This window comes from Microchirus variegatus (assembly GCF_963457635.1).
Source record: "Microchirus variegatus genome assembly, chromosome: 6".
Taxonomy (NCBI): Eukaryota; Metazoa; Chordata; class Actinopteri; order Pleuronectiformes; family Soleidae; genus Microchirus; species Microchirus variegatus.
Genome location: NC_139807.1, coordinates 25712109 through 25784197, shown reverse-complemented (window position 1 = coordinate 25784197; position 72089 = coordinate 25712109). Strand labels below are relative to the sequence as shown.

The 72089-nt window shown below is 40.5% G+C and overlaps 1 protein-coding gene across 1 annotated transcript; it reads left to right on the top strand.

Moving 5' to 3' along the window:
- The first annotated feature begins 37980 nt into the window (after positions 1-37980).
- Positions 37981-41459, top strand: LOC310928173 (protein FAM110A). The gene is made up of 2 exons (XM_083890665.1): positions 37981-38106; positions 39884-41459. The coding sequence occupies exon 2, from the start codon at positions 39894-39896 to the stop codon at positions 41286-41288; it is 1395 nt and encodes a 464-aa protein (XP_083746791.1). The 5' UTR covers positions 37981-38106; positions 39884-39893; the 3' UTR covers positions 41289-41459.
- The last annotated feature ends 30630 nt before the right edge of the window (positions 41460-72089 follow it).

Genomic DNA, 72089 nt, shown 5'->3' with positions numbered 1-72089 from the left:
AAGACACATTTATTATGGGACACTTTAGGAACTTCTCAGAGATCAGAAGATTACAGATCCTCAGAACTGTACATTAATGATGGTCATTCCATATTCAGCTATAGTATACTGTACTATTGATACCTGTAAATGTGATGGTCTTTCCAGCTCTGTGTTTTTTTCAGCAATTTTGTGGACAGAGTTACGTGTTTCTATATGCTACATCCTTTCCATATGACTTTAAAAAGCATAAATCCTGCTCTGGATAAACCTGTTCTATACATTAACGCTGACGTTTTAGCACAAAGACGTTTTAAACAGCTGCTGTTTTAAAACTTTGGGACAGGTTCTTTGGGGCTGCATCCGCTGAAGTTTTTTTCATTATGTTTGCTTTTTATTCTTCAAAACAGATCCCAGAGTGGGAAAATCTCAAACTGCCTTTTGTCGTTTGGTGCTTTTCTACTACACAGTTCCACGACCGCTCATTTTTCCATCGGTGATACCTGGTACTTTTGGAACCTGCTCTAGCGAGCTTCCAAGCGAGCGATCGTGAGTTCAAATCACGACATTTCAGTTCAATGACTCTGTCAGACGGAGTCTGTGCTCCGGTCATGCAGGTACCGAACGATTGTGCTAACAAATCTTTTTAATCGACTTTCGATTTTAAAGATTCAGTTACACCAAAAACAACTGCTTTACAAGTCACTAGTCTGTGTCTTTGTGTCACGTATAAAACAACGTCATGGCAGTTTCATGCATCCATGCTGTGACGACTGCCCATGATGAGGAGGAACTATGAAGTTATGAAAAACAACGTGGCTGATACCAAACTGAGCCAAGTAGTGCTAGAACTGTGTTTGCTTTGTATTTGCTTTTTATTCACATGGAACTCTGTCCCCCCATGTTTCCTTTCACCCCAACCTGTCTAGGCATATGGCTGCACATCTTTGAGTCTGGTTCTGTCAGAGAGTTTTTCTCTCCACTGATGCCTCTAGTCTAGTGTTTGCTCATTGTGTGAACTGTTCTCTGAATATAATATTGTAAAGTTGTTTTTACTATGTACAGTACCTTGAGATAATGTATGTTGTGATTTGGCGCTTTACAAATAACAGTGTATTCAAGTGAATTAATGCAGATCTCAAAATGCCACACTTTTGTCTTTGTGTATGGACACTACTTCTAAAAACGATGATGTCATAGCTACACTCCTCTCTTGCACTTTTGTAGTAGTAGTGATACACTCTTAGAAATAAGGGTTCCAAAAGGGTCCTTCTACAAGGGCTGAGGTTCTACCTGGAACCATTTGCTCCTGAAGAACCCTTTCCTGAAGAAAGGGTTTTTCAAGGGTTCTTGGTAACACTAATAGTTCCAGTAAGAACAATTTTGATCCAGAGAACCCTTTAAAGCCCCTTTCCTGAATAAAGGGTTTTTACAAAGGTTCTACCTGGAGCCAAAAAGGGTTTTCCTCTGAGGACAAGCTGAAGAACCTTATATTGTTCTACTTAACACTTTTATTTCTAAGAGTGTATAATCGAGTAGTACTAGAATTGTATGTTTGTCAGTTCAAAGTGTTCCTTCGTTTTCACCCTCATTCTTTCATCCTCATCTTTGTTCCATCTTCCTGTTTCCACCTGAACGGTCACATGACATGTTTTAGGCGTGTTAGTGGATGCAGGTAACCAGCTGAAACGCTTATATGGACGCAAATAGTTTTTGTTTTTATTTAAATATTGCTATTAGTATAGATAGCAACCATAGTTCTTACTTCAAACATACTGAACGAAACCTTGTTTTTGACTCTAAACATATAAACAACGTAAACATCCACCACCGAACACTCGCGGCCATCTACCAAACCATCGAACGGTGCTCTGGTGATCTGATCGCCAGCTCACACACTTTGATGTGCAGCGAACAGCCCACTCTAATCAACACTGTCCCAGACACGGAGCCTTTTCGTCTATAACTTAAAGAGGAAAGTGTAGAGGAGTAAATTATGAAAACAAACAATATTAGTCCTGGGGCGGGGGAGGGAGAGACTGGGTATATGTTTTGGGAAGTGTTGCATCGTCCTCTGCACATAAACGCGTGTAGACAGACGGAAGAGGAAGGATAATGTTCTGCTCTTCTCACAGCTGAGGTCACTCTGAATTAGTTAATTAAAGCAGGTTGTTGCCAAAGCATTAGATCATCCCACAGCTTGTTTTCATCAACCTCCTCCCTGTGTATGGCCTCTCTATAGGGAGGAGGATTTTAACTTAAACTGACTTTACTCCTCACCATTCAAGTGTAGATTTCTTATTTTGGTTTAGTTTTGTTGTTGGACACATAATTAGTCATTTTGACCTGTTTATTTGTACGATTTAGCATGTATTCCCAATAAGTGTAAGAATCTGTGTATTTTTGGTGTATTTTACACATACTATCACTTGATTCAGACAATTGCAAAGCTTTGCTTTGTAATAAGTTTATATGTTGTCATTAAAAACATTCATTTTTACCCACCCTATCTTTAAATAAATTTTTATTTTTACATTTACTTGGTAAAAGAAGTTTGTATTTGATGACAAAGTGATTCGAACAATAAACTACATAAAAAAACATAATGCTGTTTTTCTGCTGATTTTGTTTTGATTGTCCATATTATGTCACTGTTCTTTTATTGCATTCATTACAAAAGTTCTGGTATGAGTGACATGTTTGCACTTCACTTAGAAACAGAATCATCATCCTTATTTAAATTAAAACAACACCCTGGAAAGAAAATAATATGGAATAAGACATAAAAAACACATTATAGCCAAAGTCTGTTTAACAGTTCAGCTTCTGCTCTGTCAGTTTGTATGACGTTCCCATGCTGTTATTCGCGCGAGAACAGGTGGTTGCCAGGGTAACGGGAGAACGCAGCGTCCTCCCATTTTTTTTTTTTTAAATGGCCCAACCAATGAGGAGAAGCATGACCGTACCACCACGGCGACCATTTTAGGGGTGTACTGAGTTGCTCTGAAACAGAAATTGTCCAACTTTAAAAAAAAGTTAGTTAATGGACAGTAACTGCACTTTATCTTATGCGATAATGTTTTTTTTGTTTTTGTTTTTAAAAATAAGCTGTAATGGGTTTCAAATGTGTACATCACGTAGCCGTTTTGTGTTAGCGTATGGTAGAGTCCGCGCGAACATTGAAAGTTCTGTGAAAGTGGACACTGTCACTACTGCGCTAAAGTTACCCACTAACCGGAAGTACCTGCGTGGACAGACTCATCTAATCTGGAAAATTAACACATTTATATGTTTTCCTGACCTTCAAAAAGAGGCGTTAACACGGGGTGAGTGGTTCTTTTACTTATTACTAGTCAGTGAAAGTGCTAGTGTGCAAAATACATGTCACAGTATGTGTGAAGAACACAGCAAGTTTTAACCGTAGCATCATTGTTAAACCGAATGAAAAAGAGAAAAAAACAATGGAAGCAAAGGCTTGTAGTTGTTTTTAACTAAAAGATACAAACATATAGATAGAAATCAGTGAAATAACTGTACTGAAAAAAGGAAACGTGGAGAACATGATATATATATATGTATATATATATATACATATATATATATGTATGTGTGTGTGTGTGTGTGTGTCTATATATTCATATAAACTTAGATACATTTGAGGTAAATATTGGATGAACAAGAAATGGTTGCCTGAAATAACATGATTTGGTGTGACCTTTAGTGTTATGTGTAAAAATGCTGTCATGTTACGTTTTTTTTGTCAAATAATTGTTCAGTTTACATTACTACATGCTCTAAATTGATGTGATTTAGGTGGTCCCTTAATCCCCAATTTTTTTTCAATTGTTCATTTGACTTATTAAGGTCAAACTACATATTATGATCACATTTTTCGATAATCAACAATCATATTTTTTCAAAATTTTACAGACCAAACAAGTATTCGGTTAATCAAGAAAATTATTGACAGATGGATCAATTTTCACAGTAATTGTTAGTTGCAGCCCTACACATCTTATTTGTTTTACCCTGGTTTTTTTTACAAGCAATATTGTTGATTCTGCAGTAGAAACTGATATTTAATAATGTTATATTGATCTGCAGTGGCTGTGTAAAGACCACCTCAGTTGCTCTAAAATCTGCAGAGAAGGTTTATTTTATATTGAGTTATTTTACTTGGGCCTGTGCTGCATGGTATCTTTCCTTTTCTATTACATTTGCCTTCTTTACTTTTATTCTCTTGTTATGTACTAAAATACTAAAGCAAATTCCTTGTATGTACAATCCGTCTTGGCAATAAACTCTGATTACTGTTGAAGTGTTGTTGGGAAACCAGGCTTGTCTTAGCTAGAGTGAGGGATATCTGATTCCCAGAAGAGATTTGAGATAACAAAACACACCACTTATTGCATAGAAAGAGGAAATGCATTTGAGGACTAGAGGATATGAGTCTAGTCTGGTTTAATGATCAATCATTAGTGGCTTCGCACTGCAGTGCTATTGTTATATTTACACCCAGATTCCATCAGCAAGAGGCAACCAGTTCCCTTTTCCTCCATCAGAGCTGAAAGCTGTATGGCCTGAAACTGTGCTGTTGTTGAATCGAATGTCCCTTCATGTGTGATGTGGTTGCTGTTTCATTGAATTAGGAGGTTTCAAAACCAGGATTTTGTGCAAAAGGTGATACAAGGTGTTTCATTTGTTGTGGTTGAATCCGGCTGTTTGCATAGAGGTCAAATATCACCAACTGCAACAGTCTTTCATGAATAATACATCGACTGGTAGTGTATAATAATTAAAATGGTTTTGATTTACCCCCCCCCCCCCATGTTGTTTCTGACAACTCATTTTGATCCAGTTTGGCTGTTGGTGCAAAGAGTCCAGCAGAGGAGAGACTTTGACTCATGTAGAAAAAAGGATTGTAAGTAATCGAGAAGTTTTATTGAGCTCATCTCACACCACCAGATCCCGAGGTTCTGGAGCCTTAAATCAAAGAGGACAGAACGTCCCTCTTCCAGTCTCTCCACTTTCTCCATTTAAAATGGTGGAAAAATCTGGCTCCAACAATCAGACCAAATACTGTAGAGTAGAGTAGAATAGTTTTGATCCCTCAAAGTAATGGAAAAATGTCTGGGAAGAACATAGACAAAACGGAGTGCTATTGATTGATTAATCTGCATCCATACTACTGTTATCATTCCACAAAAAACTATCTGCCTACAAATGCATACGAAAACCCACTTTTTCTTTACTACTCAGGCCCTGTGGGCAATTGCTTGCCAGTGTAAACAGGAAGCTGGTTCTTACCGCTGTTGTTGCTTGTTTAGGTCCAGACGATATTGTCAGGAAGCAATGGTTACATTTCTGAGTGAGAATTTCACTTATGAGATCAATAACGAAGCAAAACAGAAACTGAAAGTACGGGATGGAACATAAGAGAACACGTTTAGGGAAATCCACGAACAGAGCCCTAAAATGTTCTCTTTGGAAAAAATCTCAAGACGTTGCCCTTGCATTTTCATGTATACAACCAATATGCAACTTTGTGATAACGACAGTGTCATCGCCCCACATCTCAAGCTTATAGTGCCACGTTCCGGTGGAACAACCGACATTCATATTAGTGAATTAGAGTTGGAGTTTAGACTTGTTTTACAGAAATTTGTGTGGATGAAGACATTTCTGGCAACCGTCACCTCTTTATGAAACACTTTATAGGAATGAAACATTTTTATAAGGGAAATTTGGATAAGGCTGACATGTTAACTGTTCACAGCTGATTGTCAAGTTGTGGCTGATAAACATCTGTCAAAGGTCTCATTTTCTGACCGTCCAGACAAAAACACAACCCTGGAGTATTGAAAAATAAAATGGAGCCAGAAGTATTTCAAATGTCTCAATTTTTGGGGCTCCAAAACACTGTGTTAGTGTGGATGGCAGCCATAAATGCAGCATAATTTATGTGTTTTTAAACAAAAATGTACTAGTGTAGATGTGGCCTCAGCTGACTTTCCATTGTTGAAGCACTGGCCCTGTTGACATTCAAATATAAATTATAATGTGGGGAAATTAGTCCTGCCAAACTATGTCTTTTTTATAATGGGCTCATTCTCAACAAGGACTGTAACTGACATGTAATAACTGTTCACCTTAGGCTACGGCAACAAACACGCCAGCTTGTAATTTCCATTCTTAATCATTCTCAGTTCAGGAATGTGTGTCCTGCAGCCGAGAAAAGTCAGTTTACACAGCACGGGGCCTTTTTTATGGGCCCCTCTGTGAGTGGTGTTCTTGTCAGGGAAAACAAGAGAAACAGTCGGTCAACACTGGCTGTAACCCTCACTCTATTTCTCATATTTAAATGGCAAAAGCATGTGACTTTGCAAACGTTAATAACTGCTCATGACAGGGTTCATGTAGCAGTTGTACAGAACGGCCTACTGTTATTCACATTTGCCTTTTGAAGAATCTGCAGAGGGATTTATTTCCTTCAATTAGATGGTGGGGGGGAGGAAGTGTGTACAGTGGGTTGGTGGTGTCTGGAAAGAAGCTTACGGGGGCTTTAAGTTCATACCCACCATGAGACAAGGGCTCACCACAGCCCACTTGTGTTTTTTCCAGAAAGTGTTTTGTTTTGCAATCTGTGGTATCAAAGCAGGAGACGGGCTTCTGTTTATGTAATACACAAGAAAGATATTTACTGATTTTAATCCATGAGCAACTTTCTGACTTTTGTCTAATTGCAGGAGCTTAGTTTGGCTTGAAGGGTCATCTTTTACCAATAAATCTAACTCGCACTAATGAAACCTAAAGTGATACAACACTTTTAATGAAATGGCTATTGTTGTCATTGTGCCTCACAGCCTGAGGGTGAGCGATCCAAAGTTTTTTAGGACATTTTCACACTGATCTGAGGGACTCATTCATTGGCTGGACAGGAGGAGTGTGGTGGGGGTTGGTGTGAGGTGAATGGCTTGTTTGTACGATTCAGAACACCTGTGGAGTTTACCAGCATAGAGACACTGTAGATGTTGCTTTTTGACTTTTTCACCTACCAGGTAGAAAAGACTTACTTTAACAAACTTGAACTGTTTCACCGGGTATCCCGCGTTCAACGGCAACAACGGGCAGACTGTTGACGGCATGTTGGTGTATATCTGCGCCATTACCTCGTTTATGAAGCTCTAAAGTTTTGAAACTAAAGGCCACATTATACTTCTCCGACTGCGTAATGCGTTATCCGACTGCGTAACCACTGAGACCCCTCGGGCCTTCATACTTCTCCGTTGTGGTGACAGATACGCACTGCAATTTCCCGACCAGTCAGTAGGGGTCGCTACGCAGGGTTGTTGTGCTTTTGGCTACAGTGAGCAATGGCCTCCGAGAGCGAAAGACTGTTGTTGTTGAAACAGTGGCCGTTTCTCACTTTTCTGTGTCACGGAACTCAGTTTTAAGATAATTTGAGGCGAAAAGCTGCTCTTCTGAGAGCTGACATGCTAATTACGTCACTTCTGCGTACCTGGCCAATCACAAGACAGTTGGGAAAATTCTGGTTGGCTGGCCAATCACAAAACAGTCTGTCTTCTGGGGGTGAGATTTCGGTCTGAAACAGTGTGGCTGATGAGAGCTTTAGTCAAGAAAGATTTCGATCGGCTGGTTTGCAGCAACTAGGAGGTTTTTGACCATAAAAACAAGTTAATGTATGTAAGTAGACCTCCATAACTCAAATACGATGTGCGATAGGACCACTCTATGGGAGCTTTAATAGTCAGTATGTTTACATGCACAGTTCAATCGAGCCAAGGCCAAGGTCCGACTAAGACAAGCAATCGGACAACTAGCCCAGTCCAAGTATTATCCAAGTATGTCAGTCCTACTAAGACTAGCTTGATTTTAGTCATGACGTTAAGAAAACTGAATTATTGTCTTAGTCCAACTAAAACCACACATTATCATGCATGTATGCAAGTGCTGCTAGTGTGGAGTATTCATAACATACAGCAATCAGTTGAGGATAGAATAAACATTTCCTGAACAGGAAATCACTGACAAGAGGAGGAAGCTGTGACAGCTTCTATAATTCAAATGTAACCTTTCAACCTGATCGGGATCAAATGCTCTCTCCTTATTTACAAAATTCACAGAGGATGAGAACATGTGCATAGTTCACACAGATGTTCATGACACAGGTTTGAGCCAGCTTTGTTAGTTGCAATGAGAACTGTACGTTCTGTGTAAGTGCCCTCTGCTGGAACTTCATACCTGTCTTTTGAAAAAAAAAAGACAGCCCTAATCTCCTATATATTGAGCAGTAAATTCAGTTCGAAGTTGGGTTCGTGAAGTCTGTTCTCTCACAGCTATTTTTTGTTTATCTCTTTCAGCCGTTCCGTGTCTTTTTATTTATTTATTCTTCAGTATTTCAGTCACACTGGTTCTGTTAATGTTGCCTCTTGGGAAAAGAAATGATATAATACTTTGCAATTAGAGACTGTGGTTGATGTCAACATTGCTAATATTACAGTTTGTATTAAATGTGTAGCTGCCACACACAGACAGTGGAACATTTAATGTTGACTGTTACATCAGCCTCTGCAGCTAATGCTGGTGATGTTGTGTTTTCTCTCGGCATCATCCAGAAAGTCTATCGGAGACAGCAAGGCTGTGATTAGCTGGAAAATATATTTTTCCTACCAAACCTACATACCATCCACCATGATGAATAGCCAGCAAATAATAGTGTGGCTTGGGCTAGAACGAGCTCCACTAACTGTGGCCTATAATAATATACCCCTGCATCATTGTTGCAGGAGAACACAGGAAAATAAGTTTTGTTTTTTGTAGACAAGCCATTCTTGGATTTTACACAAGTAAATGCATGTTTTCCGCAAGAGAAGACAATGAAGTCTGTTTTTGTTAAGTTTTCCTGGAGTCAACATGAGGGGAGTTTTGGTTGTGTAGCCACTGGAAAAACCACATTGGCCCTTTTGCAGAAATACACCAAGGCTACAGCCACACTACTCAGTTTTCATTTAAACACATAAAATCTGCTCCTGATATGCCTCCTGTCCACACTGAGAAGTTTCTGCTGATATATATATATATATATACATATATACATACATATATATATATATATATATATATATACATATATACATATATATGTGTATATGTATATGTTTATATATATATATATATGTGTATCAGGGTTCGAACGGTCATGAAAAACCTGGAAAAGTTTTGGAAATTGAAAATGCATTTTCTAGGTCCTTGAAAAGTTAATGAAAAATTTAATTTCCTGTAAAGTTTTGGAAAAGTCATGGAAATATTGCATGGATAATATTTTGGATGCTTAAAACATAAATAAAATGATGTAATGTTCAATTAAAATTTAAATTGACACGGAAGTGTCAAGCGGAAACAACCAAATCACTGGCGCCGTGCTTAGCGACCCTCCAGTCCTCACATGGATTTTGAGATGCTCTATTCAACGACAAAATGCCAGGAAAGTGTAGTTTCAACGAGGTTGATATGATTTGACTGCGTCCATGCAAATAAGGCGTACGGAGACGATCACTCAGTCCTTGCGTGTGGGTTTCGCTGGCTAACACACAAAAGCTAACGGAGAAGCTAAAAACACTAGGTAACACACTTCCGGGGGCGTTCTTACTTGGAGGTAAAAAAAGGAGATACCGAAAGGGGACAACAATTCACATGCAAATGATGCCACACAGTGGCTGCAAGTGTATACTGCAGGCGTGAACCAAAACGTGAACAACAAAAAAGCCCTTACAGAATCCAACCACTTTTTACCATCTTAACCATTTCTTAAAGGGACAATGTGTAGTATATATAGGTTTATATAACCCAAAATCCACTTTTTTATACATATGATGTGCTCCTGCATTGTCTAGTCGCTGTATAATAGTTGTTGTTTCATTTTCGTAGTGTTTCAAAAAGTCATGTAAAATAACATGGTCGCGGGCCGCGGTTGCATTGCCACTGTTAGCAGCGAGACGCCATGTTTCTACCGGAGCCTGTAAGGACAAACGCGAGAGAACAAAACAAGCGTCTCTTTACTTGTAGCGGAAGTCCCGCCTCCACTCTCTCGCTTCGTCTGCTATGGCCGCGGTAGCTCGCCCTCTCCCTCGCCTCACGAACCTCATCTGCTGACACGGAGAAAGACGACGAGGACGACATTTGACCGGCTGCGGATACCGAATCGCTCAGGGAAGGGAGGGGGTGAGCAGAGCAGCAGGTCTTTGTTGTAAATTTCAGCCTCTACTCTAGATGGCACTATAAACTACTTACTTCACCTTTAAAGCATTACTCAAATAATAATTCAAATCAATAAGTATGAAAGAAAGTTACAACAGAGTGGCTTTTTAAGGAGAGCTTAAAACTTTGGCTACTGAAAGACGCAGACCACGGACGTGCAAAATGCTGATAATGAAAGACGTGTCAATGTCCTCCATTGTTGTCTGTTGTTTTGTAGTTGTGTTCAATGTCATTGTTGTCTGTTGTGTTGTAGTTGTGTTCGATGTCATTGTTCGGCATTGCCCTGCTATGATGTCACGCCACACGGCCATTGGGCACAGCCCAAACCTGACCCAACTAGTAAAGTTGCTGTTTTTAGTCCAAACACAAGCCTGACTCAGGGCTTTACCTTTCCAAACTGTACCATACTGAACATTTATTATTATCTTCGGAGCTGTATAATTGGTTCACTGGATTCCCGCTGCACTGGAGAATTTCATAAAAATATTTTTTTTGTCCCTCATGTTTTCTTAATTTTGTGATAATTGTGCAGCTTGAGTGTGCATGCACACACTGCGAACATGGCTGAAAGTGACATTATGTGCCATAATGGACCTCTGTGGACCGTTCGGCATGGAAAGTATGACCCAGGCCTGAGTGTTGTTCAACGTGTTGTAATGAATGATTCAGAAGCTGCGTGGCTTAAATGCTTATGCCTCAAGTCTCACTTCCTGTCTCTGTCTATTTTCCTGTCTCTCTGTGTGTCTCTGCTTGGCTGACATCAGCTCTGTGGTGCTACCTGTGTGTGTATGTTATTTTTTGGCCTGTATCTTGGTGCTGATGTAAGCTTCACTGTGCTGCTTTGTGAGGATGATGTCATTGTATGTTGCTATAATGTAATGGTATCCATTTGACAGGATTATACAACACACAGACGGAGCCACAGATACAGTACAGTCTAGATGTCTAGAAGATGTACTTTTATAACCATGTGTGCTGCTTTGAAATAGCATAGAGAGGAGATTTAACTGCCAGCATGCACTTGACCTGTAACCTTTTAAAACAGGTTTTGGTTCCTCAATCAATAAGCACGCTCCAGTGATTGGGCGTGTTGTGAGGGGTATCTTTATATATTGCTGGCTTGGGTCATGGAAAGGATGTCAACAATTAAGGCAAAAATTGGACTATTGCTTTAATTTAATTTAACCTCTTTCAATTAAATTGGCTTTATACTTCAAAAAGTTTCACTGCACCAATATCGGAAAAAACCCAGATGAGCAACTGTGCTGCGACATGAAGAAATCACATTTGTGAGTGTGTTGTGTGACGTTGGGATTTTGTACGTGTCATGCTTTGTTGTCGTTGTACCTGGTTTTTTTTTGCTGTGTAGCTGTCAATTACTCACACATGTTGCGTCATTTATCAGAACTGGGTCAGAGGCTGAGAACCAGACACTTTGTACTGAATCATCGGTGACTACTATCTTGTTTGATGAGTTTGTGTTGTTGTTTTATCCCTACACACCCATATTGTGTGATCCACAAAATTATTTTCCCTGTTTGTTGTGTTTGTTCAGGTACCTTTTGTAGGCTCTACCTTGTCAACCATCTGCCCCACCCTAGCCTTCAAGACAAACATCATTTTTTTTTTTTAGCTCATGCTTTCTCACTGCACGTGTGAGCGACCACCCCTTCACCTGTTGTCAGTGCCTGTGGCTATTTTGAAATCGCTATTTAGCAACATGCTTCTGGTTAACCATTATTCACGCTGCTTCTCTTCACCTGGCCCAAGAGTGCTGGAACAAACCTCTTTAAAGACGCCTTTGTGTTGCGGGGCTGAGTTAATTACAGTTCTGTAGCTGCACACAAACTGAGGGTTTATTCACGTGTGTACATTTTTCTTCTTGGTTCATTTTACAACCTAATAACCTGAAACCATTGTTGGGTGTAATTTGTGTTAATTCAAATTAAGATATCCCTTGACGGTTTGAAGTTTGAGTTTCAAGTTCATTCGGAGAACCAGTAGAGACATAATATAATATCTAAAATGGTAACACACCTTATTTGTCCAGAGGCACCGTTTTATAAACTGCCATATTTGTTTTTTAAAAGTGGGACAGGGTCTTTGGACCATGTCACGTGTCCGCCCTACGTGACCTGTAATGTTAAAGCAAGCCTTTAAATATTTGCTCTATGAGTTTGCAGCATGATTGAGCGTGCAAAGTTCAACATACAGTGAGGCGTTCAGTGCACTCCAGAAATTTGAATTGCAACCACCACCTGTTCATTACCCATCATTTAAAAGTCCCAGTTGCATTCAAATAAGGAATTTGCTAATTGAGCTCAGTACACTACTCGAGCTTATCTCCTGTGTCATTACAATGATACTCTGTACTGAGTTGTTCCCCCGATAAAAGTCATGAGATGCCATGGCTCGATCGCTCCTCAAACTACAAGAATGTTTGTTTTTCCTTTTTTCCTTGCTCTTCAAACATCATCTGGATTATTGGTCTGATTGGTTGTAGGCCCAGCTAGTTGTGTACAGAGGCATTTTTGGTTGGTTGTGCCTCTTTCAAGTGGTTGCAAGAGTGACTGCAGGGTGACTGCACCCTGTCCAGACTTACCTACTTTCCAGTTTGAAGTCCACATTTGCCTTAGAAACTAATAAAGCTATTCTTTAATGATGTATACGTTGATTTTATTCTTCAAAAGGTGTTATGTATTTTTGAAAATATCTGTTTTTTACTCCCCAAAGATGCTCAACTCTACCTCGACATGAAGAAATCACAGTTGTGACAGTCTGATTTTGTGAGGCTACCAATGTTCTCGAGCCCCCCAAAAAGTACTACTGGTTTTGTTTCAGTTTGAAAACTTCAGGGCAGTGTTTTAATCGTGGAAAAGCAAAAGCAGAGACATAAAGAAAACAATGACCCAGTTCCCACTCTCACTTCCCGATTGGATCTCTTAATCCACGACTTGATTGGCTATGAAAGCTCCATTAACACGTATTTTGAGTGTTACGTCCACTCATTGTTGGTCAAATAAACACAATTCCCCTACTCTCTTTAACCATTACTGTTTCTTGCTAGAATTATTCTCTGAAATGAAGCAAACTACAGATAACCGTTTTGATAATCAGTTTCAACTTTTTAAATGTGAATATATAACAAAACAATAAATAACACAGAATTAGTTTTGTTTGTGGACATTGAAAAACATAACTTTGGAGTTTTGGGAAAATACTGATCAACATTTTTATGACATTTGACAAAGTGTGGATGTAGTCTTACAGTGTCTGCACTAAACCTGGATGCAGGGTGACAGAGACGAAGCGAGCTCAGGCCTGCCACTGTGTAATGTGAGAAGTCATGTGAGATGTTAGTCCTTGCATTTCAGGAATGTGTGTGCGCGCGTTATGTGTGTGTGTGCAACAAGTGACAGAGCTTGTGGTTCTGGTCTGAGACCGAGGAGCCAAAGCTGCAGTAACTCTACACTCCTCACTGTCTTTTTGAGGCTGATATAAAAAAGCTAATTTTCTAGCTGATTCAAGAAAAATTGAAAGCTGTGAATACAGTAGAGCTACAACGATTAGTAGGAGTAATGAACCGCGTCGATTCTGGTGATTTGTTGAAGTGGAATTTTGTTGTGTTGATCATTTTATGAATAAATAAAACCAGGTTAATGTTTATTTGTAAGATTTCAGAAAGTATTACTTCTACATGGCTCTATTTACTAAAGAAGAAAAAAGTATCAATGATGGTGCAATGGAGAGAGAAAAAAACTGCAATGGTGGTTTCTTCATCTTAACATGCAAAATCTTTTGAGACAATTATTCTATCGATACTTGTTTGGTTTGCGTAAAATGGCTCATTTGCACTACTGATCATTGTTGATTTGGTTTATTTATCTGTTGTATTTTAAACTTTATTATGATATTTCTCTGTCTATCTAAGGCATCTTATCTATGCAAATAGCCATCTTATCTATCCATCAAAGCTATCGTCTATCTGTCGTAGCGAGAGATTGCTAGCTAAGCATATCGCCAGTGCTACGCTAGCTACAGTCCAACGGTAGAGAACGTACGTTTAGCATACACCATTTCCCAGAATTCCTAGAAGACACTCCTCTACCTAATTAGGTACAGTTGTCAGGGTTGGGGGTTATAGCATATCAGTGATTTAAGCACTATCATTATCTGTGATAAACTATGATACATAACTTTAGATCTGTAATATTTAATACAACCCTCTATCACAGGGTTTCCCCCGGTGCATTATAAGCCTGGCGGGCCATTTTTTTTATACACCACAGATTTTTCTAAACCGGGGAGAAGGGTGCTGCGGCCACTTGTCACTTTGATGGCCTAAACACAGCGAGTTCACTGTGGAACAGCACCTATTAAATGCTGGAATGTCTCTTTGCGCTAAAGCGAAATTTGGCTGCATACGGAGCAGATTATGAACTCCCTGCGACATTGACTTCACACCAGAGAACATTCTCTCTCTGAGCAGTTAACTAAAGAGATCAGCTCATCTGATGCATCTGTTATTCCCTTAATTGCAGCGCTAAAGTGTCTTCTACACAAAGATTGAGAACATGAAGTGAAAACAATGAAAAGTGAGCTCTGATCTTTAAGAGTCTGTCACCACGTTTTATAAACATCTACCCAGATCCCCTGCACTTCATTGCGACTGTACTCGATCCTCATCATAAAGATGTAATGTTATGTGAATTGTTTTTGATGGGTTAGGGTTAGGTTTAACTGATGTCTAAAACACATGTTACTATTTGAAATGAAAATGCATTTTTTCAGCATATTTCATGTCATAACTAATGTGATCAGGTGGTGCAACCAATATTTGTCAAGTGGTGCAACCAATTTAAACCAATAAATGATACGTCAAAGTGACCAAATGGTTTATAAATGTAATGTGTGTAGTTATTATAGTGAATATATGAATTTGTGTATTTGTGTGATTATTTTACTGTCTTTAATTGTAAAATTGGATGTTAAGGATGCTGAAAACCTGACCTTCAGAGACCAAAAATCTTAAATTATTGTAAAAAAATAACACAATGATAAAAATAATAATGTTTATCTAGTGTAGACACCTTAAGGTATAGTTGCCAAATAATTAATTTTAAAATAAATATTAGGAATTTATATCTTTTTTTTATAAATAGTTGGTTGTGCCACCTGACATTTTTTTTGTTGTGAAGTTAAAGATACTGTTAAAAAAAAGAGTTAAAAGAGTTAGAATAGTTAAACCATATATGAGAAATGTTCAAGCACATTGTTCTGGACTCAAAAATATGCATTACATCCATTTTGAAAATACTTAAAAAAAATACACTTTTAGAAGTTTGATATGTCATTGACCCATATGTTGCAAATTATGAACTCCCCGTGACATTCACTTCACTGCAGAGAGCGTTCTTTCTCTTTGAGCAGTTAACTAAAGAGATCAGGTTATCTGATGTGCGCTCTGCTCTTCATAGTAGCCACGTTTTACTAAGATCTACTCGGATCCCCTGCACTTCATCGCGACTGTACTTGATCCTCGTCATAAAGATCATTATTTGGATGTAGGGATAAAGCTTCGTGTAGAGAAATGTGTTGGAGACGGAGAAGCACATGGTGCAGGAGAGGGAGTGCAGTACAGCACAGGGGCGGTGTGCAGGAATATAAATAAAAATTAATTTATGTTGTTTATTTTACATTTACATGTGACCAGCATTGCATGGCTTGTTTTAAGATTCACTTGCCGATTACTTAACCACTTCTTCCCTGACCCTCTTTTTGGAGTCCCTGCTCGAAAATGACATGCCCAAACTAAATAGAGTAAACCTCTGCAGTTACAGTTCAGAGTAAATGTACATGGAACACAGGGATTTTTTTCTCTCGCCTAAAAAATATTGCATTTTAAAGCAAATATCACCTTTAAAATATGCAGTAGGAGCTTAAAAACACATGTGTTATTATAACAACATGTGGACATGAGCTGTGCAAAGTCTGATGCTGCTAAAATGAAGCAGAGTGAAATTACAGAGGTTTTATTAAAGGGATGTCTGGGTGTTCTCACTTTTGGCACAGCTTGGCACCATCTGTGCCATTTGAGATTTTTTAGGTGCCAAATTATTAAAAACCCATTTAATTTAATTTATATGTCACTACAGATCTAAAAAGAACTTGTTTTGAAAAAAAAAAAGTATGATAACTCGCTGCAAATCGATGCTTCTTGTGCTGTGCGTAATACCAACTCTGTGGCTCTGCAGCAGCTCGTTTTAAACCTCTAAACCGGTAGAATCAGACCCCGGTCTCCAAATGCATGTTAATCACTTCATTAGCGAGTCAAAAGGACATAAATGCATGTGACGCATTTGTGCGTACATTCGCCTTTCTCTAATCAGAACGATCTAATGTCGCTCTGTAATAAGATAAGATAAGATAGATCAATCAGACCGGGATTTGTTCCCAAAGCATGCTGGAAAGTGTAGTTCTTCATTAGAAGTGGTTTTGTTCCGGTGGAAATAACTTGTTTTGATAAACAGCAAAGGTAAGACGACATTTCTGCTTGTATTTCTTGAAAGTCAGTTGTTGTTTTGCTCTTATTTTGGGGCTGGATCTGTGAATCTTGGTCGTAGAGTGATAAAAATGGTACCGATGGAATCTGTAGATTCTCCGCTGTCCAGTTGACACGTTTTTTTTGTTTACATAATCGTGCTGATGCTCCGGTGCCACTTTTCAATGAGTGCACTGTGACGTTTTTTTTTCTGCTCCTGCTGTTTGATCCATCGGTGTTTTAACTGTGTTTGGTGAACATAAGAATAAGTTTATATGAGCTTTTAACTGAGTCTCTGACCTTTCTGTGGGTATGCAGCATGTCTGTGTTTGTTAAAGTTAGATATGGTTTTATGACGCTTTTGTCACTGCGTCTGACGCTGCCCCCGATCCCGGGGGCAACCGCGAAGAAGAGGTTACTTAGGATTTAACTTATGCGAAAAAAATAATTGATATTGTTTATTTTATTTTCAAGATTGTGTCTTTTTTTTTTTTTACAAAAACACAGTGGGCCGCCCGAGAGGCCCTACCACTGGACTTAGCAGGTTTTCTGGGGGAAACCCTGTGTCAACAATTTAATGAATTGTTAGCTGCAGCCTGGAATAGAGCTAATGCTGTGTATTCAGTAAACATCCAGTGTGCGGGTGAATCCTGTGATGGTTTGGCCAAATTAGAAAGCACCACACACTCGCACTAATGCTCCTAATCCACCTGTCTCCTCTCTGTCTCAGAGCGAAAAGGTTTGCATTCCCATTGAGGTGCATTACCGCTGCCGGAGACGCGGCGGAGCTGTTCTCACTCTCAGCACAGGGATTATGTTGATAATAATTTCCCCAACGGCAATACGGATCATGTAGCTTTCACGAGATGTCTGGAGAACTGAGCGGACGACAGGAAGGAAGTCAAAGAGAGGAATGAAAAGTAAATATATAATAATAATAATAATAATAAGAGAGGAGGGGAAAGCAAATCTGAAATGTTAGTTCCAAGGGCACAGCCATCAGGAGCAGGAATGAAAGGGATGGGAGGTTAGAAAGGAAGGGAGGAGGTGTTTATGGAGGTAGAGAAGGTGTTGGAGTTTGCTGACCCAGCTGAGTTATTTATTTCCCCATCACATCGGGATCCCCTGCTGTGTGTTTTTAGACCCCTCTACAGTGAGGATCCTGAGTGGAAGTGGAAGTCTGTTCCCTGATGCTGCTGCCGCCGGAGAGTGAGTTTTCATGCACAGACTATGGCATTAAATTGGACTACTGTCCTTGTCCGAGTATAGAAGAAGTAGCAGGAATTTATTTATTGATAAATATAGTATTAGTAGTTTTCGGATTGACCTATTATATCACAGACCAAAGCAACTTTAGTGGCTGCCCACACATAAACAAGTCGAGGTGAATCCACTAAATAAGGGTAGGTGAAAATATTGATTTTGTTATGTAATGTTATCCTTCCTCGTGCAATAATCAATATTTATATTAACAAATTAAGACCCTCTAAAGCAGGGTTGCCCAGTACATCGATCACTTTGGCATTTGCCTCTTGATTCACATACAGGTAAGCCAGTCTGAGATCTAATCTTTTCTAACATGCGAGTCACCCTGTATGGGCGGTCAACCATGCCAGCTGCAAATCACCGGCGAGCTGATTACCTAGTTAGCCTTCCAAATTATAAAATTCTACCGAAGCAAGGGTATGAAAATGAGTGGGGAAGCTGAAGTAAGAAACCAAAATGTACAACTTTACGTACGACACTGACTTCCCTCCAAAAAGGGAGCTGAGAAAGAGAAAGGCAAAGGAACTGAAATCACAGTTGCCTGGACTGCAGGCATTTGTATTGTGCCATATGGGTTCATGCAGTTATGCAAGATATATGGAAAATGTAAAAAGTTCATGCTACACTGATATTATATCATGAAAGTAGAGCATTTAAGTAGAAGCATGCAATGGTGGTTTCGTCATCTCAAACAATTAATTGGAACAAAAAACCAACAGCAAAAAATCTCAATGTCTCAATAACTTGTCACAACGCCCACTTCTATGCCTTTCTGTGACCCTTCTAGTCTCTCTGTATCTCTGTTCCAACCTGCTGATGACACTGTGACACTCTAAGCTCGGTGGCCTGAGAACATCCTGTTAGGGCTGTAACGATACACAAATTCACAATTCAATTTGTATCACGATTTTTGACCCACGATTCGATACATTCCACGATTTTTTAAAAATTTGAAAAACATTTTATTTAAACAACATTTACTTGTATAACAACTTAATGTAACTTTTAATAACAAATATTTTGGAACACCTTGAACAGATTTGAACATAAATAAATAAATAACCAAAGATTTCTGTAACAAAATAATACTGTGGAAAAGTACAAAGTTAATGATCAATCAAACTGGGATTTGTCCCCAAAGCATGCTGGGAAGTGTAGTTCTTCATGAGAAACAGTTTTGTTCTGGTGGAAATAACTTGTTATTGGTCGATTCATGGCTCTGATACCTGTTGTGAATGTTGGTGTTAAGCTCCTTGTCAGAGAACAGCAAATTGTGCAAAAAGTACTGATATGTGCATTCAAAAGTTTAGAGAAGGTCACATTAAAGGGACAATGTGTAGTATTTATGGGTTTATATAACCCAAAATCCACTTTTTTATACATATTATGTGCTCCTGCATTGTCTCTGCATTGTGTGTGCGCGTGCGTGTGTGCGCGCGCGTCGGTTCTTCTATATGTTCTTCAGTGTTCGTGTGCCACTCGTTGGTCTGGAGCACCTCCGCCCTGCTGACTGCTTTAAATAAGTACATGCTGTGTGTGTTTGGACTGTAAGGAGGAAGGGCAGCTGAACATGGGTGTGTAGGAGGTGAAATGAACCACTGATAGGAATGCAAGACAAGTGCACTTACTGATTTTTGAAGAAGTGGAGAGTAAACCCGCTCTTAAATCAGTCAATTATCAGTGGAGTTTTTTTACTTCCCTATGCTGCCAAATAATTTCCCATGATTAATTGTTTGTGGTGTTGTTTTTATGGCTCGACCTATTCAAATCAGTGATAATGTTTTTTGTAGGACTGGACAATAATGTTAGCAAATCTTATCACAATTTACTTGTTTTTATCATTAGATATTGATATATATCACAATATAAATCAAATCAGTATTTCTGTAAGGCTGTGTGATATGGCTTGAAGTATAATGTCATATAAAGCTGCACACATGTTGTTTCTCTGGACTCATGAAAAGTTTTCTTTTGAGATGTTTGTACTTCTCAAAGAGTGAGAGTGACAATATGCTGTATATACACCCTAAGCTACTGCTTATCTGTCGTCTACGCTCATACTGTTGAATTAAGACCCAGTGAGCAAGGATAATGCTCATCCGTCCAGTTTGTAGAGTCAGGAGACAACGAACTGAAATACTTTCATCCATCGCCACATTGGCCTAACAACGCTCACAATGTGCAATTTTAAATGAGGTAACGGGTGACTTTAGTTACATTGGATGTTGGACATAATCGTTAAGTCTTTTAGTCTGTCGTATAAAAGACTTATGTACGATCCGATGTAACTAAAGTCACCTGTTATTGTATTTAAGGGCACTTTAACACCTATAGTTCGATTGCTTTGGTCTGCACCAGTCAGAAAAAATGTTACAATGTAGCAAACAGACATGGGTATGGTTTGCTTTCACATATGCATAATTCTAACCGAACCAAAATAGACCACGAAGACCATCGGCACCGGAACCGGACTAACTCCTGATTTCCACCGGGTGCATCACCGCATGTTCTGTGGTCACCGGAACTGTGGCAGTGCTGCGCAGCTGCAACCCGCCCGGTGGGGATTGAAGTGGCAGAGAACGGCGCAAAACCGTGACGCTGCGGTTCCGGGTTATCCCGTATCTCATACCCATAATGAATTAAACTAGACCGTTTAGTGCCATTTGGTTTGGTTGCTTTCACACCAAAAGAACTGTACCAAAGTATGGCGGATAAAGGATAATGCTGTAGGTGTGAAAGTACCCTAAGATTGCACATTGTGAGCGTGGTTAGGCCAGGCCATTATGACTCTATAATCTCATAATTATGTATTTTTATCTCATAATTATGATTTTTAATTTTAATTTATTATTTTTTATTCTTTTTATACTTCTTTTTATTTATTTTTTCCCATGGCGGAAACAGGCTTTCATATTGCCACTGGCACTGGTTGTGGAAATTACACTTCACGAGAAACAGCATTGTAATAATGAGAGTTGGGAAGGTTGTGTTAGTTAACAAGAAAAAAGCTCCTGCTTCCTGTTCACCCGAGTGCTTTTCCTGCAGAGGGAGGGGGTGGAGTTTTCCACAGCAGTGGGCGGAGAGAGAGGGGAACAGAGGAGTTCAGGTTGGTGTTTATTTGGCTGCTCTCGCACACATACACCGGCACATTGGTGCTTGTACCAGTTGAAAACAGCCCCGCTCGCTTCTTTCACTGTCAAATTACAACGCGACTGTATTCCAGAGACGGTGTGAGGGAAATCAGGATTTCACTCCCTGTGTTCATGTAAGTAAACTTTACCTTTTGCTTCTGTTTGAGAGTATGAGTGTGGAGGCATGGAATTGTGTCTGTTGATGTAGGTGTTTTTCTGGTTTTGACAGCAGATTTTTTACACTTTTTGTTCACAGTATATTTACTGTGTCCTTTCTGTGCAGATGGTTGCTCATGTGTTTCTACTCATATCTAATATTTAAAATGATTATGGGGCAAGGAAGAAGTGTCATGTTTTGGATTAAATGCAGAGCAAGTAAAAACCTTCTGGTTGTACTTGAGGCAGCTATTGGATCTGTCTCTCTGCATCTCTCTGCTTCCTTGTCCTCGAGGTGGTATTCTGAAATCTAAAAATACTGGTCTTGATTATAACATTTGGCAGGACTATTTTCATTCTCGCTTCCCCCTCAGCTCTAACGTGGGCGAAGAGCTGCACATCAGGCTGCTACACTGCATGTTATATCCACAGCAGGAAAAAAGGAAAACATTTGTATGTGTTATCCTGTAGATGATCTCACAGACACGTGTTGGTAACGGTCAAAGGCAGAGTTGATGAATGTCTCATGAGCCATGTGGGAATTCACTGTGTTTGTTTTGTTGTAGAAGATATGTTGAGTTCACTCTAGGATTTTTGGGTTAAAACTAAGAGAAAAACATGTAATTCTTTGAGCAGCAGCCTCCTCTCTGTCGGTCAGTGGAGACCTGATCAGGGATTATGAAGGGTTAACAGTTGAAGAATGAGTCTTAAATGTGACTGTGTTTGTACTTGTGCAACCAACAGTGTGTGTTTGTGTGTGTGTGTGTGTGTGTAAAACACTCCCTGTGTCCAAGCCAACAGGCCTCGCCAGTGAGGCGACTCCACAGTGACCACTCTCCCTCCTAAGTGTATACGTGTGTGTGTGTGCACTTTCTGTAACCTCTTTAGGACCTTTTTCTGGCATAAACACCGACCTTGTCAGGACCAGTAGTCCTCATAGAGACCAAAACCTGGTCCTCATGAGTCCATAACCTAAATTTCTGCGGAACTCGTTATGTTTAGGGCTAAGATTTTAATTGTGGTTAGGTTATGGGTTAGTGTTAGGGGCTAAGTGTTTATGGTTAAGGATAATGGTTTTGAATGTTATGTTCAAATGAATTGAAGTGAACACAGTGTCCTAAGAAGAGTAGCTGAAAACCTGTGAGTGAGTGATTGTGTGTGTGTGGCAGAGGACGGAAAATTGCAGGAATATGTGATTGCGTTCATGCCTGCGTGTCTGAGGAATGTGTTCATCAACACCACATTGTACGGGAGGTGTGTGTGTGTATCTCCGTGCATTATGTTTTTACCCTCAGGCTCTAATGTTGCAGCAATACATCTGTGTGTAACACTTTCTTCAGCGAGTCTGTGAGATGTCAAGTATTGGTAATATAAAGAACCAAGCACGCAGACGGATTCAACTTGGCTAAGATGTGATGCATGTCTGTCTCCTGCAGGACGGGCGTGCAGACGTGTAGTGGGTTGTCACATGTACAGAAACAAGTACATCAATCCATCCATTATCTACACACATCCACATTTACACAGAGAAGAAACCTGTAGAGAGGCAGGGTCACAATTTCAGTAAAATCAACTTCTGTTAATATCAATATCGGTGTAATAATTTTAATATCAATGGAGACGAGTGGGTGGTTAGGGTGACGTTTCCTGGGGAAACGGTAACACAATGGTGCAGGTTTTTGCCAGATTGTGGTCTCATCTGAAGAATTTGGCTGAATAAGACGTTACCAAGCAGAAATGAAAACCACAGACCACTGTGGAGGTCTGGAAGAGGACAGACCACAAAGAAAAGTAATCCAGTAGAATTTAGAAGGTGGCAGAATGTTAAGTAATTGTAATCATCGATTGAATATTGGTCGTGTTTGCTTGTTGTCAAACATTTTAAGATCTGATCTTAAATTCCAGATCTGCAAATCAGTTTTTGAGGTGGTTTGATTTTTATTTTTTCCATAATCAACAGAAATACTTCAGAGTTATTCCTCTCTCTGAGGCTCGGCAGTGTCAGAAATCTCTTCAGGTGCTGTAAATCTGAGTGCTTGTTGTTTCCAGCAGAGGGAGAAACATGGCCAGCTCACATGTTTTAATTATAACATCTGAAATGAGACCGAGCAGAACACATTCTTTTTACTTTTCTACAGCTGCAACATACATTTGGTCTGTGAACCTGGGGAAATAAAATGGCAATGCATTTATTTAATCAAGCACTTTCCAAGTGGACACTGTGAGGTTCTTTGGTTGTCTGTCAACAGCTTATCTATGGATACAGAGGATCTTAATAAGTTCAAATATTAATTTGCCTCTATGTGGAATATTGCAAATTAATGAATTAATCAAGATGTTTGATGCAGAGCATGTAGATCATTGGTTCTCAAAGTGTGGCCCGGGGGCCAATGGCGGCCCGCAGAAACATTTCTGGCGGCCCGCAGTGAATTACAGTTGATAGTTTTAATCCAGGAGCTACTAAGCTTGTTAAATGTTTATTGGACATTACTGGATACAGACCAATAAGTGTAAACAAAAATACTGGGTATTTACCTGGTTTCTATATGGTGAATTTTAGTGTATTATTGGGATATAATAATAATAATAATTTTTTCCTTTGGCGGCCCTCAGTCCAATGTTGGGTTCCTAAATTGGCCCTCAGGTATCAAAACTTTGAGAACCCCTGGTGTAGATGAACATGATAATGCATAGCTTGCAACTCTCACACATTGGCCGTGAGACACCCATTTGATTGACGTCTCACACTATCCCACCACACCTCCAATTTGTTACGCTGATGTGCACATCACGGTTAAAAACGGTTCTGAATATATCTGACAACTCGTGATCGATAAGTTATGCCTGCAGAGACTGTGAGGAGTACAATATCAAACTGTCTCTGGTTGAGCCAATACATCCAAAATATTTTTCTGTCACCTATTCAAAAGTTGTAGCTCAGTGGTTAAGTAGACAGACTAACGTCGGGAAGGTCGTTGGATGGAGTTCTGTACATGTTATTGTTTACCTTTTTATTGTCTTAAGCATTGTGAGTATTAAGCATTATTAATACATGAAACATATTGTGTAAAGCATTAATAAGCTTGGGATGTATAAAATATTATATATATTTAATATATATATAATATATAATATATAATATATAATTATATATAATATAGCCATACATTTGCCCCGCATGCCACGATGTCTCACTCCAAGGTTTTCTCAAAAGTTCGCAGTCCCGATAATGTTCTGTGTGGACTCCAGGGGCAGTACACAATAACGATGACCTAAATAACAACTCATGTATGTCAATAATAACTAATAATCATGTCTAAGATGCAGAAAACACAACTCAGATAGGATTATGCATCTTTTTAGTGAACTTGAAAAGTAAACAGATTATTTTTAGGTGATTAACCAATTCCTAAATTATTTGCTAAATATTTTAATAATGCATTGTTTGTGTCTAATGTTTAATACATTTAAAAACACTGTCTTGATAATTTGGGAAAGTAATCAGCAGATTAATCAATTTATGAAAATATTTGTTCCATCCCTAGATTATTATAAATCACAAGGTCCTGAAATGACTTAAAGGGGAAGTAAGTAGTTTATAGTGAGGAGAGGCTGAAATTTACAACAAAGAACTGCTCCTCTGCTCACCCCCTCCCTTCCCTGAGCGCTACGGTATCCGCAGCTGGTCAAATGTCGTCCTCGTTGTCTTTCTTCGTGTCAGCAGATGAGGTTCGTGAGGTGAGGGAGAGGGCGAGCTACCGCGGCCGTAGCAGACGAAGCGGAGAGAGTGGAGGCGGGACTTCCGCTACAAGTAAAGAGACGCTTGATTTGTTCTCTTGCGTTTGTCCTTACAGGCTCCGGTAGAAACATGGCGTCTCGCTGCTAACAGTGGCTATGCAACCGCGGCCCGCGACCATGTTATTTTAAATGACTTTTTGAAACACTACGAAAATGAAACAAAGAATATTATACAGCGACTAGACAATGCAGGAGCACATAATATGTATACAAAAGTGGATTTTGGGTAATATAAACCCATAAATACTACATATTGTCCCTTTAATAGATGCAGACTCCCCCTCGTGGCATTATCAGCATATTATGTCTGGTTTTTTTGGGGGGTTTTTTTATCAGCACAATTCAATAATGTATTATCCCGTCCCTAGTGATGTGTTCCTATACATAAATGTCATTAGCGGTGGCAAGCGAAAAAAACGGCAGCAGATGTGAGCTGTGGATTTCCTGAGGGAACACTTGACCGCCTGCTCTCCACTGATCACCTACTCGCTTCCAAAATCTATTTACTCCATGAACACACAAGACAAAATGAGGATGCTGACTTTGATGCATGCACGGCTACATTTCACTGGAGCCCGGTGGGTGTAAAAAAGTGTTACCTGGGGCTATAGACTCAGACGGGGGTGGAGGTGGAGGGGGGTTGAAGAGCGGGAAAGTGATGGATAGAGAAGGTTTTTGTTTGCGTTATCACACAAAGATGGAGCTAGATGTTGTAATAACTGTCTGCTTATGGTTCAATGGTTGTGTTTGTGCAGTCAACGAGACCCCGGTGCACATCACGATTGCATAACCTTTCACTTCGCAGTCTCTGACACAGTCATGCATGACAGTCCATGTTTCAGTCCCAAGACTGACAAGTGCTGCTCTCTCAGTGTGAGCTGATATGTAAGTCCACAGTACTTGTGTCGGATTTTGATATTACAAAGAAATATTCCATTATATAGGTCATTTCATATCCAGATGTTGAGTTGTAACGGCAGCTGTGACCTCCTTTGTTATATGGTGAGCCGCGGGAAGACTCCTGGGTTTTTAGGGGGTTTGTTGTGAGTGCTCGACAGTACTTTTGTGGCTCTGACAAGGTTCTTATGTCGGTGATGATAGAGGTGAACTTTGTTTTGTATGTTGTGGGTGAGCAGTCTGCGGTTGTATTTTAGAATAAATAACCTCTGTTTTCGGTTTTCATATCTGATACAGTTACTGATATCAAAACCTTAAGTTCAAAACCGTATAACGTAACCGTATACATTTTTCCCTGAAAAACCTGATGTATAAAATTATGGGAAACCCGACAGAGATGCAAGCACTGCGCAGGACACTTTGCACATGTGTACTGTGAGAAATGCAGAGTATATTATTGTCTGTTTTTAAGCCTACCACCACTCAAAATAAAAAGATTGTGAACCGCAAAATGAGTAAAAATAACTGAAATGTTATGTATTCCAGATTTCCACCCTGCCAGTTCCATTGCTGCATTGTTTTTGTTGGATTTGTTGATTTGTTTGTGTATTATTTGTTCAGGAATTTTTTTTTTTTATCATAGTGACTGTATCAAATATGATACAAATTAAAACTCTTATATGGAAATAGATATTTGAAAAAAAAAAAAAATAAGTGTTTGTTCAGAAGGACCAATTAAGGTTCTGGTTTCAAAGACTTTTTTTTTTTTTTTTTTTTTTTTTAAATAATTGTCTGTTCATAAAAAGTATGTGTTTTTGTTCTCACAAACTTGATAAGTTAAATTATTAAAAGTTATATGTAGGTATTTTTGATGATGTCATGTAGGGCTGCAACTAATTATATCCACAACCCATGAATCTATCGATGTATTTTCTCCATTAATTGAGGAAACGTTTGGTCCAGAAAATGTCTTGTTTTGTCTACAAACCAAAATGATTCAGTTTGATTGTTTTTTTTGTTATATGGAGCAAAGCAAAACCAAATCAAAAAGTTTGTTTTAATCATTAACAAAACCCTCAAACCAATTATTTGATTATGAAAATAGTTGACGATTAATTGTTGCTAGTGTCAATTGCACTCCAATCCAAATATAAAATGTAAATTTGAAGCATTTATTTGTATCATTTGTTACAGTTAAACTGTTTTACAACAAAAGCAATTGACATCAATTAGCAGCCATTTGCTGCCCTGAGTTATGAAAATCCGACTTAATGTTCCAAAAGCTTTCCACATTCAGACACTATTTGTGCATCAGAGAGCAATCAGAGGGCATACATTAAAATCTCAAGGTATAAAAGCAAATCGGGGTATTCATTTAAAAACACTTTCAATAATTAACGGTACCAAAATAAATACTTAAATACAAACTCAAAACAACTAATCTGTGCCTCAGTACTGGCAGGAAGTAATTATCCAACTTGTATTGTCTTGCCAACTAGTGCAGATTATTAACATATTAACGGTTAGTAACCGTTTATTGCATCATGAGGTAATCCAGACTCGGATTTTAATGTTCAGCAGGTTTATAGCAGTTGGCGATAAAAGCTGTTTTGTTTTTTTTTGTCATAAAAAGCTCCAACTGTGTAACAAACATTTTTTGCTTTTTCAGCTTGTTAAATTTGAATATTTTCTGATTTCTTTGTCACATTTAACAAATAAATCATTAAAACTGAATAATTTTGGTTTGGAAACATTATTTTGAGGTTTGGGAAACACTGATCAACATTTTCAACACATTCTGGACTAAATGATTTCTCGATTATTCGAGAACTAATTTTTATCGGAAATAATAATACTACTACTAGATCATACATATTCGTTTCATTAATCAAGTATAAAAATAAACATTAGTTGTATCCCGAGAATAATTCCTCATTTTCTGCCTGATCCAGTGATTTCTCACCATTATCGGACCGATATCGAGGATTGTATCAGCTCATCCATAATTCATGTCACCTCCTACATTGCTTTTCCCGGCCTCATTTGTAATGTGTCATTTTCCAGTGAAGACTGGGATTTGCAACACAGCGAAAATAAATGATAGAACGTCCAAAGCTCTATTCATGATAAATGTAATTACACAGCTCTAACCGTGTGGTGGGGCCGAAGCATTAAGGGGGTAAATCTGGTGAATTGTGGTGTTGTGCTGCTCTCGCGCCTCTCTGTCTTCATTAGCTGTCTGTGCAGCTCCCTAAATCAGGCCTGAGTGGGAGTGGCTGATAACCTTTTGAACCCCTCCGTTAAGATTTTTATTGACTTAAAACCTGAAGCTGGGGTGTCCCTGTTGGGTGATTGGTCAGGACATGTGTTGGACGCAGTGCCACCGCCTGCATGTACATGTAAACCTATAAGATGCTTAAGTAAGTCGAGCCGCAAGGGTTCAAGCTGCTACCAAGACAAGGGGGGACAGTTTGGGGACATTTTACACAAAGGTCTCTCAGCATTTCTTTTCTGAATTAGGTTGCAAATAGATTATTTTTGTTCTTGATTGAACTGTCAATTGTTTTCTTGAGAGATTAATTTGTTTCATTTTAACATAAAACACACATTAGAATTAGACCAATTTATTGTTTTGCCAATATATTATTTGATAATCCATATATATTACAAATTGCCATTTTCCTAAATGAAAAGAAAGACCTTGATTGATGCATACTAGGGAAGAGCTGATATGATGCTCAGCTTCAGTGTCAGTATTGGTCTGGTACTGGTCAAAATCACAGGATTGGACATCAGAAAAAATGTAAACACTAAATATCACATAAATGCATCACAAGTTTAGACTCTCTAAATTCTTCCTGGTGGAGCAGTGGCTAGCATTGTTGCTTTACAGCAAGAACGTTACAGGTTTGGATTCTATTTCAATTGAGGGCCTTTCTGTATGGACTTTACATCTTCTCCTCGTGAATGCGTTGGTTCTCTCTGGGTTCTCCGGGTTCCTCCTACAGTCCATAAACATTCTGAGGTTAAATGGACACTTATTGACCATAGGTGTGAATGTGAGAGCTGAATGGTTGTTCATCTCTGTGTGCCCTGTGATGTACTGGTGACATGTCCAGGGTCCTTCATTCCTGTGTCAGCCTGGATTGGCTCCAGCTCCCCCGTGACCCTCGTGGAGGATATACAGTATGAATGAAAGTTCAGACTGTAAAAATGAAAATAAAAAGCAGTAACAACATTCGAACCTTACTAATTTTGTCTTCGCAAGTAGAGTATTTGTTACACTGTTGGAGAGTTTTTTAAATGGTTGATTTGCAGTTTAATAGTTTCCTTAATAAGTAAGCGAAAAGTTGTGAAAAGACTGTATCGGGCTTATATTGGTAACAGAAGATTCTAAAGATTGTGATTGTGAGATCGGCCACAGTAATTGATCTCAGCTTACTCACTCTCTACAGCAGCCACTGCCTGTTCTTTGTGCACCGACTTGACTTTATTGTAGCTGCGAATGCCTGGAAATAGACTGAGTGAAGAGTGAAGGTCACTGTAAAAACAGGGTCAACCTGACAGTCACACTCCCAGTCGGAGGTAAACACTCCAGCCGAGCATGTTTATTTGTTATTGTCTTTGTCGCACATTTCCTGTTGTGACATGCGTCATTGTTTTCCTGCTGGTCCCGCTAGTGGGTCAATGAACTGTGGACAAACTGGCTACCATATACACGCTCCTCTTCCTCCTCCTCCTGCCTCTACTCAAAGTAAAGGTGACTTTTTTCCTGAAACGCACACTTTAGTCATCATTTTCTGCATCACATTTTCCACCTTATGTTGCCACACTCTGGGTTTTCTGAATTTTGGAAAAGCTGAACAGAGTCTCCAGGGATTTGTGTTTTTTAGTCTGGATGAGCAAAGTTGGAGACTTTGAGTAACAGTGGCTCAAACTTCCACAATTACTATTTGACTAATCTGTAGCCATGTTTCCACCGAGTAGAAAGCTTTGGCTTGGTAGAGTACGGCACGTTTTATGCGTTTCCATTAGGAATATTACCAAAATAACACGTCCCAACCAACTGTTCCATTCTTTTGCTTCGTTGTTTGCTGTAGTTGCACCGGTACGACATCACATGCACAGCCCTCACCCCGCCCACCAAGTAGGCACTGTTCTCAGTCGAAACGCATGCGTGACCCAGGTCTTTACCATTCCAAAACATACCGTACCGTACTGTACCAAACTGAACTGTACCATGAAGAAAACACAGCATAAGTTTCCTGTTCGCCTTCTGAAAGTTTCATAAATTCAAGAAATATGCAGCGGAACCATGTTATTTACCCATCTGTAACTCATTTATGTTTAAAGCGGACCTAGACCGGAAGTTCAAATTAACGCTGTTTTTTAGTGTGTATCTGCGTCATTACCTTGTTTAAGAAGCCCTGAAGGTTCAAAACAAACAGTTCAGCCACTGCTGAGAACACTGTGTTTTATTGTAATCTCGGGCTCAGCGAGATCTCTGAAAAAACCTGGTCCTGTTACGTAAACACCGTTCTCCTGAACAGCAGATCGTCCTGCTCCGGGCACTAGTCCGGGCACATCTGGTTGCGTACATTGAACCGCAGAAGAAGAACGTCCATAGTAGAGGTGTTTCACGAGTGACAGTGTCTTCCGACTCCGGGTCAAACTCATAAAAGGGACTGCGGCGGGGAGTCGTGAAGAAGCTATTTTTAAACATTGTTAAATCAATGTTTTGATAATGAGGAGCAGTGCATCCACTGTTCCAGAGGGGGCAGCTGCGCTTCTGAGAGCGGAAGTGCTGAATAGTATTGGCCAATCACAAGACTGTCTTCTGGGGGTGAGAGTTGAGTCTGAAATATCGCAGCTCAGGAACAGCGTCAGAAAAGAGGTTTTCTATCGGCTCGTTTACAGCAACTAGGAAGTTTTTGACCATAAAAACAAATGAATGTATGTAAGTAGACCTCCATAACTAACAGGACCACTCTATGTGAGCTTTAAGGCTGCAAAGAATAATCGATCAATAAATTATTAAGTTTTAATGGCTTTTTTATTTAAAAAAAAAAAAATGACTTGATGTCATCAATTCCAAGTTTGGGAAATATTTTCAGACATTGTATTGACCAGAGTTTGTTTTTTTCTGTGTTTATCACTTAGCGGAGTTCCTTTTAAGGTGGAGTCTTTAATGTTTTCTATACAATCTGAGGTCAATGTCTGCTGGGACGAGGCCACTCTGATAGGAGAAGCCAGCTGGCGTCAGTCAACACAGGCACACACAGGCACACACACACACACACACACACACACACACACACACACACACACACACTGTATGAGCACACCTTATTCCTCGCCCAGTGTTTGGACCTTCAGAAAGCTGCACCTTACTGTTTTCCCGTCATGCTTTTATGAAATTTTTCTAATATGAAATGTAATAACCATCGACAGACATTATGTCCTGGAGTTTGTGCTTCCTCTTTCCCCCCATCCTGAAATCCACTTCCTCACGTGCTGCTGATGTTTGCGATTTATTCCGTCACTGGTAGAAAAATACCGGCGAGTCAAATTGCTCCCAGTCGTCATGGGCTCTCCCTATAATTAGCGTCATGCAGGCCAGTTTGTAGATGACTGTAGACATTCAGTTGTGGTGAAGAGCCAGTCGTCTCTTCCTTTCCTCTGGAGCTCATAATATGGACAAAAACATGCAAACTTCTTCCTTTGCTTCTTCTCTTCTCTCTCAACTTATTAATGTACAACACACCCGCTCATATATACACACACAACAGACATCACATGTCATGTCATTACCCACTAATGTGGCGGTTGGGAAGCCAAGTGTTAGAGCAGAGTCAGAGTCATAGCAGCGCAGCGGTCAGCATAGTTTTACAATCATCAAACCAAGCGAGTTTCCATCATGCAATAGAAACATCATTCCTCAGTCTGAAGCTGTGGTCGGGAGCTTGTGTTGCGCTCGTCGCTCGTGGACACATCAGCTGTTTGTGTGACTGCAGCGCAGAACATGAATGGAAAATGAAAAAAGATGGAAAGTTGGAAAAACAAGACCAGAGTCGGCTGAAGGGGATGTTTTCGTTTCCCTAGGAAGTTGCTGCTAACTCACACTGTTCAGTGTCCACACACATACACACATACACACACACTAGCTCCACAGCAGCCTTTGCTTTTTCTCTGTCTGACCCTGTGCACTGAGGAGATAAATAAGACGCGCTGCTATTTTTCAGCCTGGGGTTTAGGACAGAAGACTCCTCAGTGCCCAGGTTTTCATTCACATCCTTAGAAACCTGATCTCCATGCAGTGTTTGGTCACCTAACGGTCTTTCTTTGACCTTTTGTTGTCGATGATTGACTCTGTGATAACGATTATCTTTGTTTAAAATCTGTCCAGTTCTCCATTTGTCTCATTTACTTATTTCTACTACTTTCTTCTCCATATAGAATGTGTACCTTGAGTGTGCACGGTTGCATTATTATTCCATGTGAAAGGGATCTTTGAACATCTGGGTCTGACACAGCTCTTGCCTGGTTATTAAAGCAATGGTTGCCCCAGCACCAGACAAGGGCTCACTGAATAAAGTCTTAACCTCTATAAAGTCTATAATATCTTATCAACATGTTCACAGCTGTATCTCACTGTCCGACTGTAAACTTAAAGTCGTTGCAAATCTCAAGATACTGTAGACTTAATAAAGTACATTTTTCTCTTATGTACCCATGAGCAGCCATGTTTTCGGTAGGAGTGAGCTTGCATGACAGATTCTCCATTGTGTTGTTATGTGTGTGTCTTTAGATTTCTTTGATGCATCAGTGGGCAGGTGAATGTGTGGACACACTTCAGGCCATGACACACTGCACTGGGACTTCTGTCAAAGTACTTGTGTCATTTCCGTGCAGCCAAATGACAAAGTCTGCCCACTGGTCTTTTTGTGGACATGAAAAGACTCTCAATATTGACCTAAAAAAGATGTGGGTATTTTTCAGGAGTGGCCTTTGTAGGGGTAATGACAAGGCCAAGGCATTGGAAACCTGGGGTGGCTGAGGTTTCTGACTGTGACCAGACAGTTTCTGGTAAGTCTTTCTGTATAGGATGTTTCTGTGAATGGAGGCTCAGTGTACACAAGCATTTCTATGAAAACATATAGGCCATTTTTTTACTGATGATGTTTTTCCCATCTGTTTACGAAGAAGGGCCTTCATGATTTTCAAGAAAAGCTAAAAAGGAATCATTTTCAAAAAGCAATAAATATCATTGGCTTATGACAGAGGTCGATTCAAAGACTAAATAAAACGGTAATCAGTAAAATAATGATATCTTCCTTTAATTTTAGAGTTGGGGCAGAGAGGAGTATGTAACAAATGTTCCTTCAACTGAGCTGCAGACGGTGAGTTCACAGTGGCATGTGGTGTAACCATTTGTGCTCCATTAACATAAACATGAATTCAGATATTCTCTGTGCTGCCGAGTATGTGTTTAGAGTCAGTGTCCAGTTTTGTGCTGAAAAAAAAAAATGAATTGTGTGTCACTTTGTAAACCAAGTTTCTCCCTGCACCAAAATCCATCGAGAAAAATGTGATTTAACATCACAGCAGACGGGAGTTTTTGATCCACTGTCGTCTCCATTAGTAACTTTGGTGTTTAAATCCTTGGGTCCGATGAAACCAAGTGAAACACACTTAATAAAGGAGTCGACAGGAGATCAGCAGCTCCTGTTTCCCTGTGAGCTAAAAGGTGTGATTTTCTCTATGGACTTTGGTGCAGGAGAGTGAGCAGTCGACAAACTTCAGTTTCCAGTGGGAAAAGGCTGTTTAACGATCAGATAAAGCACTAAACATGAGCTTAAGATATTGTGTAGGTTTTTGTTCTCGCTGACACTGTTATCAGTCAGCGCGAGCATCTGTGTACTCGGTTTCCAGCACAGGGAGGAAAATTCTGGTGTGAGTCAGTGCCTTATACAAAAATCCCAAACTATCCTAATGTGTGTTAGGGTAGAGACGGACAGAAATTAACTTTCTTTGGAATATTTGTACTGTAGGTTAGTGCGTGTGTATGTGAGTCTGTCCATCGCTCCTCATCCTCATCATCAGATCATTAAGATCTTTTTCAATGTCTCAAATTTCCCATCTGTGATCATCATCATCATCATCCTCTGTCGGACATACTGTCCTCCTCTCACTGAAACTTGGTGAACAAACGTTTCTGTCTTTGCCCTTTAAGATGAAACCCTTTCTCTCTTTCTTCTGCCTCCAGTCTTTCCATAAAAGTCTCTTTTTACTGCACTGCTGCCTGAATGTATTCCATGGGGATTTGCTTAAAGGCCTTTGGTAGCATGAGGGCTGTGAATCCTTATTTTCTGTGATGCAAACGGGTTTTAATTTAAGCTGAACTATTTTAAACCAACCTTTTGTTTGTCACATGGCAAAGATGAAAGTAACGCGTGCACCGACTTTGTGTGTGTGTATATCTCAGTTTTGCTTTTGTGCCTTAAAGTGTGTGTGTGTGTTTGTGTGTTTGTGTGTTTGTGTGTGTCCAAGTATAAGCTGTCATGGTTGCTTTTGCTCAGTCTGCTGTTCAAGGATGAGAGAGAAGAGGAAGAGAGAGGGGGAGACGTGGGGGGAAACATGATCACATGTTAAAGGATGCAGCAAACAAAGACGGCTATAAAAAGACTAATTAAAAATGTGTGGATAGATCTGTTAGAGGTGGAGGTGAAGTGAAGAGGAGGAGGAGGAGGAGTAGGAGTGGAGCCTCCTGACTCTCTGAGTGTGATGTAACCCTGGAGTGAAATGTTGTAAACGATAAAGGAGGGAGGGATGAGCGAGGGTGAAGAGTGGAGGAGTGTTGGTGGAGGATGAAAAAGAACAAAAAGTGTAGTTTTTTTTGCTATGATGTGATGTTTTAATGCGAATAATGGTGAATATGATGCTCGTGATAATATTATACTTAAGGACCGTCCACATGAAAACAAGTCTAGGTGAATCCAAAGTTGTTGTTTTTTTATTTGCACAGAAACCTCACAGAAACAAATATTTTGGGAGTCCTGAAACGAGTACCAGAGTGGGAAAATCTCAAAACACCACCCTTGTGTTCTTTTCTGTAGATAACCAAATGATGATGTCATAGGGCCACCTCTTTCTTGAACCTGTCCAGTGGCATGAGCCTTGTTTATGATTGTGCGTGAGTTCATTTCACTGTTTTGTTGCGTGGTGCCTTTCAATCAATAAGTAATACAGAACACGTGCTATAAACCCACAAAATGAACAACAGTAGAGTTGTAAGTACTCTGCCTAGCAACAGTAGTAAACAACAACTTTCACAAAGCTGTCCCTCATGTTTTTCCACGTCCTACTGCAAAAACTATTGTCTTTTTGTAACGTGGTAACAATCTCCTTCCATGAATTTAAGGCCATTTGACTGTCTTGATGCTTTTGGACAGAAGAGTCATACAAATGCTTACAAACGGACCTGCTCGACCTGAGTTGGCGCGCACCGCAGCTGACAAAGTTACAGAAATTCAGCCCGAAGATATGACGTTGCGGCGCCCGGCACACTACGGCGACCATAAACCTAGCTTTAGGCCTTACCCTGGATTTCCACCGGATGCGTTACAGCCGCGGCACGTCAGCGGCGCGGTCGCCGTTGCAAATTCTAATCAATGAGAGCATTTCCACGGTATGCTGCGGAACGTCTCAGCAGCGTCCCAGAAGCGGCTCGCCGCGCCGCAGCGCTATCGATAGGTAGCAGTTCTATTTTTGCCCTTACCGCTGCTGAACCGCGTAAATTTCAACAGAAAGAGCAGATCGCACCAGGCAGGAAGTCTGACACAGAATCAAAGTAAAACATTTCTGCCCCCCTTTCAAAATAAAACACAATACGCAGGTCATACAGCCTGTCTCAACTTCACATCAACATTACGTCGTGGCCGGTGCTGCCAGGTAAACAGTCAATTAATCAGAGCGTCTCGGAGAGTCATAATGTACGACGAGAGAAGTGGAGTGTTGAAGTGGAGAAACATAAAATCATTTATGACACCAGATCAATAGTTCTTCAAGCTGTGTTGTTGTTGTTTCCTTTATTCACACAGTCTATCGCGGGGATCTCGCGAACTCGCGTCCGTTCAAGATTATCGCGAGATCTTCCGTGAATACCACCGGCTCCCAAGGCACCGCGCTGCTGCTGTAACGCGCCCGGTGGGGATCGACGCTGGGCAGAGGAGGAAGCAGAACCGCACTGCTGACGTGCCACGGCTGTAACGCGTCCAGTGGTATAGATTTGTAAATAAAGTTTCATTTTAAAAAGGTTTGTAGACGGCGCATGTCTTATGTGCATGCTCAACGTCTTTTTCTTCTGTTTTTGGTGTAGCAGTGTTACAGCGCCACATACAGGTGGTGTATGTACCACAGTCAAAGTGGGTGTTTCTTATGGATAAAGACATTTCCTTTAACTTCCTGCACTCTTTTCAAAACGACAAAGAAAAAGATTGTTTACCTTCTATTGTGGATATGGCTTTAGTATCAGTATTGGTCCGATCGTGGTGAGAATCACTGGATATCTGAAAGATAAAAAAAAATTAAATCTGATACATTTCAAATAAATGCTATGTAAAATATATCACTATATGCAAACATGTGAACTCTAAAGGTGAAACTACAGATTACAACAAATTCAGGACTCTTATGTCACATATCTATGGTGGCCTTGGCATATAAGAAAATATGTTGTGTATCTTTTCTTGTGTGGTAAAATTCTGTTTCAAAACACTAAATAAAGCTTTGGCTGTAGATTCATGAAACCTGAAGATGACACCTCTGCAAAGCAAATGTACTTGACCTAAAGTACAATTAAAAGGCTGATGCTGAACAAAATGATTTTTATTTTAAAGCCATTATACACTTATAGAAACATGCTTATGGGCATTATATTCAATCTTCCACAGTGGACTTTAAATGAAGTAAAAACTGTCACTGTCATTTCGTGTGTTTTTTTTTTTGTTTTTTTTTCACTGTGATCACTGCAGATCAAGCAGCGAGTAAAAAGGTTGAACTGAAATAGAAATGAAAGCAGAGCTGCTTGCGACTGAGATAATCCTGTGTCCACACTCTGACTGGGACAAAGAGCTGGAGGAGGTGAACAGTTGTGCAGCCTTTCAGTGTTTTTCACTGTCTTCGAAAGCCCCCTGCTGCGCTCCACGCAAGTCCATGTAAAAATTGCAGCTGTTTTGCCCGTTGTCCACCCCCCTCCTCCCTCCTCCCCCCTCTCCCTTTTCAAAAGAATTTTCATTTGAATGAAAACTCTGCCTCAGTGTTTTGTTGTGCTCAGAGGGGGGAGGGGTCCGATTGGTCAGGATCCCTTTCGCGGTGGACCAATGCTCACACACCTCACGCCCACCGCCCCGCCTCCAGTGCTCCTCTGGGGCTCCCATCTTGACGTGTGATTGGCCAGGCTGGGAGGAGCCAGCCGTGATATTAAAGCCTCTGCCGTCTGCCTCACTTCAGTGTTGAAGAGAGTCCCAGTCTGTCTGTCAGTTAGAGCGTCTGTGTGTGTATGTGTGTGTGTATGTATGTGTGTATGAGAGAGAGAGAGAGAGAGGGAAAGATAGTGTGTTTTTTGTGTGTGGATGTTTTTCTTCATGACATGGATGACACATGATTCCAACTGACCCTGGACACTGTTTTTAAACCCTCTCCAGGACCAGGACTGTGGGGGATCTGGTCTGCTTTTAGTTCTGTGACCACAGCTGGATATTGACGGACTGAGGTGGACGGACATTGTGACGGGGGATCGTTATCTTCCAGACCTGCTTTTAAGGATAAAGAGCTTCCATCAGATCACTGTGGCTGACCACTGACCCCGATCCACAGCCTTACTATTCTGGGTCAGTCCTGAGCTAATAGATGTGGTCTGGCAGGACCTGATGTGGAATTTGACCCCGACTGACCCTGTCCGACAAGTAGCCTTTCACTGAGCCCACACTTGGTTAAGAAGGATAAAGGAGCAAGAAAAGAAAGGAGAGAAGAGCAGCAGCAGCATCAGCACAGTCACCGGTAAGGAAGTTTAAGGGAGAACTGGGAGCGAGGGTGCAAAACTGGGAGGATGGGAGGGAGTAGAAAAGAGAGTACAATAGAACTCTTTTCTTAAGCTTAGAGAGAACATGTGGCAGCTTTAAGACTATGTTCATTCAGCCACATCTCCTTCACTTCACCCTCCACCTCCTCATACTCACAACACTCTGTGCTTGTTTCACAACAAATGCATAAAACATTGATCAAACTGAAACAATCATGAGTCTCTCTTCTCCTTGCACATAATTTACTGGAGAAATGTCTTTCTGGAAAATATAAATCTAAAATGCAGCAGCCGGACTCAAATCCAATCATACTTTATTGTCCTCACAGGGAGTTTTAGTTTGGGGGTGGGGGGTGCTGCATCAGTGACAGAACAATACACAATAAGCACAGACGGACAACAACAAAAAAGGTAACAAAGGGTGTCAAATTCATGGAATATAAATAAAAAAATAAGAGAAAATTGCATTTACTTACCAAAAAAGTAAAGACCACTGTAAAATATGGGGCAGACCTGATATTTAAACACAACACAAACACTGCAAAAACAAGGCAGGGGAACCCAGTTAACACAGAGTAATGTGCCACTAAACTGACAGAATTAACCAGATTCTTTGATGAGTCGTGTGATAGACGTGGGGACAAAAAAGAGATTGAGGCAGTTGTTTATACATTTGCTCTTTCAGCCTGACGGTAACCATAATTGATGCTGGTTTGATACCAGAACCTTCAACGTGTTCTCACCATGTTCTTGTGTTTAGCCTTAAACCAGACTGGTGTAGAGCTAAATCCTCCTCACATCCTCACATCCTTACCCTGCTTCGCAGTCAAATTCTGAATTCACTTCAAAATACTACCGACAACACACAAAGCCCTCCATGGTCTCGTCCCTTTCTGTATATCAGAACTCCTTCAACCAGACTCCTCCTCCAGACCACTTGGGGTCCTGTACCTTTGCCTCCTCACCGAGCCCTGCATCAACGTTAAAACCAAATGTGGTGACGCTTTTGTGTTCAGAGCTCCATCACGAGAGGCACTTTGTACATTCAAAACATTCAAAAAACTTCAAAAAACTCATTTTCTACAGACTGGCCTCCCTGTTTTAACAATCACCAGTTGTCTGTGTATTATAAGCTGTTTGAAAATACAGTATGTAGCATTCCTGTATTAAAATATCTAAAAATGATGATGCTAAAGTGTCTAAGCCTCTTTAAATCCATACAAATCGTCTTAAATGGAAGGTAATGGACTGTTTTATTCATATTAGTCACTTTTTATTGACGTCATCTGTTTTTACACTGCATTTACTTTTGAAAATCAGCATAAATAATAAATGTTCCTCTGTGTTTTCAAAATGCCATGACTCTTTTAGTATGAAGCTGCTGGTTCTACAAATATTTCACAATAAAAGCCAGGTTGACAAAAATGAATGCGAATAGGGTCTGAAGTGATACAGTGCTTTTATTTTGTAATGTTTGTAAAACAGTCGACAGATAAAGTTATTGATCTGATCATGCTCCTCAGTATTATAAAGAAATAGAAATGATTGCGACTTTGTGACAACGACCAATCAGAGGATCAGTCACTTAATCAGCTGAAGTTCATGTACCCTGTTACCCTGTCATCAAACTAGGTTTTTTGTTTTTACTGAGAGAATGAGAGAGCCAGAAATTAAACTCTGTGCATCTAATGTAACCACTGTAAATAATATTTTAGTTGCCACATTAATGACGCTTTCCCTGCTTCTCTCCGTTAGCTCCTCCAGGATGCCGGTGGAGACGCTGCGCCCATCAGACGGTCGACTGGCCGGGGTTCCCTTCACCTCTGCCATGCCCTTCAGGATACTTAACAAGGGCCCGGGTTACTTCCGTCGCCAGGCTGAGCCCGGGGCTCGTAAACTGAGCGCAGTGGAGCGTCTGGAGGCCGACAAGGCGAAGTACGTGAAGAGCCATCAGGTGGCGCTCAACCGCCAGGCTCCCATCAAACCACCAATCATCCGCAAGCCTCTCGTTCCCCCGGGGATGATGCTGCAGTGTCAGATCAGCTCTCCTCCTGCCCGCAAAGTTCCCAACTGCCATGTGGATGTAGAGAACCGAGGAGGAAGAGAGGGAGTGGGAGGGAGAAGAGGACCCGCTCTGAACTTGGACATTCTGAATAATTTAATCAATGATGTACACGACGGACCAAGTTCCCATTCGTCGTCCTCCACCTCCCCCTCCTCGTCATCTCCTTCGTCTGGAGCAAAGAGCATCAGCAGCAGTTTGTCAGCGGAGCAGGAGAGGAGCAGCCGACTGCTCAACAACCTGAAACCTTTGAATCACGGCACCACCACTACATCTTCCACCACCTCCTCCTGCACCTCCTCCCCGCTCAATAACGTTCTCCGGACTCCTGCTGGGGAACTCCCCCGTCGTCCACCTCCTGTTCCAGCTCGAGCGCCGCGCATCGCAGTTCCAGCGCCCTACAGTTCCCCAAACTCAGTGACAGTACGCAGGGTGGATGTCCGGCCTCAGGCTGAGATAAGGAAGCCACAGAGGGCCCAACTGAAGCCCCAGATCAGGCCCAGACAGACTCCACAGGGGCAGGTTCCTCACCCACAGGTTCCACCACCGCCTCCACCCACACACTCTCAGCCCCAGCAGAACACCGCCTCCCAGACTCTGCCCTCCCCTCCTGCTTATCTGCCCCCCAGTCCCTTGCTGGTTCGAGCAGGTATGATCCCACCGGCCTCCCCCGCTTTCACCCGCATATCCAACGCCAGCTCAAAGGGTTCGGCGCGTAAGCACCCGTCCTTGCACCGTTCCAAGTCAGACCTGAGCGACCGCTACTCGCGCGCAACAGCTGACCTGGAGCGGTTCTTCAACTACTGCGGGCTGGACCCAGACGAGGTGAACGGCATGGGCGGGGTGGAGCGCTTCACCCGAGCCAACTCGGACATTGTGTCGGTCTCCAAGCTCCGCAGCGTCAGCACGCCCAGCTCGGAGTGCGGAGAGGAAGCCGACTGTGCGAGGGAGGGCGAGGATGACGAGGACGGGCCCGCGAGGGCCAGTGAGCGCGTGCCCTACGGCATCTCTGTCATTGAGAGGAACGCCAGGGTCATCAAGTGGCTGTATGGCATCCGTCAGGCGCGGGACACAAACAGTGCCGTCTCAAACGTATAAACTCACTGGGACTTAAGCTGAACTCTTTTTTTTGTACGAAAAACACGTGTCTTTGTATTTCCATGAGGGCTGCAGGTCAGGGCTGTCTCCCTGCGAGAACTGACTGACTGATGGATACATTTCCCCCTTTTTTCTGTCAGTTGATCTTGTAAAGCAATACTGGTATTTGAAAGCAATAATAGACTGATTTAATTAATGATGAAACCAGGTGATGTTTGCATTTGTTGTTCCTCACGTCAAGGTACTTAATGTTTGTATGAATGCAAGAGGGTACTTCAAAAAGTTATTCACTCAGAGAACATCTTATCTTTCTACATAGTCTCCTTTAAAGGTCCAGTGTGTAACATTTAGGTGGAATTAGACACATTCTTTTATACCAACATGTACAATCACCTTACGTGCTCCACCTGTATCTAAGGTCACATCTTGAGCCTCTTGACGCTCATCAACAGCATGGACAACTTCATCGTACACCCATTCAGTTTGGCTCAGGTGATTGAAGCCTCTTTCACACTAAAATTAGAGGGTTCACTTGTGAACGCATGATAAAAAAGGTGTTTAACACCGTTCACATGTCTAGTATGTGCTGGAAACGAGTCATAGTAGAAACCAATGTTACAGTCACTCATTCATCGTCTACCGCTTTATCCTCCACATGAGGGTCACTCTCAGCTCTCAGCTGAGTATAGGGCGGGTCTGGGTGACATCCTGGACAGAACAACCATTCACTCTCACATTCACCATTTAAGAGTGTCTTATCTATTTGCCTAATCCTCAAATCTGCATGTTTTTGGACTGTGGGAGGAAACCGGAGAATCCGGAGGAAACCCACGCGCACACACAGGGAGAACATGCAAACTCCATATTTTTGCTGCCTTTAAAGTTTTATATCCTTTACTTCGGTCAATTAAAGGATAAAGTATTTGACCCAATGGTCAAAAACCAGTTTAAACCAAGGAAATTTATGGTGCAAATAACACAAAATAAATACAAAAATAACAACATAAAAAAGAAACCGAGTGTAGATTTTTTTTAGTCTCTCTCTCACCGACCATTTGCAAAAAGAATTGATGATAAACATTATGCCTCTTTGTTTATGGATGATTAATGAGGTGGAGAACTTATTGAAGTACCCTAGTGTGTGCGTGTGTGTGTGCGTGTGTGTGGCAGCACAAATCCAAACTGGAGGTGTGGCGACTGTTGAGCGAGAACCACGCTGATACTGTGAAAACCTCCATTGAGCGACTGTTCAATCATACAAATATTTGTGTCGGTGTGTGACTTAAAAAAACGTACTTTCTATAAAATTAACTTCACGGTTTGTCATCCCAACACAAAAGCAAAACATGTCACGTCACAGAAGTACATTCAGGTCATTAACCGTCTTCACGTGGGACTCAACTCTCGTACGTTTGTGTCTTGTTACACCGTTACATACGTCGGCTTCCTTACATAAGTCAGTTTCCTGCGTATGTGTCTTGTGTGTCTTGGCGCGGACGACGGAGTGAGTCATAGGATGAGAAATGGTTTCGTTAAATGTAGCATGAAAAGATTATTTTTGCCCCCAGAGAAATAATCATTGAGGGTATAAAAGGGCGAAAAGAAAACAGATCCATGTTTGTAGAAATGTGTCTCATGAAAAAATAATGGACTAATATTTATTTGGAAAATGTAATTTAATGTATTTTTTTAAGTGCAATCTGGTCACATCAGAACAGTTCATGTTGGGTTATACTAAGCGAATGGAGGCACAAGTCACGTGTGTGTGTGTGTGTGTGTGTGTTTGTGTGCGTGTGTGTAAGTAACACACTGTGTGCCTGCTGCTGCTCTGGAGGTGACACTGTCGTGTGTTTTTGCTTCGTTTCCTGTTTGTCGCTGCAGGAGCACAAAAGGATTCTGCGTCTCCTGTCGCGGGTTCTCCACCTTCTCCTCCTCCTCCTCTTCCTCATCTTCCTCGTACCTGCAGCGAACACATGAATGCTGGAAAACAACAGCAGCAGCTGTGACGTTGAACTAAGTGAGCTGTTTAATCCGGCACTGGATGCCCAAAGAGTTAAAGTGAAGAAAAATGCTTTACCATGGTTGTATTCTAAACAGTTAACAATAATAATAATAATATTAATGATGTTAATAAAATATGTTTATGTAAATTCCTGTGCACTGTTTTTCTTCTTCACTTGATGTTCACTTTTATGTCACGTGATGTTGGCAGGACAAACTCCTGTTGGAGTTCACTTCCATTTATGGAATTTAGGAAAAATATCACAGAGAAGATGACAGACTAAATATTTCTGACACTGACATTGGTCTCCTGAGGACATACATACACCGGAAAATGAATACGGTAAAATAAGTGTAAATTTGTATAAATGTGTGATTTATTGCTGGAAAAGTGTCAAAATGGACCTTGAAAGTGCTGAAAAAGTTCTTCAACTTGAACGTTGAAAAGATGCACAACCTTGACTTTTATATTTTAAATAAAAATGATTTATTACGTTTCTGAGGTGTTTCAATTCAGTGTTTTTCAACCTTTTTTGAAACAAACAAATTACAAAAAAGTGGTGTAATCTCACATAAATACATCATTTATCAAATAATAATCCAACAGTGTCGAACTGAAAAACCAATAGTTTTACAATAAAGTGTTGGGCTCTTTCAATCTCATCTCAGCATCAGTAATTGATGCGCTGCACTTTATGCTCCGCATGGTCTAACATGGTATAATATGGACACAAATTCAGACATGCACTATAATCTTGAACCTGCAGTCTTTTATTAAGCCTCTTGTGTAAAATACTCGTATGTCACAGACTGCAGACGCCGACTTCCACGCCCTATTTCAATGACCCAGACCCTCGTTTTAATTGAGCCACTGCTCAATAAAAACACACAGATGCAAAGAGCAAGTGTAAAATGATTGGGTGTGAACGGGGTTCAGTCAGTTTATTGGACTGAACTGTGTGTTTAAGTAAATATATGAAAACACGAGGGAGAGTGAAGTTTTTTGGGATAATCCTCTTAAAACTGTAGTATGTAATTTCATGCTGATCAGCGCCACACGTGACTGTTTTGCAGTGGTGGTTCACTCCTGCTCTGCTGCTGTATACACTGGAAAACTAGCCACATATTCTTAAACTGGAGTAAATGTTCTTTTTTTCAAGAAAAATTAGGTAAACAAAATGCTGCTGAACCCAGAATACAAATGATTCTAATGTCCTTTAAAACAAGGGAAAACTAAACAAAACTGGCCATAAAAATGCTTCATTCAGATAGTTTTGCTTGACAGATCCTTCAGATTAAGTAACAAATAATGTTACATTGCTTTTGTTAATGAAGATCCAACAGAGGCAGAATAATTACAAAAAAATCTGTAAAACTTACGCTCTATACCTTTAATGAATGATTCAGATGTCTACTGTTTTTAAGGATGTAAAGCTGCAGTATGCTGATAAATCTGTGATCGTTGACTTTAATCTGCAGGTTGTTATAATACCTGTGTTTGAGGATTGATTGCAAATCACATGACAGAGTTTTCAGACAGCTGGACTTAAGCTCATGCGTTCTCCAGGCCGTGCGACTGCATACATCACAATCCCTGTACATCACAACATCACTGTAAAAATCATGATCTGGCCGTGAGTTAAGGTTTTACAGAACATCCACTGGTTTTCAGCTTGTGTGTGGCAGGAGCATCGGACAGGAGGAGGAGTAGGAGGAAGAACAGTGACACGCTCGCTGCTGAGAGTGATAAATATTGCTGCCCGGAGCCTGGGGCTGGGCATCATGACAGCAGCTGCCTGATCTCCCAGGCAGCTCTGATTAACAGCCAGGATCAGCAAGAGGGAGGAGGAGCACGGCTACAGACACCAGCAACTCGCAGTGGAGGAAGAGGAAAGAAGACAGAGACACGTGATATAGATGGTTCATATGATCATTCTAATATGACTAGTACAGTATCTGTTCAAGGAGTGGGAAACGCAGATCATGATAGGCGATACATGGTCCACGATACCAATATTATCACAATATAATGTGCAATACATGGTCCACAATACCAATAATATCACAATACAATGCTTGATACATGGTCCACGATACCAATATTATCACAATACAATGCACGATACATGGTCCACAATAGCAATAATATCACAATACAATGCACGATACATGGTCTACAATACCAATAATATCACAATACAATGCACGATACATGGTCCACAATAGCAATAAGATCACAATACAATGCACGATACATGGTCCACAATACCAATAATATCACAACACAATGCACGATACATGGTCCACAATACCAATAATGTCACAATACAATGCACGATACATGGTCTACAATACCAATATTATCACAATATAATGTGCGATACATGGTCCATGATACCAATAATATCACAATATAATGCGCGATACATGGTCCACGATACCAATAATATCACAATACAATGCACGATACATGGTCCACGATACCAATAATATCACAATCCAATGCACGATACATGGTCCACAATACCAATATTATCACAATATAATGCACGATACATGGTCCACAATACCAATAATATCACAATACAATGTGCGATACATGGTCCATGATACCAATAATATCACAATACAATGCGTGATACATGGTCCATGATACCAATAATATCACAATACAATGCACAATACATGGTCCACAATACCAGTAATATCACAATACAACATGCGATACATGGTCCGTGATACCAATAATATCACAATACAATGCACAATACATGGTCCACAATATCAATAATATCACAATACAATGTGCGATACATGGTCCATGATACCAATAATATCACAATACAATGCACGATACATGGTCCACAATACCAATATTATCACAATATAATGCGCGATATACATGGTCCACAATACCAGCAGTATCACTATACAATGCACGATATACATGGTCCACGATATCAATAATATCATGATACAAATACAAAATACACATTTTAGATTTTTCTTCTACAATCTCACCTCTAATTTTCCTTTAAAATGAATTTTCAAGATAATACGAGTGGAGTTAGTTCACTGAGACGAGCTGTAGGTGGCGCTGAATCCAAGGTGCTACTTGTAAAGACGTAAATAAAGAAGCTGTCAATAGGTTTTTGTTGTAGCCTCATTTTAATATTACTGGATTATTCCTAATATTCTTATATCTTTAAACACTTTCATGAGTTTTTGTCACTTACATAACAAACTTTTCTGTCGTTTTTTTATCCTCTAATAGTCTCATCGTTACATAACTGAAACATGGAACCTCCTGACTTTTCTTTCCCGAACTGATGTGGGAACAAACGTGTCCCACGAGGATACGATGTCTCTGCCTGCTGCGCTTTCCCTATGTGGACAAATGATGTGGTCTCTCTCTCTCTCTGTGTGATTCTCATGTTCTCTGCCCCTCTGTGTTGCTCCCTACAGAGACCGACCATATGTCCATATTTACTGAGAGATCAGCTGGGCTTTGGCATGCTGACAGAACACACACACACACACACACACACACACACACACACACACACACACACACACACACACACACACACACACACACACACACACACACACACACACACACACACACGCACACACACACACACACGTATGCCAGTCTTAGTAAGTAATTTTCCATTATACAGTAGCACAGTAGTAGTGCTAATAGTATACTAGTAGTATATTAGTGCTAGCAGTACTACTCAGCTTGACTCTACTTGGTTTGGTATCAGTCACATCGTTTTCCATTACTTCATAGTTCCTCCTCAATGTGGGCGGAGTTGTTGTAGCACAGCTGCGCGAAACTACCGTGAACTAGTGACTTGTAAAGCAGTTGTTTTCAGTGTAACTGAATCATTAGAATCATTCGATTAAAAAAGATTTGTTCACAGAATGGTTCAGAACTTCCTGCAAGACCGGAGCACAGACGCATGTTTTTTGAGGGATTTTTAAGTCATTTTAACTGATCTACAGCTCAGCTTTGATTCTTGTGTCGGACATCACATTTTAGTATCGACTCAGCTCGCTTGGAACCTCGTCAGAGCAGGTACTAAATAAACACCAGATACCAGGTATTATCACTGATGGAAAAGCAAATAAAAACCGAGCAGAGTCAAGCCAAGTCGTGTGAACTGTATCATGGAAATCTGGCATTATAGATATGATGCATTCCCTAGCTTAAAGCTCACATAGAGTGGTCCTGTTGCACATATATGTTAGTTATGGAGGTCTACTTGGAGGTGTGAATTTCTCTGTGAGATGAATAAAGTATCTATCTATCTATCTATCTATCTATCTATCTATCTATCTATCTATCTATCTATCTATCTATCTATCTATCTATCTATCTACTTACAGACATTAACTTGTTTTTATGGTCAAAAACCTCCTAGTTGCTGTAAACGAGCTGATAGAAATCTCTCTTTTCTGACACTGTTCCTCAGCCGCGATATTTCAGACTGAACTCTCACACCCAGAAGACAGAGTGTGTTGTGATTGGCCAGCCAGCGTAGAGTCTTCCCAACTGTCTTGCGATTGGCCAATACCCGGAAGTGACATATTCAGCACACCCGCTCTCAGAATGCGAGAAAACAACCAAGATGTTCTCACAAGTCACAAAGATGCATCCTGTGAGGACAGAAGGACATTTTATCAGGTCCTCATAACTTCATGTGGCCTTTTGAGGGTTCAACACTTGGTTCTAGGGCAGAATTTGGTTTATGTTTTAGTTGTTTTAGTTGTTTTAGTTCAGGGTGTCATGCTTTGTTCAGACCTGGTATTATCCCACGTCAACAGTCCTCAGAACAACTGTTCACACTTGGCATTAAGGCCACATTATACTTCTCCGACTGCGTATGCGTTATCCGTCTGCGTCACCACGGAGACACCTCGAGCCTTTATACTTCTGTGTCGTGGTGACGGACACGCGCTGCTATTTCCCGCCCGATCAGTAGGGGTCGCTGCGCAAGGTTATTCTGCTTCAGGCTACAGTGAGCAATGGCGTCCGAGAAAGAAAGAAAGATAAGACTGTTGTTGTTGAAACAGTGGCCGTTTCTCACTTTTCTGTGTGACGGAACGCAGTTTTAAGATAATTTGAGGCGAGAAATTGGCCATTTAGAGTCTAAACATGTGCTGTGTGTGTTAAGATATGACGTTTTTATAGTTTGGCAGTGGCGTTGTCGGCGGGGGTCAGCTCCGCCTCTGTGGACGCTCGGTGCTCACTGTGAGCCGGCACAGAGCAGCTCCGCTCGGCCTGTCCTGAGGACCAATCTCAGCTCTTGCCGTCTCCGTTGTCCCTTGACGGAGTGACGGATACTTAAAAAATATTTCGTGCAGTCGGAGACGACGCAGAGGCTCTTTGACAGGCTCTGCCTCGACGCAGAGGACTCTGCGTAACCTACGCAGAGCACTTTACGCAGAAGTATAAATTGGGCCTTACACTGCCAGAATCTGGCAGAACCTCATTCCTTAGGAACTGGTTAAGTGTATTAGCCAGTTAATGTCTAACCCCAAACTAACTCTAAGTTTCAAAACTAACCAGATTTGAAATGGTTAGTTTGGGGTTAGACATTAACTGGCTTTGGTTCAGTTTATTGATGTAGTATGTGTGTGTTATATGTTATATATAAGATATATGTATATATATATGTTGTGTTTATCTCAGTTGTACCACAAGCAGCGAGATAATCTGGTTAAGAGGCAGGGACAGATGGCTTCGCTGTGTTTTTAACTGTATTTGTGAGTGTGTTCTGGTATGGGTATCTTTGTGAGGACATTTTGGAAAAGTGAGGACATTTTGGCCAGTTTCCGTGTTCTGTCACGCCTTAAAATAGCTTTTGAAGCTTGGTTTCAGGGTTAGGAATTAACTTGTAATGCTGGGCAAAGGTGTGTGTGTGTGTGTGTGTGTGTGTGTGTGTGTGTGTGTGTGTGTGTGTGTGTGTGTGTTTTTCCACAGGGACTCGCTGAATATCCTGTGGGAAAACATAACTGGACTGTCTGTGTTAGTTTAACATGTTGTTGCAGAGCAAATGCCTCACTCATCATCTCTATATCTCCTCTGTCTCGTTCTATCTGTTCATCTGAATCACAACACACACACGTGCACACACACACACACGCGCGCGCACACACACACACACAGCGGCTTTGCAGTCTTTGTGAGGAGACTCATAACTCTAACAGTTAACCAAAACTAAATCTAATTCTAATCCTAACACCAAGTCTTAATCCTCAAAAAACCTGTTAAAGTTGTGAAGATGAGCCAAAATGTCCTCACAAAGACAGGTTGTACACATGTACACGCACGGGAAATTGAAAACAAAGCAAAGCAACAAATAAAAAAGGGAAATTATTTGAGAAAACATCCAATAAAACGACAAAACAAGTATTTTTCCAAAACGTTGAGAGAGAAAAAGGCATAAAATAGGAGAATTCCTCCTGTTTGTCCGAATAAAAAGGTTGACATTTACAGTTTAGTGTGCAAACAAACACACAGAGCAGTGTTAAAACCAGTGTAATGACAGTTTTGATGAGTTCTGGCCGACAGCACATCCTGCACTCAGGACCATTTCTGTCCAAAGGCTCTTTTTCCACTGAAGTTTTTGCTGAGTCATTTTTTTTCTCTTGCTGTGGTTCAGACTACGCAGCTCAGAGAAAAGAGACAATATGATGGAAAAAGGTCTGGTGTAAATCCAATCAAACCAGTTTCTAATCCAATTTGGTTCAAACCAAACTTTTCTTCTTTTTTTAAGTTTGAGCCACACATCTAAAACATGTGTGTAATATAAATCCAACAACAACAACCAGTTGGTTTGATATTTGTGTGGTTTACTTACATGAATATGCCACTTTTTTTTTTAAACTTAAAGAGATAATCTGGGTTATTTGAAGTGTGGCTGAAGTACAATCTGTCATATAAATGTGTTTCTCTGACTAAAACAGGTCACCACAACTTGTGACTTGCACGGAGCAATAAGGGCCAGAAAATAGTGCCAAACTGTTTGCGCAATGTGACATAGTGTTGGGAAGAGGTTTTATTGTTCGTGTTAACATTATGCATGCATGTTTGTGGTTTATGTGTCCCAAACTCTCCCAGAACTAATTATCTAAAATGATTCAACAACGTTGTATCCACTCTACTCCTGGGGTCTGTCATATAACTTAAAGTGTGTAGTATTTATGGGTTTATATGACCCAAAATCCACTTTTTTATACATATTATGTGCTCCTGCATTGTCTAGTCGCTGTATAATAGTTTTTGTTTAATTTTCGTAGTGTTTCAAAAAGTCATGTAAAATAATACGGTCGCGGGCCGCGGTTGCATTGCCACTGTTAGCAGCGAGACGCCATGTTTCTACCGTAGCCTGTAAGGACAAACGCGAGAGAACAAATCAAGCGTCTCTTTACTTGTAGCTGAAGTCTCGCCTCCACTCTCTCCGCTTTGTCTGCTACGGCCGCGGTAGCTCGCCCTCTCCCTCGCCTCACGAACCTCATCTGCTGACACGGAGAAAGACGACGAGGACGACATTTGACCGGCTGAGGACACCGTAGCGCTCAGGGAAGGGAGGGGGTGAGCAGAGGAGCAGTTCTTTGTTGTAAATTCCAGCCTCTCCTCTAGATGGCACTATAAACTACTTACTTCACCTTTAAGATCATATTTGCAACTTTATTTCGCCCAGACAGACACCTGTCCATCTGCAGCCAAAACAAAAAAAATCTCTGGCCAGAAGCTCCACAGAAAATCAGAGGAAACATGGAGTTTACCAGGCAGTGGAGGCTGCACACACACACACACACACACACACACACACACACACACACACACACACACACACACACACACACACCGAGACAATGAGTGTGTGTGAGAGTGTATAATTTATATTTATCTAACCTCTGACTGAGAAAAATCCCCATCTTTGGCTGACATCACAGCTCCGTCACAGAGGAAGTTTCAAAATAAAGGGAATTCGACTGGAAACTAGAAGTTTGTGTGTGTTTCTTAAGCCTCTCATTCTCTCACACCAAACTCGATAGAGAAAAACAGCGATTTTACATCACAGCACACAGGATGTTGATCCAATGCCTCCGTTAGTGAGTTCAAATGTGTTATTTTCTGAGTGTTGGTGTTTCAAATCCTTTGTTCAGATTTATCTCAGTGACACAAACTGTATATACATATATATATATGTATATGTATGTATATGTATATAAACACAGAGCATTTTTACCAACTTCAGTCATACTTTCTTCTCCTCTGGTTGTTTCCAGTTTGTGTTTTCCTGTGTGTGTGTGAATCTGATGACCTTTGACCTGCTTTCACATCCACACAGACTCTCCCCCCCCCAGTCTTTTCAGTAGATAAAGGGTGTGTTTGATAAGATAAGAGCTTAGTTTTTGCCCTTGGTTAAATATTTGCAGCACTGAAATACATGATACATGCGTCACTCTGAGCCTAGAGTTAATCCTGAGTGCAGCAGAGAAGTTCTAAGAGGGAATTGGGGCAATTTTCTGCAATTTGCTTCAATATTTCAGCCTCTCTTGAAGCTCATAATGTTGTAAAATGCAGCTGTTTTAACTCACTAATGATTTGTCGTGAAAAGGGGTAGAGAGAAAAACAATCTCGGAACATAAAGGAAGTGCTTGTTTGTCTTCCTTGTCCTTTAAAATGCACAAGAAGTCTCAGTCAAAACAATAATAAAAGCCTGGTAAGACTCTGGTGATGTTGTGAGGTCACAGGAGACCTCACAACATCACCACTGCAGCTTCTCCCATGTTCAGGTTTTGTTTTTACTTTCTGCTCACTAATTAAATCCAGTAAAAACCCAGAGGGAAGCAGTTTATCGTTAAAAATCTCAGTGTTTACCTGAATCTGTCACACGAGGAGTCGTCCCTGAGCTGCTGCTGCTGCTGCTGCTAACAACAACTCAGCGTGTTTCTGCCGTAATTTATGATCCAGGTGTTCAGGAGGTTTAATTTAAGTAAGGTTATACTGTATGTGGGATTTAAGGCGTGATGCTGCGGATTGTAACCATCAACAGAAGTGGAACTCAACGCTGAATAATTGTGTCTTTAAAGGCACAGTATGAAGTTGCAATGTTGCTCAGTCTTCCAAGTGTGTTAGAGAATATTGGTAGCCTTAGTTTGTCCATCATGGGCTACTGTCCACCTCTGTGCAGCTGACCTGGCTCCTCCTGTGAATATAAAAAGGATCATTTTGTGGTCATTAAAAGTATCTGCTCCTACAATCAGGTGAGTGTAAACCATTGGTTCTCAAAGTGTGGCCCGGGGGCCAATGGCGGCCCACAGAAACATTTCTGGCGACCCGCAGTGAATTACAGTTGAGTTTTAATCCAGGAGCTACTAAGCTTGTTAAATGTTTATTGGACATTACTGGATACAGACCAATAAGTGTTAACAAAAATACTGGGTATTTACCTGGTTTCTATATGGTGAATTTTAGTGTATTATTGGGTTATAAGCTGGTAATAAGCAGGTAGCTACAGCCCACAATTTCTATTTACCCAGTAAATATATGGTAACAGAAATGTGTTACTTGACATTAACCTGTAATTAGAAGGTAAGAACAATGGCCAAAATACTGGGTAATTACCAAGTAAATTATAAAGCTTCATTAAATTAATGCTTAAATTACATTATATTAACGCTTATATTACTTATATTACTTAACGCTAAACTGTATAACTGCAATCTGGTCATTAAAATGATTACAAATGGGATTTATTTCAGTTTTTTTTCCTTTGGCGGCCCTCAGTCCAATGTTGGATTCCTAAATTGACCCTCAGGTATCAAAACTTTGAGAACCCCTGGTGTAAACGTATGGAAAACTGTAATCTCACTTAAACTTCACACACTGTACCTTTAAATAGTGCACAAACACTTAAATGTAAAACTTCTTAAAGGGATACTTCACTGATTTGCATGTGGCTTTGTATTGCTAGAATGGCTCTCTTTAACCCATTGACGTCGGGAAAGCATTGCCGCACTTCTACCATAGACGCCAGTAAAGCAGTAAGTCAATTTTTCGGAGGTATAAGGGTTCCTCGCGACATTGTTTTGAAATTACTTATCACAAACATGGAGGACTTTGACAGCGGAGAGATTTCTAAGGGCAGTAATTTTGAGGAGTTTCTCGTCGTCGATGACGTCATCGCTGATAACTTTCGAACGCCACAGGTGTTAGCTCTCAAATACTTTTTGAGTTGTGTTCCTATATCTGCTACAGAGGCAGAGAAATCAGTCATTTAGTAGACATTGAAGCAGGTTTTAGAGACATTTTTGGCCTTAATGGCTTAATTTGGCCTTGTAAACTGAGAAGACAATATAGTTTTAAAACTGATATGGCGCGAGGTAAAAGACCTGCATTTCGCTGCAGGCTCTGGCTACAAGACGCCCGCTGTGGCTCCAGGCGCCGCTGCACCCACTGCGGCCGGGCAAGAGCCCCGCTGCCCCGGGCACACACAACGCCCCTTTGCCCGCTGGCAAAACGGCCGCCTGAGTATAAAGTGAGTATTTTGTTTTATATTTATTTTTACCACCACATTTGTCCATGTTTATATGTAACGCCAGCTGAGCTAACGTTAGCATCTCTATAGTTCATTTACATCTATGCTAATGTAAGAACAGATACTTTGATTTCCTAACATTGTGCTCTTCTTTTGGGGGTCGTACCTATGTTCCCCGGGTCCTATGTTACCCGTTTTCCCAAAAAAGGTCCTATGTTCCCCACTTTGTGTGACAGGGGAACATAGGACCCTTTCTCTAACCCTAACCCTAACCCTGCTACTTTAAGAGATGCTCCATCCACGTTCAATACATAGACTTGATGACCTTTGACCTTTGAGAAATCCTGTGCATTTAACTTTTCATGTACACTCTTTTTCTTGTTCTTCAGTTAGTCAGATATCGTGATATGATTGTCTTGCAATTGATTATCACAGAATCGTTGTATCGTGATGTTATATTGGTATCGTGGACCCTGTATCATATCATGAGGTTCCCTGGGATTGAAGCACACTTTTGAAGTGTTGATGCAGGTCAGTTTGTGCTGAACTTCTCTGAAGAATCTTCAGCAGCTTTGTTTCGTGTCCCTCACGTCCCTCGATCGCCTCCTCGTGGAGTCATTAGGACGATTTGTCACGGAGGCCTCATGTGCATAGAGAATGTGTGGGTGTGTGTGTGTGTGTGTTTTGGGCGTGTGTGTGTACCAGTTGTCTCTCAGAATGAACCGTTGGACCACAGCTGGCACTCTGTGATACAGTAAAGCTGTCACGAGCAGCTGTCAGACAGTGGGAAACAATTTAATACGGAACAGACCACAAGCGCTATTTTTGCTGACGACACGGACGTTTTGTCAAAAGTACGTTTCATGCAGACAATACATGTCATTAGGTACAATATGCATGATTTCAATATGAATGTGGCTTTTCTTTTTGTTTTCATAGCAGCAGTGCTGTGAGTATTTGCTGAGGATGATGATAACTTTATTTTCCCCAGAGGCAACAATTTCAGTCACATTCAAATTGATTCAGGCTGTGAGTCCCCGCTGAGATGCTAACGTGGCTAAAAACCTACAGAGGACAGAAGCTTTGTCTCCAAACAGCCTGGAGCAGCAATAACACACACACACAAACTTGTTTTTTATATCTTAGTGAGAACACGTCATAGACCTAATGCATTCCATAGCCCATTACCTTAACCATCATGACTAAGTGCCTAACCTCAACCCTTAACCTAACCTAAACCCAATTCTAACCCAGGTCTTAACCCCTAAAAAGCCCCTTAAAGTTGTGAGGATCAGCCAAAACACACACAGGTTTGCGTAGCTATTCTTCGAAGGACACTGCACTGGATCGCATTTCGACAGACTTAACCATAATCATAACAATAAATCAACTTTAACCAGAGCCTCAAACATGAGATTCTGTCTCATTAGGACCAGGTTTTGATCTCCATGAGGACTAATGTCCGAAAAAGACCATAGACCGGAAGTTCCAATTAACGCTGTTTTTTGGTGTGTATCTGCGCCATTCCCTCCTTTATGAAGCCCTGAAGTTTCGAAACTAACAGTTCAGCCACTGCTGGGTTTTATTGTATTCTCGGGCTCTGCAAGCAGTCTGAAAAAGCCTGGAATTGTGACATCAACAGAATTTGATTAATATCGATTAATCTGTCGATTATTTTCTCGATGAATCGTTTGGTCCATAAAATGCCATAAAATGTTAAAAAACTTTTGATCAGTGTTCGTCAAACCTGGAAATTACGGTGTTCTTGAATGTCTTGTTTTGTCCACAAACCAAAATGATTCAGTTTGAATGATTTCTTTGTTTATGTGGAGCAAAGAAAGGAAGAGAACTTTCACATTTAAGAAGCTAAAACAATCAGAAATCTTGTTTTAATCATGAAAAAAAGCTTCTAACCAATATAACCAAAATAGTTGCCGATTTAATTTAGTAATCGATTAATAATCGATTCATCGAGTAATCGTGAGGACAACTGGTCCTGATAAGGTCAATGATTACAATTACACACACAAGTTTCAGACCATATAAATAATCTTTCTTTCTTCCCCCTCTTCATTGAGCCGTAAAGGATTTACAAAAACCACGCTCTAATTATAAATAAATGCATGACGTCGCCCACTTTCAGCTCGAGCTAAGGTCCATGAAACTGCTTCTGTGAATCAGCATCACTCGTTCACTTCTCCCTCTCTTTGGTTTCAGTTGTGCGTTGTTTGAACACACAAACGCACACTGACGTGTCTTCCCTGCGTATGTCTCTCATGTGTCGTCCTGAACTAATGAGCGTGGTGTCCAATTATTTCGCAGAGAAAACAGTGTACAGATTCTTCTGACAGCGACGCTGACGTCACGACACACACAGAGAGAATGACACGCGTTGTTAAACTCAGTTTCACCTGTAGCATCAAGTCCAGACTGTGTAAACACCGCGTCACCCTGAATCTATGATCTACGAGGTGCTGCAGCCAAACTCACTCATCTGTCAGTTAAAGCAACACAACATTAGATTTTCACCTTCAAATAATGTCCCCAAGATTGTTTTAATTGTACATTAACTTACAACAGGGCCCACGGTTGGTGTAGTGCAGGGGTTCTCAAAGTTTTGATACCTGAGGGCCAATTTAGGAACCCAACATTGGACTGAGGGCCGCCAAAGGGAAAAAAAAGAAAAAAAAACTGAAAGAAATCCCATTTATAATAACTATGGCATCCAAAATTTGACAAAACCGACATACTATACTACGTCGTCCAAGATGTGATTTTTTTTTTTTTTTTTTAATTTTTGGTCCAAAATTTTACAAAAACATCATACTATACTATGTTGTTCAAAATGTTAAAATTTTGGGGGGGAAACAGTTTTTGGTCCAAAATTTTACAAAAACGTTGTACAATACTATGTTGTTCCAAATTTGACAATTTAAAAAAAAATAAAAAATTCGGTCCAAAATTTGACAAAAACGTTGTACAATACTATGTCGTCCCAAATTTGAAAAAAAAATGTGGTCCAAAATTTGACAAAAATGACATATACAGTTGTACAGTTTACACTTATTGGTCTGTATCCAGTAATGTCCAATAAACATTTAACAAGCTTAGTAGCTCCTGGATTAAAACTATCAACTGTAATTCATTGCGGGCCGCCAGAAATGTTTCTGCAGGCCGCCATTGGGCCGCCTTTGGCCGCTATTTGAGAACCAATGGTGTAGTGGTTAGCACTCTTGCTTTTGCAGCAAAAAGACCCGGGTTCCTGGGTTCGAGCCCCCGTTTGGAACAACTTCGGAACAAGGGCCTTTCTGCAAGGAGTTTGCTTGTTCTCCCCGTGTGTGCGTGGGTTTTCTCCGGGTTCTCCGGCTTCCTCCCACAGTCCAAAAACATGCGATATGGGGATTAGGTGAATTGGTCACTCTAAATTGACCGTAGGTGTGAGAGTGTGAGTGAATGGTTGTTTGTCTCTGTATGTGGCCCTGTCATGGACTGGCGAACTGTCCAGGGTGTGACCCCACCTATCGCCCAATGTCTGCTGAGATAGGCACAGCACCCCCCGTGACCCTCTGGTGGAGGATAAAGCGGTAGATAATGGATGGATGGATGGATTAACTTACAACAGAGCGAACAGACAATACTGTTTCCCAACTGTAGGGGACGCATATGTTTTGTTACTGTAAGCGTTTTTCAGGCTAATTTCTGAACTGATTTACGGCTCTTTTGTGGCAGATTGAAAAATATCCTTTATATTATGTTTTGTAAAGAACATATCTCTCTTGTTGAATTTTGGTTTGGTGAGTAACATGTCATACAAAAGCATAATTAGGGCAAAAAAGCATAGATAATATGTGTATTTTGATATCTTTGCAACATCTTCTCCATAAAAAGACAACGGTGTGTTTGACTGCTGCCTCATTTGGTAAATATGTAAGACATTGGTGCAGGAGCGTGAGCAAAAAAAACATGAGATGACTTACACTTACACAAGGCACAGCGTTTTAAGTTGCACCATTATACCAACTTTTGCGACTGGAAACTGAAGTCAACGTGTTAGTTTATAAACACAGCACTCAGGAGTTGTTGTTCTGCTGCTGCCTCCGTCAGTGCATTATTTTTATGACTTCTGCGTTTGAAATCCTTAATTCTGATTCACCTCAGTGACACAGACTTGCCACACGAGGCAGCAGTGGAGCAACAGCTCATGTGTCCAACTGAGCTAAAAACACTGATTTTTCTCTCTGGAGTTTGGTGCAGTGGAGTGAGAGGTTTACAAACTTTAGTTCAGTTTCCAGTGATTAAAGGGTTATCTACCAGTGAGATAACGCAGTGAACATATTCTTAAGATGTCACAACCACACTGTAAACAAAATGTGATTCCATTTTAGCACAGTCTTCATTTCATGTGTGAGTAAGGGAAGAAGGTAAAACAAATGTGACTCTCATGTGAAAAAACCTGGTGAACCAATGAGAAACCTCCTCACATGTAGGTTACTGTCTCATCACTCTGAGGAAGAGTCAGCCTTCTGTAGCCTGGATTAATATTTCACTATTATTGAACATGGTGTATGTGTGTGTGTGTGCGTGCGTGTGTGTGTGTGTGAGAGAGAGAGACTTAACTGTGTCAGTGCATTTGCAGATTCATCAGAGTGGCATGGTTGCAGCCACTGTATTCCATATCTGCTTGGTTGCCTCATACGCTTGCATGCTCAAGTGTGCTCACTTGTGTTATGTTACTCACTATTACTTCCATAGGTCAAATATCGCTGCTTGTTCTTAATCTCAGCAGACTCACTTCTCTGCAACTGTACAAGAACAAACCTTAAAATCTACACCAAACCCCATAGAGAAAATCAGTGTTTTTAGCCTGCAGTTACACAGGAGCTGCTGGTTATTAAATGCAGAAATGATGGAGACAGCAGTGGATCAACAACTCACGTGTGCTGTTAATGTAAAATCATTGATTTTCTCTATGGACTTTGGTGTGTGGAGTGAACGGTTTACAAAGCAACACCAATAGTTTCTCGTCAAAAAAAAGGCTGTCAAACGGCAAGATAACGTGGAATAAAGTGTGCAGAAAGATAAATAAGATACACATGCAAATGCATTCCCAAAGGTTTTCTCTGCAGCTCCTTTACCCATCATCTCACATTCGCTACGCTCTAATTCTGCACGGAAACATTAATATAACATGTGGATCAGTCTCTTAGCTCTGCACTGATGCAGAAATACAACGATTGTCACGTCATTAAAACTGGATCACAGCGTTTAAGATCCAAACTTATAATAAATACAGCTCTCACTGCGGATTCTGTCAGGCTTATCTAACATGAGACAATATTTATTATCGAGTCATGATAAAATGACATGCCTAAGTGAAGAGACGGACATTCCTTATTCTTCACAATTTGCCACTCGCTAATTGATAGATTTCTCCATGCTCCTGCTCTGTAATGGGCTCGTCATGCTGTGCTGCTCAACGCGTCTTCAAAAGGAACCAACTCTCTGTGGCCCAGCGGCTCGGTTTGTAAACTAGGTCGCCTGCAAGAGCCAAAGAAATTGTGCAAGACAGGAAAGAAAGTTTGTGTAGTGTGAGTGTACAGGGAGCAGGAATCGTGCATTATTAAGGTGTAATGGCTCGTGGCTTCTGGTTTTGATTTGCTCCACTCAGAGGGAGATGTTTCTCAATGTGGCTTTTATGCTCCTGAAAATGCCTTAAGTTCATTTGTTCATGCAAGAGGCACATGTTGTGAGAGTGATGTAAAGAGTTGATGGTAAGAAAGAGGAGTGAACCTCCTTAGACTATGAGGTCACTATTTTAAATACCCACAATCCACACTGATTAACTCACATGATGTATTACAGCAGTCATGGGTGTTTAAGATGGCGACACTGTATCTATTGATTTATGCTAGAAAACGTCATTGGCAATAAAAAAAAAAACTGAGGATTATTCTGCCTTTTCACTGTTATGAAGATTGGGTTGATCCTGTGTAATAATGTTTATGTACCTAATTTATTGGTGTAATTTCCCAAAATGTGTACATTGTTGTATGACAGCAATATGAAACTTGTCTCCTGCATTATCTTTTCACTTTCTATTGTCATGAGCCAGAGACGAGGTACGTGCAGTGGTGTAGTCCATGTGATATGCAGGTATACAGTGTATACCCACCATGAACCTTTGATTTTGGGGCTTTACAAAAGCGTGAACACATTAGAAATTAGAATAGATTTGAACCCATTTGAGAGCAAGAAAGAGTGAGTGACAATCAAAAAAAATAATGTTTTGAGAACGAAACAGAACAGGTTGCAGTTGAAAAAAAAAAAAAAAAAATATGAGCGAACATAAATTTCTTCAAATTCAATCAAAACTAATGTTTGTAAGTAACAACATACGACCATTTTGCTTATAAATCAGTCCTCTTTTCTTTCAAGTTAAAAACCTTTGTTTGCAAATCAGTCCTCTTTGCTAAAGTTTTGGTTACGAATTCAACTGCACTTGATGGGCGGGGCCTACGCTGGTGGAGTTTCTATTGGTTGGGTTGACCTAGTTCCAGCACCAGCTACGTCTTCCTCATCACACCCACTTCTCCCCTGGGCTGTGGGCTGTGATTAAAACATTTGGTGTTGCATGGTACTCGCGATGCCAAAACGTCACAGTTCCTACTAGGGATGGGAATTTCACACATTTTTGGAGTCGATTGTCGAGGTCCACGTGTCAAATTTTTTGTCGACTTTTTTTTTTTTTTTTTTTTACAGCAGCAGCAACAGCAGCAGTAATGCGGGGTGGAAATTATTCTACAGTGTGCTACTTAATTTTAGGCTCAAAAACATGGCTGTAATGTCCATTATTGACCATCAGAACAGCGATAATAAAAATGAGGGAAAAAAAGCGGACTCTCCGCTGGAACTCGTGTGTCGCCACTCGCCAGACGGCTCAGGTTTTTGAACCTGTGCTCGTAAGGTGTCCACCAGAGTGAAGTACAGTGATCCTGACTGGGTGAGATGCCGTCTTCATTTGTGTAGCGATTGTGTTATGTCCCCCACTCCCGTCCTAAACTTAAAGGGACACTGTGTAGTATTTATGGGTTTATATAACCCAAAATCCACTTTTTTATACATATTATGTGCTCCTGCATTGTCTAGTCGCTGTATAATAGTTTTTGTTTCATTTTCGTAGTGTTTCAAAAAGTCATGTAAAATAACATGGTCGCGGGCCGTGGTTGCATAGCCACTGTTAGCAGAGAGACGCTATGTTTCTACCGGAGCCTGTAAAGACAAACGCGAGAGAACAAATCAAGCGTCGCTTTACTTGTAGCTGAAGTCCCGCCTCCACTCTCTCTGCTTCGTCTGCTACGGCCGCGGTAGCTCGCCCTCTCCCTCACCTCACGAACCTCATCTGCTGACACGGAGAAAGACAACAAGGACGATATTTGACCAGCTGAGGATACTGTAGCGCTCAGGGAAGGGAGGGGGTGAGCAGAGGAGCAGTTCTTCGTTGTAAATTTCAGCCTCTCCTCTAGATGGCACTATTAACTACTTACTTCACCTTTAAGCGCAACCTCGTTCGCACTGCACGCACACACACAAACACACACACGCACGCTTGGAGGCGCACAGCCACTCGAGAGAACGAGCCGGTGACGTGCGCACGATCATCTGAGAGCGCAGAGAGCCTGGACAGCAAGATCACCTTTTCGCGCACATCTTCTTTAACCTCCGTGGTTGTGAAATTTACGTGTTTGGGACACTTCGACTTTTTGCGTGCGTGTCGATTGTCGATCGATTTGTCGACAAAAAAAGTCCCATCCCTAGTTCGTACACAGCAGTACTACCATGGATTACTAAACTACTGCTGAACTGCTCCATGACACAGTGGAAAGTGGCACCGCGTTCAGCGGCGACTCTGCTCAGGCCGTGACGAGCAACCGTGTTGCTGCTCATCAGTGTGCTTGCAGCAGCAGGGCATTATACTTCATTACTTGTGTTAAAAGAGGACTGATTTATAAGCAAAATGGTTGTATGTTTTTACTTACAAACATTAGTTTTGGTTGAATTTGAAGAAATATGTTCACTCATATTTTTTTTTTTTTTTTCAATTGCAACCTGTTCTGATTTGATCTTAAATTATTATTATTTGATTGCCACTTACTGTTTTTTGCTCTCAAATCTCTTTTTTGGTTTCAATATATCATTTGATTGAATAATAATAGTCATATGGCTGCATACCCACATAAAGACACATAAAAATAACACAACAAAAATAAATAAAAACAAAATAAAACAAAAAAAAACAAACACTAACCACTTAGAAATGTGCAAGGACACATAACACAGTTTTCGAACACAACTTGCATTAAAACAAATTGTTTTTGGAAGTAAGCGGTGATGATTTCAGTAATTTTCGAATGAAAGAAGTTAAAAATATAATACAAAAATGACTATGTGAGCTCTGCTTTTGTCTGTAATTGTGCTGGTGTTTGTGTAAACCCATACCAGTTTGGACAAATTTAAAGAAATGACATGTTTTAATGTCTTTAAATAGCTTTGACCTGAATCTGATGCCACGTTATGTACAATGACTGCTAGCATTACCCTCTCTGTTAAATTCAGCAGATGTTCATTTATATTTACGGCTTTGGCTTATGTGTATTGACTATATAGATATATATTTTTACCACAGCTCAGTTTGCCTGTTTGATTGTTAGCATTAGCTTACTAGCATCCATCTTTATTGACACAGTTCCACTGTTTTCAATAAAACCAGACGACTCATTTCCAGTAAGACGTTATCAAGAGTATTTAGCAGCGAATTATAGAATTTAGTAGATACTGTCGACCCTTAACGGTGATCAATTTAACCACCTTTGCCACCTTTTAGCTATGAAAATAACAACTAAAAGACAATGTTTTCAAACTATTTTCCCTCTATATTCAGTTCTCATCATAACAAACAACAACATAGCACAGATGTGTGACACCAGCACCGTCCTGGAGGTTTTTACCAACATGTTTCTGCAGTAAGACATCTTCTATGAGTAAAGTGGAAGATAATGATGATTATATTCCTACATTTCCATCCTTTTCTCCAGTGGAAGACTATCCTTAAAAGGTGTTGCACCATTAAAAATCCCCTTTCTCCTTCTGGTGGCTGTAAGAAGCCGTGTGTATAACTTATAATTACATCATGCCTTGCAGCTGCACCATTTATAGAATAAAATCAACTATTTCTGTGTCATAATGCATTCAGCTCCCTATAGCAGGTTACTAATGGTGAGTCTTATGAGACTGCAGCTTGTTTTCCCTTCTATTCAAGCTTCCTAATTTAAATCAACCAATCAATCAATCTGTTTAAGTCTCAACTGTCTAAAATGTTATGATTTATCAGATTTCACTGCTTACAATCCACGTTTTTACATAAATGGTGAGAACCAGTCGAACATCCTCATTTAAAGAACTTAGAACTTGAATATATTACACACAAGAATGTATTTCTGAGTGTATAAATGCTCTAAAATGATAACAGAATATTCCTTTTAAATGTACTTTAGGCACGTGCCTTATTTGTGGACGTGTATGTCATGTTTTGAAGGTTTACATTCAACCCATACAAGAAAACAAAACACCTTTAATTTAAAGTGATTTGTAAATATCAAGCCCATCTTTTATATATTCTGGTAACTAGTATGTCTATTATGTACTTTATATTTTAGCTTTTAATAGTTTTTCTATATAACTTACTATATTGTTTATATATTTCTGTATTGTCCTTTCACATGTGGAAATGAATGTTTATTATTTATTATCTTTATCTTTACTGTCTTTGCTGGTGTGACAATATACATGTTCCCACTGCAGGATTAATAAAAGACTATCTTATCTTATCCTAAACAAACATACTTAGTTAGTATGGGTAGTATTTTCATTTTCTGTAAAAAATACCTGTCACATACTGGACCTTTAAAAACACAGAAATGAGAGACTGACTTAGTCTGTTAACGAGAGAAAAGGAACATCAGACTACCTTTTAAAGGGCTTTAATTCCCATTTTTAGCGAGAGCCAGACCTTTAGGAAGCGTTCACAATTTTGATGAGATGAAATCCCCATGAGCATTGATAACATCAGTCAGAGAGAACAAACTGAAGTTTTCTGCATCTGTATGTATCTTTATTGACCATACATGGAGATACAGAGAGCAAGAAAGATAGATAAACAAAAATCACAGATGTGTTCTGGTAATTACTTTAAACTTGTGTTTGCACGTGACATGATGGCACCAGGAGGCCTGCAACTCAGCTGCATTTTCCCATTAAGACATCTCTAACTCATAAAATATGTAAACAAAGAATCTGTAAGCACATTTGTCTGAAGCCTGTGTGTGTGTTTACATGTATTTGTTACCTCTTGGGGACCTTTTCTGGCATAAACAAGATCAGTATTCCTCATGGAGACCAAAACCTAGAAGAACTTGTTAATTTTAGGGCTAAGATTTGATTTAAAGTTAGGGTTAGACATAAACTGGTCAGGAATAACACTTTGCTTCCTGTCCAAATGCATGGACGTCAGTGCAGTGACTAAGAAGAATTGCTGCATAAATGAACATGTCAACAAGCCCTCCAACTCATACGACCACATAGGTCGTTTGTGCGTGCCCTCGAATACGACCCATAAGAGCGTTTCTTACATTAACCCCCCCCCCCACACACACACACACACACACCCGTAAACAGGAGAGCATTGCGGATTACGCCATCATATTAATAGTCAAGTAAATCTGAAGAAGAAGTAAGTACAGTAAAGGTGAACCATAGAACATGTTGGCAGCGCATTTTAATGTTGTTTCGCCATCTAGTATAGTATCTAGAATTAATACAGTGGATAATATTATAAGTGCTAAGATTAACCGAAAACAGCGTTAGCTAGCTCGTTTTAATGGTGTTGCGCCATCTAGTACGGTATCTAGAATTAATACCCAACCCAGTTATACCTTCAAAAAATGGGCTTATACTGAACTTTTATTATGCCAGGGTATTTTGTTCAAAGGCAGAACTGATTCCGCAACGTTTGAAAACAGAACTTCTGGGGATCGTATTTGGATCTACTTTTTTTTGTTGTGGAGTGAAAATGTGGCTTAAAGTATGTTCAGACATAATGTGGCTTCCTACCTTGACGGTGCCCCATATTAGTCAATCCATCAGATCGATTAATAATAAACGTTTATTAGCTAAACGTTGCCGCTTGTGAACATACTGCAAGGACGCAATTGTCGGACTTAAGGCTACGATGTTAAATCACGAAAAGGATGCAACTCCTCCCCCGCTTAGTATGTCTTATTGCAATATTTGATTGGTAACGAAGGTCAAAGTTTATGACAAGTCCTGTGAGACACCGGGCGGGTCGGTATTTACTCGACCGCAAGAGGTGGCTTGATTTTAAAACGTAACCGGCGGTCGTAATACGCTGCTTGTACAAACGACCTATGTGGTCGTTTTTTGAAGGAGGACAGTCTCGTCACAATCTAACCAATGTCTGGGTTTCTCAGAATGTTTTTTTTTTAAAAGTCAAAACATCTCTCATGAAAACAAAAAACAAAAACTAGTTGTTTGGATTTGGCTCATCAGCCATGTAAATGCATGTGGTTTTCCAGTGGAATTCTCTGGTGAGGGGACAAGTATGTACCACATTTGTGTGGTGGTTCCCCCCCCCCTCCGTGTTTGTGACTGTGGGATCAAAAGGAGCAGAAAAAGGCAAAGTTCATGCAGGAATTTTTCATATGAGAAGTCGACGCCTCAGAAAAAGAGAGCACTGGTTAATAAAACGGCCTGGGGTCCGTTTCACAAAGCAGGTTTAGTGAAAACTCTTGAGTCTGTTAACCCTGAAATGAGGGAAACTCTGAGTTTTCCGTTTCACAAAGGGAGGTACGTCAAACCAGAGAAAGAGGAGTAACTAGCCTGTTTCACAGAGAGAGGTAACTTAAGCTCTCGGTCAGTTACCATGGTAACATGCTCTTTGAACCTAACCTGGTCGGGACCAGGTTTTTCTCAACAGACCTTGAGTTTCTCTCTGTCTCTGCCCTCTTTCAGCCACACAAACACTTTTCAAACACTTCTTTCAAACACTACACTTCATATTTACTTTATGTAAAACATGATCAAAATGAAGTTAATCCCATGAGATTATACAGAGGTTTTACCTGTTTGAACAATGTTTTTATGTTTCATATTAAACTGCTACCAAGTGCGCTTCTCCCCCGCGGGATTGCACCTAAATGAAATAAATTAATAGGCTACAACTCAAGCAGTTTCCCGCTGTAATATTATTGTGATTGTGCAAAGGATGACATTTAAACTTACGCATTGACCCAAATGGCAATGTTCTCCCACGACATCTCCCTCTCTTTTGCTGCTGTTACACTTCCTTCTAAAACATTCTCAAACTCACCGTATGAGCGCATTAATATTTCCAACTCCATTGGATGAAGAACGTCGCCCTCCGCTTCCCCGTTGCCATGGTGACTCGTCGAAACGGGGCTCCATTGATGCTGTCTTTTTATACTTGTGGTGCACGCGCTTAACTCGAGGTGAAACTACTCTGAGTTGAACAAACTAACTCAAATCAGCTGTTATGAAACCGAAAATTCAGAGTTTCCTATCTCAGAGTAGATCAACTCAGAGTTCCGGGTTAGACTCAGAGTTTGTTGAACCTGCTTTGTGAAACGGACCCCAGGAAGTGAGCGGAGACATCGCAGCTTGTGCTTCAGCTGTTTAGCTGAGGTATGAAAGTGGTGGATAAAAATTAAGCCACTTCTTGTCTGAGGAGAGAGAGAGTTTGGAAAGTAAGCTTGTGCAGATCAGTGGCTTTGTTTTATGTATCAACCTGAAACACACATTTTCACCACTTAAAAGCGCCATCTGTAACAATGTGGCCAAAAACGGTTACTACAATCAAAATTAAAACATACGTATCCGCCTCCCACTCCACCCCTCCCTTCCAGAGTCATGGTTGCCATACCGGTTGACATGTAACTCCGTCAGCAACAAGCGAGGAGCGAGCGTTTTATCATAAATGAGTGGCTCTAAAACACACAATTCTGTTCTCTCAGTAAAGATCAAGATGTATAATAATTTATGGTAACATTAGCTGTTGACTAGGTATGGATATATCAGATGGAATAACTTAATGCATGATATTTGACAGAACTGTCCTTCATTTTTGCCTCCCCTTTTACAATGTTATATAGCAGGGCTGTCGACTTCTGAGAAAACCTTGAGTGAAACATCGTGGCATGTGGGGCAAATTACCACCACACACCCAATATATTTATATGTAATATATTCATGGTAATATTTCATGCATTGTAAGCTTATTAATTAGGGCTGTAACGATACACAAACTCACGATTCGATTTGTATCACGATTTTTGACCCACGATTCGATTTAATTTAAAAAACATTTTATTTAAACAACATTTACTTATATAGCAACTTAATGTAACATTTAATAACAAATATTTTGGAACACTGTGAACAGATTTGAACATAAATAAATAAATAACCAAAGATTTCTCTCTTTTCTGTAACAAAATAATACTGTTTTTTAAAAAAAACAGAACTTGAGAGTCGAGCTATGATGCTAACTTAGTTAGCCAAGCTGAGCTTACCAGTCTAGGAGAGGAGCCAATTCTGCATCCGTTTTGAAATTCCTCTCAGCTTTAAACTCTCTCCACCGTTCAAAAGCATGTCCTATATATAGACCCTCGCTTTGCTGAAAACTTTATCTTGGCATTTTTTACATTCATACCTAGGTCTTTTAGGTTTCCTTTCGTTTCATTTCAATTGTAGCTACATAACTGGCAACCCATGGCTGCTCAACCGCTGAGACTCTACTGACTGCTATGATTGGTAGACGGCAGTAGATGGCACGTCATGCCAAAACATAATTTCGAAACATGAACAAACTTTGCGGAGCGAAAAATATTTTTTTTAATGCAAATATTTTTGTTGTACTATTTTTGTTGGTGAGTTCAGTATGTTATATGAACATTATTCCTGGACCTCTGTGACATATTAGGAGGATTTTATGGCCAGTTGCTTTAGATTTATTACATAATGCACCTTTAACAAAAAGTTCACCTAGTAAAACCCATGCCCACTAATGTCAAAAATAGCTGAAGAATATATTCACTACTTCCTCTCTTGACACCCCTGCTTTATACAATAATGAGGTAAATAATGTTGACACTGTCCGGAATCTATCCTACAAACTTCGCAACACAAGTCCACCTATTTAACCACTCGGCTACCGCAGTTTTTCTCTCTCTGCATGTCAGAAGAAGACCATTAGGTTAGATTAGAAAGACACTAAAAGATGCATCTTTGTGTCATCTGAACCACCACCGCAGACCGCACCAGGCAGAGCCAGCCGCAGCCGCTGACAGAACAGAACCGTGGGTGGTCCACTGGTTGTTCAACAGCCGCAGCCACCTACAGAACCGAACAGAACCGACTGGTCGTTGTTCTGTCGGCTGTGGCGGCAGCTGTGCACCGGGCAACGCCGTCCACCACATGGTGGTGGCAGTTGTTCTGCCCGGAGCCACAACCCCCGCCGCACCGAAGTTTTGGTGCTACAGGACGGCAGCCTCCAAAACCGAGGGAACAGTTCATAACGGAACTCGACAGTCAAGCTATGATGCTAACTTAGTTAGCCAAGCTGAACTATGATGCTAACTTTTGTCACATTTGTGCTGTGATGTAAAATCACTGGTTTTCTCTATGGGGTTTGGTGCGTGGAGTTTGTGGATTCAAGTTTAAAAAAGAGGTTTATAATCACACAGACAAAGATCAATCACAACATTCCAATAGTGGGTGACAGTTTCAGGGAGGTGTGGATGCAGTAATCTAAACCAATTTGCCACTATTTTATTTCTTGTCGTGTTAACTTCTATTGTTAAATCTGCATTTCCCTTTTATTGACCATGTCTACATGTGTAGGGCCCTATGGTTTCCACTTTAACGGAATCGCGGAATTGGCCAATAAAATCCCTTTTTGGATGTAGGGATAAAGCTGCGTGTAGAGGAATGATCCAGTCTGTGTTGGATACGGAGAGCCCGCTTGGAGACGGAGAAGTGCACTGCGCAAGAGAGGGCCAACAGTACAGCACAGGGGCGGTGCGCAGAAAAAAAGGGCCTTCTGTCTGCACCAGATGAGGGGGCACTACCGCTTTTTTATTTATGTTGATTTATTTTACATTCAAATGTGACCAGCATTGCATGGCTTGTTTTAAGATACACTGGCTGATTAGTTATGATGAACAGACAGAAACACGAGTGAAACATCGGCTGACATGACTAACGTATGCGCTGCCAATCAAACTAGATGACACGCTTCATGGGAATCATGTGAGACAAAAAGGGTAGGGTCAAACAAAAGAAAAAAAAGACACTTTCCTTTGTCTTTGTTTGACATGAAAATGGAGAGATGTGTTTACGAATCACAGAGCAGCCAGTGGAACAATTTTTCTATTAAATGAAAATGAAAAGAGAAACGCTGACAACTTGAGAAAACACGTTCATGCTCATGCATAACATGTGACTTAGTGTGTGTGTGCGTGTGCGAGCATACATGTGTGTGTGTGTGCGGAGCACAGTGAAAGAACGAGGCCAGGTGAACACAGAGCTGAAAAGTCCAGACGCTGTGAAGACAGATATGCAGTTTTTAACATTGATGCACAGCCTCAGTGTGTGTGTATATGAGTGTGTGTGTCAGTGTGTATATGAGTGTGTGTGTGTGTGTGTGTCAGTGTATATATCTCTGTGCGTGTGTCAGTGTGTATGTGTGTAGTCTCTGACTGAAACACTGACATCTTCATATGGACTTTGAATTTGAAACATTTCCCTCAGTTTCTCTCAGTGTGAGATAAAAACAGTTTCTCTCTTCTATGCAAATATCACAGACTTTGATCTATAACAGGTGAAGAGAAGTGGACTTTGTTTATTTGATTTACTGAGAATCACAACGCCTATTAAAGTGTTCCATTTCCACCAAATCACAACAGTGACAGAGACGGTAGATATTTTACCTTTTATATATTTACGTTTCCTTTTAAAATGTCCACTGACACGTGGATTCAAACTGAAACTGATTGGACAAAAAAAAGCTCTTAGTTTGATGAAATGTGTCCATTGTGCTCCATTGTCAGTGGTGTTTTGTCTTTAGGATATTTAGGAATTGGGGGATGGTGTCAGCTCACACACACACACACACACACACACACACACGGGCCTTCACTGCCTGATGACCTACAAATTCCCTCATTAACGGCAGAGAAACGGGGGCAGTCAGAGGGTAATGGGTGACTGGATTAATGATTTCATATTGTGTGCTGGGTCCACATGAGTTGGGGGTGGAGGATGAGGAGAGAGAGGGTGCGAGGAAACACACACACACACACGGGGAGATAAGCTGGAGTTTCCTGGCTGATGACGGCAGATTAAGAGAAACGGTGACTCTGGGCTCACAGCTGCTTGATTGTTCATCTCTCTGTTTTCCCCACAGACTATTGGACACCCGAACAATCCTCTTACATGTACCCCCCGATCTGCACACGTATAATCCTCGGCCTCTTATTGTGAGTTCCACACAGTCACCACACAGCTTTCACTCACACTGCAATGTGAAATCCTGTCACATGAACCCAGGGCTGGGCAATAAAGCCACAATATCAATTTTATTACCTCAGAAAAAAATATGCAGGGCAATCTGCATATTGGAGACTTGATTTAAAGTGCCGGTAAATCAAATACAGACTTTCTCCTCTTCACACTTTACAGTTTATATGTTGGACCAGGTTTTATACCAAGTACCACCTGAGAAAATACTAAAATCTCAAAGTAACACCGTTATCACCAACGTTGAAATACAGTGGTGTAAATAATCGGCTACGGATTTTTCACAGTTACAACAATATTTGTTAACTTAATGTATTAAATAGTTAAATCTAAATATTAAATGTTACACCTAAATGTTAAATCTATCAATCTAAACTCTAAATCTAAATCTAAATCTAAATCTAAATCTTAATGTTAAATCTAAATCCTAAATCTAAATGTTATTAATTTAGATTTATTTATAATTTAGATTTAACATTTATATGTATGTTTGTCTTTAGCATTTAGATTTAACATCAAACATTTAGGTGTAACATTTAATATTTCGATTTAATCATTTAATACATTTCTAAGTTAACAAATATTGGTTTGGTTTGACACCAGAGCATTTACGTTTAAATTCTATTAAATATGATGAACAATGACATTTGCAGACTGGTCCCGTTAATCGTTAATGGTTTATCGCAACTGTAGTGTTTTACTGTTGTCTTCAGAGGTGTTTTCAGGAGTCAATAATATAAAGGTCCCATATTATGCAAAATCAACTTTTTAATCATTTAAATCCTTATAGTTGGGACTCGGGGGTCCTATCAGTCGCCAAAGTGTGAAAAAAGATGACTCATGTTTTTGTGGTCCTCCTCAGTCTAAGTACAGGAGATAAAACATGCAATGTTGACTTCCGCATTCATTGGGACGTCACAATGCGCTAAATTCCTGTAACTGTAACCGTAAAACACACAAGAGTTCTGACAGGGGCAACGATATCCGAAAACCGGAAACCGGAAGTCCGTGAAGACCGCGAAAAGTTGTATTCTTGGCTCCACAGTGCAGCACAGAGTTCTACACAAACTTCCAGCCTCGGAGGATTTATCTACCAGTGGATACATAAATACATGCCGGCAATGTGCCTGCTCGAGCCTGCAAATGATCACTTTTCCAAATGCTAACTGCTGATAGCTCCCAGTAGCCTCTGTGGTTGTCATTTCCTGTCCCTTAAGTTTCATTTTACTGTTTGTTTAAAGAGATACTACTAAACAGAGCGTTCTGAACAGGGCTGTCAGTGGAGTTTTCTCTGAATTTTTGGTTGTTTTGAACACACTAGAGAAAAATATTGTTGCGGATGGATTGCAACACAAACTTGAAAAAAGATAATTGTCCAAGTCCACTGCTTTCCTATAAATAGATTGATTATTTATAAATAATTTCTTACACATCAGAAAATCACGGGGAAATTAGCAACCGCTGCTTGAAAATAATCAAACGGAGATAAAAAAATGAATTTAGCAGAGATAGGGATAGGAAAACCAGAGGGGAGGGGGGGGGCTGAATCCCCATCCCCATCCCTCCTACA

Excerpts from the sequence above, each read along its gene's own strand:
- LOC310928173 (XM_083890665.1), top strand. The coding sequence starts at position 39,894 with ATGCCGGTGGAGACGCTGCGCCCATCAGACGGTCGACTGGCCGGGGTT.